This window comes from Hydra vulgaris, chromosome 11, assembly GCF_038396675.1.
Source record: "Hydra vulgaris chromosome 11, alternate assembly HydraT2T_AEP".
NCBI lineage: Eukaryota > Metazoa > Cnidaria > Hydrozoa > Anthoathecata > Hydridae > Hydra > Hydra vulgaris.
Genome location: NC_088930.1, coordinates 26493478 through 26565566, shown reverse-complemented (window position 1 = coordinate 26565566; position 72089 = coordinate 26493478). Strand labels below are relative to the sequence as shown.

The following is a 72089-nucleotide window of genomic DNA, read 5'->3' as shown; positions in this document are numbered from 1 at the left end:
AGGTAGCAGATACCAATAGATATATACTAATGTTGTTTTCTTGTCTTTTACATTTAGATACGTTTTTTACATTGAGATACTCTAATATCATTGCTGATCTTTTTGCCTCTAAAACTTGTTTAAAATTCAACATAAATTTTTTGTTTTATTTAGATCTTTGCATTGTTAACAGCATATGCAGTATAATTTTTGGTAACCGGCTTAGTGATACTTGTGAAGTTAATGAAATTTTAAAAGCGACCAGGTTACTTCTCAAAAACTTGTCAAACATTGAAATTCTGCATTATTTACCATGGATGAGATTTTTTTTATTAAAAAAGCAAAATGAAATCAGCGAATCTAGAAACATTTGCAAATTTTGGATTCAAACCCAGTTACATAAACGAAAAAAAAGTTTAAAAAACGAAAATATCTCAGATATTCTTTTGAACCTTTGGGACCAACAAAAACAAGACCTAAATGAGGAACAATACAGAATGATTTTAGTTGAGTTAGTTATGGCTGGTTCCGAAACAACAGCCGCAACGATAACTTGGCTAATCGTTTATCTTTTGCATTGGCCTCACTATCAAAACATTCTTTACAAAGAAATCAAAAATATTTCTGGCGATCAGTACCCTACGTTTAATGATATTAAATCAATGCCCATAATGCAAGCAACTATACTTGAAACTTTAAGGTTATCTTCTGTCGTTCCTTTAAGCTTATCTCACAAAGCCGTAAATAACGCTAAAATTAACGAATTCACAATACCTAAAGACACAATAATAATAACAAATTTATGGGGCATACATCATAAGGAAAAATACTGGGAAAAACCGTTTGAATTTAATCCTATGCGTTGGCTTGATAAAAATGGCGAACTTTCAACAGCAAAACGTTTAGGATATTTCCCTTTTTCAGCCGGTCCAAGAGGTTGCATTGGTGAGTCATTTGCAAGAATGCAAATGTTTATTATATGCTCTCGACTGATAAAAGATTTCTACTTTGAGTTGCCTCAAAGTGGAGAAACCCCAAAACTAGATGGTGATATTGGAATTACACTAACGCCCCTTCCGTATAATGCAGTAGCTAAACAACGAACCTAAAAATGAAAGTTGTAAAAAACTAAAAGTATAAGTAAAAAATTATAATGAAGATACTGATAAAGGCGTTCCGAACTTTAATTGACGCCATTAAAATAATAAAGATATTTTGTATGGAGTATTCTTATGCAATCAGATTTCTTACTCCATTAATAGATTTTTTAAGAGTTATTATAAAAGTGACTCTGTATGCAAAGTTTTAAATGCGCCATTATATTTTGCATTATTACTTTTTTAAATTGTTTAATTAAATTTCGCGTAACTTTTAAATATAGTTCTTCTTTTCACAGGATTATTACAATTTTTATTAGAAAAGTTTTTACCCAATCATATAAATACATTTTTAGATAATACTTAGTTTATAAAATAATATAAAAAATATGAATAAAATAATAAAATCAGTTATTTTTGTTTTTGTTTTTATTTTATATTGTCTCCTTACTCCCAAAAGTATTGCGCTACTCTTTTGTTTTATTTTCAACAATTTTTGGGATATTGGTCTTTTTCTTATGACGACAACAAGCCGTAGGACAATATCCAAAACAGTCTAGTCCACATGTTGGAGGGCAAGATGTTGACGGACCCAATCGAGAAAATACATCAGCACATGGGTTTGACGACATGCAGTCATTTCCAGTGCAAGTAGTAGGTATAGGATTGCATGCAACGCTAGGTCCCATCGGAGGTATTCCTCCTGAAACAATTTGGTTGTTTGTTTGCTGCATTTGAAGTTGTGCTGGATGTTGATACTGATAGTTCTGCACTGGTAAAGGTGACAGTTGAGCTGATTGTTGTTGAATTTGGTTTTCTGAATTTGAATCATAGTTGGTTGAAGTGGGAACATTGTGGCTTACTTCAGAGGGTGCTTAAAAGTAATAACAAACTTCAGAGGGTGCTTAAAAGAATTATATATACATATTTATATATATATATATATATATATATATATATATATATATATATATATATATATATATATATATATATATATATATATATATATATATATATGTATATATACACACACATATATATATATATATATATATATATGTATATATATATATATATATATATATATATATATATATATATATATATATATATATATACAAACACACATTATCTTCCAAAACATTAGCAACCAAATAAAAAAAAAAAGTTTTTTTTCATTAGTTTTAGCTTCAATTACTGAATACAGCAATTTTTCTAAAAAAGAGACTCTTTAAATGAAAAAAGATATAAGAAAAAAAATTTATACTTAATTAGACTACTTGAAAATGAATAAATGTATTTGTTTGCTTGTATTAGCATTTTAATGTAAAATGTGGTCTTCTACAACATTAACAAATTTTTTTATGACTACTCTAAAAAACAAATCACAACCCGCAAAATCATTTACAAAAGAAGTTCAAAAATAATGTCCAAGATAATTTTAATGCTGTAATAAATAATACTTAACCAATAAGAGTAAATAAAAAATCATTAATATTTCTCCAGAGAGGGAACTGTAGTATTGCAATAGTAACAATATTAGCTTGAGATCACGAATTTGCCCTGTTTTGGTTTATAATGGCAGGAAATAAGTATAGTTTAGCTTTTAGAACATGTATTATATTTTTTAGAACACGTATATTAAGAGAAATTGCTACTAAGTAATCCATTCATAAATCAATTGTATGTCGAATAATCAAACAATTTGATGAAGGCAATCCTTTAGAAATGGAACGTATAGACGGGAGACCACTCAAAACATGTCGTTTCATGGACAGAAAAATTACCTGTCAGACCAAAAAGAATTCTTTTGACAGCGCTAATGGTATTGTTCAAAAAATGAAACTTTCAGTGTCTCAAAATACAACTTGCAAATGGCTACAACTTTCAGGACTTTTGAACATCAGAGCAGAAAAAAACCTGTCAAGAATACCTTTCCAAAGAAGCGAAGGGCTAGAATTGAACTTGTAAATGGTCATAGAGACTGGTCACTTTATATTATGAAGTGACCAGCTCGATCACCTAATTTTAATCTAATTGAAAATTTATGATACCAAGTTGAACTTTTCCTAAAACACAAAGGACCCTTCAAAAACGCTGATGAGTAATATAAAGCTATTGAAGCCACTTGGAATAAGATTACACTAAAAAAAATTCCTAAATTCATTAAGTCTATTCCAAGAAGATGTTCCATAATCCTAAAAAGTAAAGATTATACCATTACATATTGATTTTGAGATGTTGAAAAAAAAGTTACTAATGTTTTGGACGACCACATTTTTACATTAAAATACCAATAGAAGCAAAAAAACACATTTGTTCATTTTTAAGTAGTCTTTTTACGTATAAAGCTTTCATTTTAAAATTCTTTTTTTTGAAAAAATACGCATAAAAAGTTTTATTAAACTTACTTCATCCACTATTTTAAAAAAATTTAAAGAATATAGTGTTCTTTTATACTGTTTCTGATTAAATTACCTTGCTTCACAGTAGAAAGGTTTTTTCTGTTGCGTGGCCCTGTGTTTTGATGGATTGCTGCTCCTGAAATATATATATTTCTCTTGTAATTTCATTGAGTGAAGTGAATAAACATTACCATGGTATATTTGAATATTTCTATATAAGTTCATTTATCTTCTTTAAACGTTATAGTTTTCTTGAGTGTTATGAGTATTCAGTCAATATGTGTAATGGATATTGGGGTATTGTTTTTAACAGAAAAACCTTTTCAAAATCAATATAAAGTTATTTTTTTATAAAACGTGTGAGGTCAAATTACAAATATATTTTCTTTCAACTAAAAAAAAATTGTTTTAACATTGGCTAAGCACCTAGCTTTGATTTGGATTCAACGTGAGCTTTGCATTTACGACATTTAACTGAATGTGACAAAAATTTTGATCTGCATTCCAAATGACAAGGCGAAGTGAGTGCATGCGTTTGTATACCTGTATCAAGTTTTGCGTTTGGTGTATCGTGAGATAGAGGTAAAACTAAGAGAGAAAAAATTATTGAAAAGATGATCATGTGATCATGGTCTATGCATGTGATTTTGATGCTTTATCTAAAATATACATACCTTTGTTTGTCTTCACTATTTGATCGCTTTTAAATTGCTTTTTAACTAAAAAAAAAAGTTATTCACTAGCTTAAACTGGTATTTATATAATGTATATGCTGTAAGCAACGAGGGGTTCCTCAATGTATCTCAATGTATTTTCTAATGAGTTTCCTCCGTAAGATATAAAAATTTTTGTTATTTTTATTTTTATGTTATTCGGCACGTGCATTTTCATTGATTCATTATATGCTATACATTTTTGGCAAGTTTCTAATTAAGAAATTCGCCAAAAATAATTCAAATAAGAAATTTAGTTAAGAATATTCTTAATTAAATTTTTAAAGTTTAGAATTTTAAAGTTGTATATTTTAGAGATTTAATGGAAAAATTTCACATTTGTTCAGTTTTTTTTATTTTTATCACTAAACTCTACCTAAAATGGTTTTGAACATGAGTTGTTAAAGAAAGATCAATATAATAAAATCAAAATAAAGTTAATAGCAAACAATAAAATATAGATAACAATAAAAATAATAAAGTAAAAAGATTATCACTTTTTCACTTTCCAAATAAACTATTGGTGACAATAGTTTATTTGGAAAGTGAAAAAATTAGGGAAAGTATAAAAGTAAGGACGGGAAGGGAACAATAGCGTGATAAAATTATTCTCATTATTAAATAACTTACTTGTTTTCTTATTTGTTTTCTTTTTTTTTTTCTGTATCATTTTTTTATGAGCACTCTTCAAACTGTCACCTGTAGAAAGAAATCAAAGACATGCCAAGACAAGCTTATAAAAAATAACTCATTTTTTGTATTACTGTATTGCAAAACAGTTTACCTAAATGCTTGACAAGAGCACCTTTAACCTCGTTTGCAGCTTCTTTAAACTTTGAAGCTACAAGAACAAAAATACGTTTTATTATATTATAATTCCTCTAACTTTAAGAAAAAGGATTCTATTATAAAGAGGTTAAATAAAGAAGAAGGTAATGAGGATTCATGTTTCTTTAGTATCCACAATTTTTCTGATAATAAAATAAAGCGAATGAAAAAAAAAAAGATAATTTTTCAAATCAGAGTTATTTAATATCCAAAGTTTTTATTATTTGAGAGTGTATAAAAAAGTCCTAACCCATTTTTTCCTGAAGCAGTTTATTTATAGCTTCTGCAGCTGTTCGTTCAGCCTTGCTTGGTTGGCTTTTTTCTAATAAAAATGAAAAACGAAATCGGGTATTTTAAGCAATCTTTTTTGAAAACTCTTCGTTATTACTGTTTCACATTATTTAAGGATTTTATTATTATAAAATTAATAGTTGTTACTACGTAAGGGTATTCTTACCGCTCAAATCAAGCAACGAATAACATTGTTGCAAAATCGCAAACACTGCAAGCAGCAAACAAGTGCGAGAATTCATTATCTTAAGTAAAATAAAAAAATAATCAATTGTCAAAAATAAACATTTGTCAAAGATAATTCTTTTTGAAATATTTAATGCTGTTAAATTACTTATACTAAAGTTGATTCCGAACAGACGTTTTAACAGTTGAGCGTTTTTTTTTCTAAATTTTTCACAAACTTTGGTCGGTGTCTGCGTCGAAATAAGCACCATGTAGCTAAAACAATCGTTTTAACATTTGTTTTCATAACTTTCTGCATAGTTTTGTTTCAAAACACACTTTTGTACTGTACTGCTGCGCAGTAGCCAAAAAACCCGGTTTTGAACAAAATTAAAAAAAATTTTACAAAACTTTAATCGTTACCCGATTCCATAACATTATTACTTTTATTTGGTAAACCTACTGATATTCTCTGTTTTACTAAGTAGAAACACCACTTATTGAAAATATCTGAAATACATAGCAACTGCGCATTTCATGTGCACAAAATAATTACCAAGTATAAAAACTAATACTAAAAAGTACATAACTGTAAAATAGACTAAAATCTTTATTGCCAAATCTATGACTAACAACTCACACTTTGTATATTGTGCGTTTTTATTATAGAGACTGTAAAACATTCAGGTATTTAATTTAAACATAAAACAAAATGCGGCAAGTTCTTCATTTTTTATAAGTGGCGTGTATGATTAAGGTTGTTAAAGAAATTTTACTTGGTTTGGCAAGTTATTGCATTTTCTCGGTGTGTAGAGAAAAGACCAGAAATTTTTAGTTATACCTTCTAGTGTTTACTTTTGTGGCGTGGTAAATGATTTTTTTTTAGTTTAAATAGTTTTGCATTGTATTACCTTGTATGCTTTATTAGGTGATACGTATAATCTGCGTCGTAGGGCTGGGGTAGTTGATCGAATTTTACTAAATTCAAAAGACATGTAGAAGGTCTGAAGTTTGGGGTTTGAAGGTCTGAAGTTTGGGGTTTGAAATTTTGACTATTTCCTAGAATTGTAACAATAAAATATTTGAAACAAAATTACAAAATTACAAAAGTGATTGGGGGAAAAGTGTTAGTTTTCTTTGTCTAAAGAAAAGACTTTTTGGGGTACTTTTCAAAAATTCGGTTTTTACTACACGCAGGGAGACCAAGTGATGCCTGCTAGTAAGAGAAAAAGAAATCTCATTGTGAACAGATAACAGTTATTAAAGACCTCTCCTTATTCGGATTTTGAAGCTATCCCGCTTCTCCCGCGTTCCACTTCTCCTCACAATCCTATACTCATAATTAGAACTGCAATCCTGCGTAGTTTTCAATGCCGTTGAAACCGCTCCGTATTTTTTTTTAATTCCCGCGCTGGATAAGAAGAATTTGATTTCTTGTCACATTATAAATGAAAAAATCGATATTGTAATAACTTATGAAAATGAAAATTTTCTAATACTAATTTTTTGTGCTTATATCACAAATTATATGTGCAGAATCAAAAATTTTCTAAAACAAATGGTAAAATTAAAGAATGAATGAATGAAGTGTGTTAGATAAAAAATAAATTGCAGCCGCGGCGCAGTTGTTAGACTTCTGGTACAGAACCAAGGTTAGGAGGTTCGACGCCGGCTCTAATCCTATAAGCGACTTTGGTAAGGAAGGAGATGAATGAACTTCCTAGTTAAACGCTCTTCCATGTTGCTTTGTGGTAAGACCGTAAGGACTTCTAGGAGCACCTTAATAACCACACACAAAAAAAAAAAAAAAAAAAAGAAAAAAAAAAAAAAAAAAGCTTATTCATTTGTAAATACTGTAAAAACACCTAATTACGGACTTTTGAAAAAAAATTAAATAACTCACTTATTATAACGTGTTTCGAAAATATAAAAACACTAAAATACGTGTAACGACAAGACAAATCAAACAAAATATATACAAAAAATTATTATTTTAATTTTAAGTTTTAAAAAATTTAAGTTTTTTTAAAACTTGCTATTTATCCGGAATTAGGGTACTGTGAACCTTATTCCGAATGGATACAAAATAGAAAAAATACACGCATAAACTCATTAAATTAATTAACGAAACTGTTTTAAATATTTTACATAAATGGAATTGTTTTAAATTATATTATGGCTTTTATATATTATATTTATATTCTATTGGCATTCCATGCATAAAAATTCCATAGTTGAGTGATAACCAATCACACAAGCCACGCAAGACCAACAAGCACATTCTTTGCATGTTAGCCATTGAGTGCTACTAACCCAATTAATACCACAAGAATAACATGAACGAACGAGCTCTTCTATCGGGTTAATATTTTCTGAGTCTTGAATTTTTTTTTTTATGCATTATCCTTTCAAACTACCAAAACTCGTGTCACTGACCCTAACGCACTTTACATTTTTAACTTTTTCACTTTTTAAAAATAGTTCCATATTGCTTAGTTTTGCGACATGCTTAGTAGGTTCTTTTATTTTAGTTATTTGCTTGGGATGAGTTTTGCGACATGGTTCTCTTATTTTAATTATTTGCTTGGGATGAGGTTAAAAGAAGCGAAAATAAATACGCTACTTCAAAAAATAATTAAATATGCTGAAGAAGAGTGCGGCATGTTTTTATTTATTACGCGCACACCTTTTTAACTTTTAGCGACTAACGAAGCAAAAAAAAAATGCATTTCTTTAAGGTTACTAATTAATGCGGAATCCCGCGTATCCCGCGTTAATTAGTGCGGGATCTTAAATATGCGGGATCCCGTGGGATTGCAATCTCAACTACTCAACGCCGTTAATGCAAGTTCTCAAACTTTTTTGTCTTGTTTGTTCTCGGTGATAACAAACATATTTTTTTTCCGGTCTGCAACATTTGTTTATAAACAATATGATATGTTAAGTTTTAAAAGATATGTTAGTTTAAACAATATCTATATATATTGTTTAAAACTTAGCATATCTTTTGTGATGGAGTATGAAAATATGTATATATTTTCTACAGAAAAATAAAAAATATATATATTCAAATAAAATATATATATTAATCTATGATAATTTAAAGACCGGAATTTTAGTTGAATAGTTTTATGGCATTATAAAATAGGGATGGCTCACATCACAGTAATGTTTGAATTTTGAGCTTAGACTTTTAAATAAACCTTAAGAGATTTAACTTTAAAATTCTAACTAGTCGTATGTCAATTTGTGTGTTCTTCACACTCATATTTATAAAAACTTTCATATAAAATGGAAAAAACAGATTTTAAACCTGAGATAACTAATTTTTTTCGACCTTTAATATGTTTGCAGACATATGACTGGTTAGAAATTAAATATATAACTTAAAACTTGTTTGAAAAAGTTGTTTTCTCAGTTTAATGTTTTATCTTCATTGAGAGCAGCACTATTTTATACCAAAATATGGTCCATCAACTCTAAAGCAAAATGTTATATCTAAACTTGAGTAATTTAAAAAATTTAACTTTGTTTGATTTTAGACAAACTAAAGCGCTAGGAGATAAAAAAAAAAAAATTTTCTAAAAATTATTCGGGTTAAAAAAATGCAGTGAAACATAACCTTTTTATAAAAACGCAAAATTCGTGTATTTTCCAGTACATGCATTAACCGCGTTGAGTAAGAAAATGTAATAGTAATAGTAATATATATGTCATATATATATAAATATGTTATATAAAGTCAACTATCAGGTTGAGAGGTTAGAATTGTTTTGTTCTATTTCCACAGATCAAAAAAAGTTAGATCATTTTTTGTTTCTTAATAGTTATATAATAATTTTTAATGCCTATAATCAAATCAGTAAAAAAAAATTTAATTACTTACTATATTATATTGCATTTTATTATACCTGCTTAATATTGTTTATAAATTAACATTATAATGTACTTTCTTTTTTTTTTTTTAAACATCTTCGCTTCCAAAAAGGCTGCAAGCAGCCACTAATTTAAGTTGGAAGTTACTGAAAGGAAACGATTGACAGACGACTTAAAGGATTGCCAATTATATGAATCAGGAAAGCAAGATATAGGAAGCGAATTCCAAAGAGCTGATGTTCGAGGAAAAAAACTAGACGAATAAGTGCTTTTGGAGCACTTAGGAACAGTTAAAGAAAAAGGATTAAGAAGGAAAAAGAAGTTAATCGAATGACAAGTAACACGAGAATGAACTTTAGTAGATAGCACAAGATACGCTAGCTATTTAGAGCAGTGCCCATTATAGTATTTTTATAAAAGAGAAATAGAAGCAACGTTACGACGATGTGATAATGGTTGGAGGTTGGCTGCTAGAGCAGGTCCAACTATGTTTACAATGCGTTTTTGCACCTTGTCTAAAAGAGAAAGGGCATTATTAGAAGAACCGCCCCAGATATGGCAACAGTATTCCATACAAGGCTGGATTTAAGATTTATAGAGATAGAGAATAGAATCCAAAGTAAGAAAGTGACGAGCTCGATAAAGAGATGCAACCTTAGTAGATGCTAATTTTGCAATGGATTTGATATATGTTTTCCAAGAAAGATAGGAAGTAAGAGTTAACCCTAGAAGATGAAGAGTGGATGACTCATCGAGTACATCGCCGTTCATAAATATAGGAAGATCTAAATTATTGCGATAACGATTAGCTGAAAAAAATTGAGTTTTATCTGAATTAAAGTTCACCAGCCACTGTGAGCCCCATGCTGTAGCAGAAGTGAGATCGTTTTCAAGCTCAAATGCCCCCTCCAAGCAATCAGAGGGTGTTGGTCTCTTATCACGACAAGAATAAATGGTAGTATCATCAGCAAACAATGCCACCTTAGATTTGAGAATATCTGGAAGATCGTTAACGTAAGTTAAAGTATAGGGCCAAGGATAGAACCTTGAGAAACCCCTGAAGTTACAGAATAAGAAAAAAAGTGCTGTCCATTGAGGACAACTTTTATACTACGATTAGAAAGGAAGGATTCAATAATCTTAAAGATGTTGCCGGATACACCATAAGAAGAAAGCTTATGGAGAAGACCAGCATGCCAAACTTTATCAAAAGCTTTTGAAATGTCAAGAGCGATGGCCATAACCTCTCCACCTTTATCTAATGCACGATAAAACCTAGCATTTATTACTGTTAGCAAATCAGCTGTAGAACGAGAAGATCGAAATCCATATTGATGGTCAGAAAGTAAGTGATTAGATTCAAGATGAGAAATTAAGTGTTTTTTAAATAAAGATTCAAAAACCTTGCTTATGATAGGAAGAAGACTTATGGGACGCTAGTTAGACAAATCAGATCGCTCTCCAGAATTTTTGAAGATAGGGATAACAGATGCCGCATTCCAGCAGGCTGGAAAATAAGACTCTGATAATCACTTGTTGAATAGTTTTGAGAGTATAGACGACAGCTCCGGAGAACACTTCTGCAAGACAATAACAGGTATGTTGTCCGGGCCACAAGGTGTAGAAGTATCTAGATAGGAAATCACTTTAGATACAGATGCTGGAGTGATATTAATGTCAAGCAATGGATCAACCTGTTTGTTGGCAATATCAGGTAGAACGCAACTAGTGGAATCAAGAGATGATATTGATGAAAAGTTTTTATCAAACAATTCAGCTTTGTCTTTAGGTGAGGTGACAAAGTCAACTTCTCCGTTTTATCTAATTAACAGTTATTTAATTAAAAATGACAATGAAAACAAAACGTTCACTGTTACTTTGAAAGTAAATTATGTTTTAAGTATAAGTCATCAATTTAAATAAGCTTTAACAAGTTGTTTTAAACAGCTTTAACAGGTTGTGCTGCCAATTGGCTGCACAAAAATAAGTTATAGAAGAAACAGAATAACCTAACTTAATTTATTTAGGCAAGTCTGTAAGTCTATAGGCAATAGCTAATTTGATAGCAACTGTAATTAGGAAATCAGAAAGTTATAAAAGAGATTGACAATACTTTGCAAATTCTGTCTGTATGCTGTATTTTTTTATTTTTGTTTTCTTTCTTTTTTTGTTTTGTTTTTGTTTGTTTACATTTGTTTATCGTTATGCAATTATATAGTAATAGTAAATAATAAAAATTAGCTTTCACAAATTTACAATGATAAACAATCCTCGCAGTCGGAAATACGTTATCATCATAGCCGCGAACAGGTACTATTTTAGATTGGAAAAAACAAAGTCTCGTACTGCCGTGTGCACGGTGGCATTAGCAAATGAGCTAATATATATATATATATATATATATATATATATATATATATATATATATATATATATATATATATATATATATATATATATATATATATATATATATATATATATATATATATATATATATACAAAATAAATTTAAACAAATTCTAAAAAAAAGTTTATTTTCATTTTTTATTATCATTAATTTCTTTTAGTTTTCTTATTTTTCTTTTTCTTCTTACTATTATTATAGAAACTTCATTGTTTATGTCATCATTATTTATTATTATTTTCATTACTGCTGTCTCTATATACTATTGCCGAACTTAATAGTTTAATAATAGTAGTAATAGAAGTAGTAGTAGTAGTAGTAGTAGTAGTAGTAGTAGTAGTAGTAGTAGTAGTAGTAGTAGTAGTAGTAGTAGTAGTTTTAGTTGTAGTAATAGTAGTGTTCCTTGGAGCGTGCATAAAAACCTCGGGTTTGAGGGGGGGGGGGTATTTGTTGCGTGTGTGTCATGATTGAGATACTTATGTTATTTTAGTTATACATTTCAATTTTTTTCCAACTAAGTTGAGTTTGTGCAAGAAAAATGAGTATACAACATGTTTATATATATAATATATAAAATCTATAGAACTGTCAAGTTGTTTTGTTTTGCGTAAAATAACTCATTTTAAAAATTGCTTTAAGAGCAAAAAAATTAACATGCGCACCCTTTCAGCATACCTTTTGCTTTGCTTTATTTTATAATTTGCTTGCTTTATTTTATAATTTTATTAACAAAAATTATAAAATAAAGCAAGCTGATGGTTTGTACTTGCCACGCGGCAACCATAACTTTTTAAAACAATAAGGGAGTTTAAAAAGTATGTTTTATATAAGAACAAAATTGAAAGTTTTGATTTTATACTTAAATTAAATCATTTTATTGAATTAATTACTTTTAAAAAAAATTATAATTTAAAATTATTTAATATTGATACAATAAGGATATTTAGAGTTTTACAGCTATTTTACTACGCCCCCGTTAAACATTCTAAACCAAGTGCGCAACAACGACAGAATTTAGGTAACCATCAAAATAGTATTATACTCCATTATTTTCTGGCTTTATATACTTAACGGCTGATTCCTAATCTAAACTTTTAAATAAGGGATCGTCCATAAACTACGCAACGCTAAATTTCACTAATAAACAAAATAAAAAAGATCAAAATTTTCCCCGGCAGAGTCGTATTAAATAAAAAATCAAAATAGCTCATTAAGTTTAATGAAAATCGCCACCTAAAATAACTAAAGATCTCTTTCTTCTTTTTTAAAAATAAATTTAGCATTGCGTAATTTATGGGCGATCCCTTAGCATTTTATAGTCTATAGTTTTTAATAGTCTAAGATCTTCTTAGTTCTGCTATCTGGATAGCGTTGCATACAAACGTCTGTAAGTGTAAACGTCTTTAGCATATGTTGAGTTTGCAGGCAGTATATGGAAAAATTGGGTATAATAAATTTATAAAAATGAGAAAACTTTTGAATTTTATTTTAACAATTAGAAATCTTTTTTGCTATATTAAAATTTTTTTGCTATAAAAATTGCTATAATTATTATAGATATATACTATTATAAAATTTTTCTATAAATATTGCTATAACTCCAGCAAGATTGAAAAGTTTCAAACTTGCTGTATTTGTCCTCAATCTCCAAAACGACACTGATGACAGCGCACTAAACCACTGAGCTATCAATGATATGCAGTTAAGAGAAAAACAAACCTAATTAAAAATCTCTTTTAAGCTCTAGGTATGCTGAAAGGGTGCGCATGTTAATTTTTTTGCTCTTAAAGCAATTTTTAAAATGAGTTATTTTACATAAAAATATTACAGTAAACAAACAATAGGTATAGAAATGGAGTGGAATAGATAAGTATAGAAATGGTAGATCTGGGAAAAACCGTATTTTATGGGTCTGGAAAGCTAGGATATATATATACAGAAAAGAGTATAGAAAAGGTCAGTGGGGAATAGACTTACAAAGACCGTATTTTTACGGGTCAGATCAGCTAGTTTTTATTATTATTATAATTATTATAAATACTATTATTTTTGCTGTTACTTTTGCTCTATTAACGAATAAAGTTATTATTGTTATTATTAGTATTTTTTTAGTTAATATTATTAATATAATTATTTGGTGTCACAATATAATTATTTGGTGTCACAATATAATTATTTGGTGTCACAATATAATTATTTGGTGTCACAATATAATTATTTGCTGTCACTCCTTTGATCAGGTTTCTGCATGAGTGAATCCTTCCTTGTAAATCATTTATATTTGTTCCTAATAATGATATTTTGGTTTTATTATTTATAATATTATAGATATTTTTATCTTTATTTTTTTTATTATTATTGTTATTATTATTGTTGTTGATATATTATTGTAATTATATTATTGTAAATTTTGAGGAAAATAAATATCTTGTTGTTGTTGTTGCTTCTTCCAAGCTTCTATTATAGCGAAGGCAACACATCTTTGTTCAGAATTTTTGCAGAAACAAGAAGTATTAAAAGCATGAGAACAGAAATCTTATTCATCTAAAATAAAAATAGACAAGTATTTATCATTATTGTTTTTTAGTTCTTGCATAAGTTTTTGCTCATTTGTCTCATTTTTAAAATTAAGGGGGTGGGGGAAGGGGTGAATATTAGATTAAAAATGCATTGTGTAAAATAGACCATTTTTAAATTTTATCATTGTTTCATAGTATATTTATATTTAAAAAATGGTTATTTGTTCTACCTGAAAGATTCTAGAACCTGGATGTATCTTAGAATATTTCCGATGGTTGCCAGCTCATTGATTGTGTAATTTAGTAGAAACAGCAGCTACCTTGGATTTCTTTTCTCATCCTTCTTTTTTTAGTTTTATGAGTACGATCTATTTCAGTTAATAATTTTATTATTTGTTAATACTATAGCAAATTTAAAAAAATTTAATTCTAGTGTCACTCTAAAAAATTTTACATTTTATTATACAAAATTTAAGTAAATAAATATTGAAGATGTACATAACTTTTAAGTAAATAAATATTGAAGATGTACATAACTTTTAAGTAAATAAATATTGAAGATGTACATAACTTTTAAGTAAATAAATATTGAAGATGTACATAACTTTTAAGTAAATAAATTTTGAAGATGTACATAACTTTTAAGTAAATAAATATTGAAGATGTACATAACTTTTAAGTAAATAAATATTGAAGATGTACATAACTTTTAAGTAAATAAATATTGAAGATGTACATAACTTTTAAGTAAATAAATATTGAAGATGTACATAACTTTTAAGTAAATAAATTTTGAAGATGTACATAACTTTTAAGTAAATAAATATTGAAGATGTACATAACTTTTAAGTAAATAAATATTGAAGATGTACATAACTTTTAAGTAAATAAATATTGAAGATGTACATAACTTTTAAGTAAATAAATATTGAAGATGTACATAACTTTTAAGTAAATAAATATTGAAGATGTACATAACTTTTAAGTAAATAAATATTGAAGATGTACATAACTTTTAAGTAAATAAATATTGAAGATGTACATAACTTTTAAGTAAATAAATATTGAAGATGTACATAACTTTTAAGTAAATAAATATTGAAGATGTACATAACTTTTAAGTAAATAAATATTGAAGATTTACATAACTTTTAAGTAAATAAATATTGAAGATGTACATAACTTTTAAGTAAATAAATATTGAAGATGTACATAACTTTTAAGTAAATAAATATTGAAGATGTACATAACTTTTAAGTAAATAAATATTGAAGATGTACATAACTTTTAAGTAAATAAATATTGAAGATGTACATAACTTTTAAGTAAATAAATATTGAAGATGTACATAACTTTTAAGTAAATAAATATTGAAGATGTACATAACTTTTAAGTAAATAAATATTGAAGATGTACATAACTTTTACATTATTATATACATGAAAAAGTTAGTTCATATAACATTAAAAGAACAGTTTCTAATTATTACTATAAGCAGGTAAAATCAAAATAATAGACAAAAATCAGTTAAAACAAAAAGTATACAGAAAACACAAAGGTTGTAAAAAATTAGAAAACTAAGTCATCATTATCGACTCTGTGAATCAGGCTTCTATGAACCTTCTGTACCAAATAGGCAAGATGGACTGATTCTTATATAATTTTAACAACATTGGATTTTCAAATTCACTAGGGTAAGGGACATTAAAAATGTAAAATTGTTGGGTTCGCATATGAAAAAATGTAAAAAAAATCTTAAATTTTATCAATAATGAAGAAACTGAGACTTTATTTATAGATGAAAAAATTTTTATTTACACAGATTAAATTAATAAATATAAGGGAAAAACATGGTGCAAAACTTTTACTATTATAAAAATTGTTTTGAGTATAATAGTATCTTTTAAACTACGATAATCAGTTTCGGTTCCACGTGTATTGAAAAAAAATTTTTTTTTAAAAAGTGTGAAACCTATACACTTATTAACTGACTTTAAAATAACGAGTCAAATTTTTAATGTTTAACATCTAATTTCCATTTTGGGTTTCTTTAGGATTTTAAATTAATGAGATGTAGCTTATGTTATTTGCTTGAAATTGACTTTTTTTTGCTCCAAAACAAAAATACATGTTATTTTGTTTGTTGTTTAATTCAATTAAAAATTTATTGTTTACTTAATAATTTTGTTGTTGCTGTTGTTGTTTTGTTTGTTTTAGTAAGAATATAAAAACTGGTAATGTTTACGGGTTTATATGACAAAATAAACTAATTCCTAATGATATACCATTTTTCTAGTTCCGTAGACATTAAATTAAAAGGTTTTGAGTGCTAAATCTTTATAAAAGTATATAATAAAAAAGTGGATAACTGCAATGAACTGCAAACAATGAACTCATTTTGAGTAAAGTAATGAAAGTAGATTCAAGATTTTCAATCTACTGTACATTAAATGCTGCAGTACCTTAAATGCTCCAGTACCTTAAATGCTAAAGTACATTAAATGCTACATCATCAATTAATGAAGTTGGAAGACCATGTTGCTATTTTAAAAAAGCTTGTAACAGAACAAAAAAAAGAAAGCTTAACGGTGTTATTTTTAGCTCACCTAGTCCTGAATTAATTCATGTAACAGTATTGAAACTAAGAAGTGAGTTTAAGTCCGAGACTGTCAAAAAAATTGCTGAAATTTGATGTAAAAACCCTATAGAACCTAAGAAATATTCATTGGATGAAGCTTTCGCATTATTTGTTGATGGTGCTATATCAAAATCAACATCTTCTACGAACAGCCTCTAAGAAATGGGGCTTTAGAAAAAGACTGCCATATATATCCTAAGAACATTCACGTAGATGACTATTCAGCGCACATACAGCTAAAATTCTTCTAAAACACATTCTTAAAAGGTTGTGTGATATAGAAGCTCCAGTGCTAGTCACAATGTTTTTGGAACTAATTAAACTGACGTTTAGATGAAAGATTGCATTTGATGGTGCTACAGAACATAGTGTTTACAAACAGGTCAAAATTGAAAATAGTGAACGAAGTTTAAAGAATAAGAGCTTGTTTATTATTTGCATAATACGATTAGAGCTCAGTGGACTTGATAATAAACAACTTGTCAGGGGTGGATCCAGCACTTTTGATGTTTGAGATAGCTAACCTCCAGACATGGAACAAGCTCATAATATTTATATGTTTATGCATATAAGGTTACTTTGAACAAAATGTGATGATTGGAGCCTGGGAATAAAAAAGCCCTAAAATTTTGGCCACAACTGCCCCAAACGTGAGAGCAACAAGCTGATAAAATATTTTGTGTACTATTTTTTAATAAATTTATATTCATAGACAAGTTTTAAATTTCATTCAATAATCCCTTAGCAAGTATTTCATAAAAGTGAAGGTTTAAATCACAGAAAACATAAAGCAGAATAACTACTAAAAATTTCATCATTAAACACCAAACGGTTCCAAATTTATCACAGCCGGGGCATTTAAAAACCTTGTTTTGAGAAAAACGCAAAAACAAAACAAAAAAAATTAAAAATTTCACAAAAGATATAAAATATAGTTAACTTATGTTTAAAATAAAGTTTCAAAATAACCAAGGGGAATATTGACTTCCTTAAGAGTTTTTATTTTTGTCCTTTGATGATTTCAACAACCCTAGTAGAATCTTTCGCCGCCTCTTAGATGACTCTAGATTTTTATATCCAGCTAAGTAAATAGGTTTTCGATTTTGATTATTGCGCAAACTTCATGTATATTTATCAGGTTTTATGCTAAACTGTTTATAAATTGAAATATAACTCCAATATTAAAATTGTATTGCATCGTATGTACCAAATTTTAACTGTGCTAGACCAAAATACTTTGTTTTTGGGAATCGGTCACAAATCATTGTATTAAGACTTTCGTATTAGGCTTAAATCAGCATATATTAGTTTTAAAGACTTTATAAATGACAGGATAAGTAAATTTCACGACTGGATAACTGTTACTGTCACTATCTCCATAAAATCTAATATACTGCAATCCGTATTCTTTGACTATTTTATATTTCATGCTATATACAATAGGAAGATTAATATGATGAGTGCGATTACAAAATTAAGATGAATAGAAATCTTTTCCATATCCACAAATGCTGGAGCAACATATTAAACTTGAAGCATATCCTTTATTTTCAAAAGTTTTTCTTTCAATACCAAGCTATTATCGCTAATACACTGCAAAAATCATAAAGATTCAAATATAGTATTTAGAATTTCAACATCAATTATTTTATAATTACTAATTTTCTTTATCGTTTTTATTTGGAATATCATTTTTAATATATTCAATTTTGCTGGCTAATCTTGAAGAATTAGTATCAATGTCTGAATATTTTTTTGAACTAGTTGTTGATGGTGTGATGGTTACCACAAAGCACTCTTTTCTTTCCAGCAGCTCTAGTTCTTTGCTTGACTCTATCTTCTATTTTTAAGACTAATTTTTATTAAAATATGTTCTTATTACGCTTCAAAACTCATATATAAACAAAGTAAATATTTGCATTGTTGAACTGTGAAAATTTTTTTATTTATATACTAATAATCAGGGGTGGATCCGGACCATCTAGTAAAGAGGGTGGAGGGAGGGAGATTTTAGGTACTTTTGATTCAATTATCTAGGAGGAAAAGGGTAACAGAAGGGGGCGGCAATTTTGACGTATTTTTTTTGACGAGTAAGGCCTAGAAAAAAGTTTATGCCGGCTAAGATCTTTAAAAAAAAAAGCTGCTCGTTTGGTAACATTTGCTAACTGCCAACTACAAATCCATGTTTTGCGACTTCTGTCTCCAAATTTGCCAACTAATGTTATTAATTTACTTGGGCGGCTAGACACCCCTACACCCCCCCCCCTCCTTCTCTCGCTACATCTCTGTGTTAAATATATAAACTTACAAAAAAATTTTTGCAGGAAGAAGGGGGAATCTGCCCCGTTTTCCCTCCTCCATCCTTTCCCAACCATTGTGGATCTGTCCTTGCTACTAATAGTAAGATTTCAAAATTTTTAACTTTCTATTATTGAGCAGCCATGGCTCAGTCGTAGCGCATTTGCTTCAGAAACAAATGATTCGTGGTTCAAAACCCACCTCTGGGCAGGTTTTGCGGTTAGGAAGGAGGCGTGAACTTCCATTTAAATGCTCAGCCGTGGTGCTCTATGATAAGATTGAAAGGACTTCTTGGGGCACCAAAAAAAAATTATTACTTAGAATTATAAACACGTGTCTATACAGGTTTTAGTTCCAAAAAAGAAACTAGATGCGGTAGTGGTGTAGTGGTAGAGCGCTCACTTTATAAGCGAGAGGCTCAAAGTTCAATCTCCACCAAGTCCCTAGTAGTACCGCGCTCAACTTGTTTCTCTGTGTAGCGGCTTTGTTCGTCAAGGTTTGTGTTTCGCAGTTATAGAGTTGAGAGAGGATTATAACCACAATTAAGTAGTCTCCTCGTGTGTCGTGGCCTTCTCAGCCTTGGGGAGGTGAATGAAAAAAACAAAAAAAAATATGCCAGCTGGATATATAAAAATTACGTTTAAAGTTTTGACTGTCTCAAGAAAAAAAGAAAAAAATTTATTACACAAATTTACTAGATAACGATAAATCAAATTCTAAACGCACATGGTTTATAAGAGCAATTACTGGCAGCAAAAAATTTACATATTTGTTTGCCACATACGGTAAAACTAATTAATAATTTTTTACACGATATAATACGAAAGAAAGATTGCAAAAGAATTTAACAAATATTTTATGTCAGTCGGACCTAATTTTACCAAAGGAATCCCAAAGTAAATACCCTAATTAATAACTTATGTTTCCCTCTTAAATCTTACCTAAACTCTTTTGAATTATCTTTTAAAGAGTTTTAAAATATCTTTAAAATGTAAAAATTCAACAAAGGAATAGTTGATGACAATGATGTTAATGTCAACATTATAATAAATTCATTTGATGTTTTTAAAGACATAATCTTAAGATTTTTTCGATGTCAATCAAACAGGGAACTTTTCCACAAGCTCTAAAATTAGCAAAAGTCATACCAATATTAAAAGGTGGTATTGAAATACCAATATTAAAAGGTGATATTGAAAACGTTTGTAACTATCGTCCAATTATGCTTCTTTTTTGTATTCTCTAAACTTTTAGGAAGAGTTTTGTACAACAAAATTTATACTCATCCTACAGAATACAACTTATTATACAGCAATCAATATGGTTTTCAAAAAAAGTAATTCTACTGAGCATGCAATTCTTCAATTTGCTAGAAATTCATCTGGTTCATTTGAAAGTTCTCAGTTTACTTTTAAGGCATTTTTATTGATTTAGCTAATGCTTCTGTTACTATTGATCATTTTTAAAAAGCTAGAGTGGTATGGAAATACTGGAAATGTTTTAATTCGGCTAAAAGTTACCTAAACAATCGAATGCAATTTGCTTATGCGGATAATAACGTATCTTCTAATTTGCTAAATATTTAATGAGGAGTTCCTCAAGGATTTATATTAAGCCCTCTTTTTTTTTTAATTTATATTAATGATCTATCTTAAGCTTCTAACTTGATAAAAGTTATGTTTGGTGATGGTTTCAACTTATTTCTTTCAAATAACAACATGATGACACATTTTAGCAACATGGAATTAGTTAAAATTTTCGAATGGTAAAGATTAAACAAACTAACATTAATATTATACATATTTGAGTCTGATAGAGGCGCTAAAAGAGACTAACTCTCAGATCAATGCATGGTAAAAAAATATAAATTTTAAGGAATTTTCGGCATTATTCAAATAAAAAAAACACATTAGTTTAAGAATTTTTTAATTATCCATTTATCATTTGCTTAGGATAATATAATTGGTTTTGTTAAAATTTCACAATCAACTTTTGTGATTTTCTTTTTTACTCCAACCTTTAGTAAGAATAAAGTTTTTGTTTGTCAATAAATTACTTAAACTCGTCATAAATTGTCAAATTGTCATTGTGTGCTGCTACATCGACTGACAAATAGCCTGATTCGCAATGGAGTGCTGCTACATCGACTGAGGGTTTAAAATAATCTTTTGAAAATTTAAAAATAACTGAAGTTATTTTTAAATTTTCAAAAGATTATTTTACGATAAAAAAAACTCTGAAACAAATATTAATAACTAGAAGCCTTTAAAGAGAAAAGCAAAAATTATGATAACAATTTAAAAAAAGAAAATTATACATAATATACTATATATCATAAGCCTTTTCTTCTTATTGATGATATAATTATAAATAATATACTTATGCAGCAAAATTTCAAAGAGTATAGGTACTTTATACAATACAAGAAATATTCTTGATAAGCATATCTTAGTTCAATTATATTACTCGTAAACTCATTGCCACATTAACTATGTAAACATTGCTTTGGGTAGCACTAATAAAAAGAAACTTAAACCTCTTTATCGGCAACAGAAGCATTTAGCACACCTTATTAATTTCAAGGACCGTTTTGCTCAGGCCAAACCTCATTTTTTTTTTTTTTATTTTTTTTTTTTTTGTATTCAACCATATCAATAAAAATTTACAAATGCTCATCGTAAATTAATAGAATTTAGTTAGGTGTCACTCATATAGTTACAAACTAGTCGATGGAGTGACACCTAAAAAACATACAAAATATAAATAAGAGAGAAAAAAAAAAATTGTTAAACAAATATATATGTAATAACATTTGTAATAATAGAAAATAATAATAATAATCAAGTATCAATAATATGAAGAATAATTATAATACAATATAAGTTGTATGTACATACCATCAATAATAACTAAATATAATAGTAACACAAAATGTAACAATAATAACACAATAATAAATAAATATAATATAGATAAATAATAAATGAAGCAAAAATCAAACCACTCGTTCGTTAAAGAAATTATATATCAAAGGCAACTTAAGTACAGAGAGAAATTATAAAGAAATACATTCCAACAATATATTTTTAAATTAAATTCTGTTTAGTAGTAAATAATCTGTAACAAGGGATTTTTTTTTTAAACTTTTTTATTAATGCAGGAATACACTAGTTCCATTGGGAAATACATTGTTGTTTTATGGAAAACTTACCATATTTAATTGTGTTGAAAAAAGAAGAGTATAGCTTACTATTTTCTGTATTTCTGGCGTGGTGATTGTGAATTTCATTTGTTTTAATAAAAAAAATTTAAAAAAGAGTTTGGAAGTTTATTTTGAAGAAAGTCAAGCACAAAAAGACAATTGTAAAACTTTACAAGATCATGGAGTTTTAGGATTTTTAGTTCAGAAATTTTTTTTTGGATATCAGATCTCATTGGTGAAAACGTCATTATTCTATTAGAAGCGCGTTGTAAACTAGCAATAACGTTAAGTAAAAAGTTACTTTTTTGACCCCTAACAATACAACCATAGCAAAGGTGAAAAGAGAATAAAGAAGAATAAATTATTCGAAGAGTTTGGATAGGAACATAGTAATGAATTAGAGAAAACATACTGTTAGTTTGTGTAAGATTTTTTTTAAGATGATACAGTTGATTATATCAAGATAGGTTTTCATCAAGATATACTCCAAGAAATTTTTTTCTGTTAATTTTAATATTATCAATAGTTTCTTTAATATGAAATATTAAAGTGTATTAAATTTAAAAATAAATAAATATATATTATAATGATAATGAACTTTTATGATAAACATATATAATGAACTTTTTTTTATGTATAAATGTAAGAGCCACTCATCTCCTGTTTCTTTTTATAACATGTATTTGCAAAGAGATCGAAATTAAAATATTTCAAAAAAAAAATTTAACTAGACAACCATTTTCTCAAACAAGTTCTTTTACTTAAATAAAAATCTTTTCGCGGACCTATCGAATAATATAGTTCTAAATACAACTATAGGTTTTTCTCAAGAATCTAATTTTGTTTCTTTTAAATTTATTATCAAAAAACTCATTTTTTCAAAATATACTAATCTACTTTTAATTACTTAAAAAATTTGTAATTATAAAACAATATTGAATTTTTAATAATTAAATAATTATTCAATTATTTACTGCTTATTTATTAAGTTGTTAATTCAATTTAAATTTTGTAATTTTTATATTTATTTATTATATATTATTTACCATGTTTTTATTTTATTTTATAATGTAGTCAACCCTCGATATCTCAAACACTAAATGGACCGGGGAAAAAGTTCGAGATATCAGATATTAAGAAAGGGGTTAAATATAAGTAAAATCGCCCTACTTTCATTAAAAAACAAGTTTATTTTTCTGAAAAAAATTATTAAGAACAAATACTACAGTTTTCAGAAAAAATCTGTTCAAATTTAACAACAGGTGAGCGTGGAGGGGCTTCAAAGTCCATATATTCGTCAACGTCTACCAACACCTTTAGCTTCATCATTGTTGTTTTTAAAGTTAGGGTCTAAAATCTGGGCAATAATTTCAGCATCAGTAGCATGTGAACCAGTGGTTACTACATCGCAATCTAAATTAAGGTAAGATTCAGCTGAGAGATCTTCTTTGACGGCACTTGGATTTAACTCGCAATGAGTCAAACTTTTCTGTCAAAGATTTAAACGGATGATCATCATCAGCTTCTGCAATACTCTTGTTTGTTTTGCTGATGCCGGATTTTTGAAAGCAATTGCTGACAGTCTCTTTTGAAACAGCATTCCATTAAGAAATAAGATCTTTCATTGCTTGAAGTATATAAATTTTCTACAGGGGTTCATTATTATTGACAGTCTTGATACGCAAACGCACAATATTGTGACGATAGTGATTTAGCTTTAAGACATCGTATTACGCCTTGATCCATTTAGCTTTAAGACATTGTATAACGCCTTGATTTATGGGGTGAAGGACAGATGTGTTGTTAGGGGAAAGAAATATCAAGTTGATGCTGCTTAGCCCTTCAATGTGTGGATTGACAAAACAGTTAACCTGAGCACAAAAAGATGAGTCAAGCTTCTCTACCCATTCTGTAAAAAAGTCTCCGGTCATCCAACTTTTAAGCTGCTTTATATGCTATGTTTTTTATTTTCCAAAAACAAAAATAGGTAGTTTTTCTCCCGTGGCACTCCCTGAAGCCTGAAGTCTGTTAGTCTGACTTTACTATTTTTTCCCCCCGAAACATTTTTTTTATGATAAATGGTACGTTTTGGTTGGTAGGAACTGATAAAATAGTCCAAACTCATTGGGATTAAAAATGTTTTCAAGTTTTTAATTCAAAAGCAACGTTGGAGGTGTAGTTTCATTCCATGAAACAGTCATATCGTTTGTCACAGCAGCACTTTCGCTTGAGATTATTTTAAAGCTGATGCCGTTCCTAAAAATAGGAACAGAATAATTAAATTTTAATCATACGCTTGAAAAATTTAATTATGACTCCTTTTTGCAACAGACCACGTGAGTTGTAGCCTTACATTTTTTTGTAATCACCGCTACGAGTTTCTTCCGTTTAGATATTGTGCCATTTTTTTCTAGCGAGGTTAGTAATTTGTTTTTATTTTTAACCCAGGTTGATATTCTGTTATTTGGGACACCATACTTTTGGGCAACTTCTTTATTAGACATTAGTATTGCAAAGGTATAATATCCCGGGAAATTTTCCGGCAAATTTATCGGAAAGTTTTGAAAATTTACCACCTGGTTAAAACAGATTCTTTATAACATCTATGGACGATATGTTGGGAAATATCGATTCCCTGTTCATTGACAATCTTGGTCAATAAGTTGACAGGGTGCTTTCTTTGTTGTAGAAAAATATCCTTAATTTTTCTGTCCAAGGTACACACCCAGCTTGACAGAAAAATTAGGGATATTTGTATAATAACCTGCCACAAGCGCCGCTAGCAGGTTGTAAAGATGTCAAAATCAAGTTTTTGCTTCACTCTCTTCACCATGTTTTGAGAAATATCGAGTATCTCAGCTATTGTGACATGCTTGTATTTTTAATAATTCACGAATTTCATTTAGTTTTCATGGAGAAAATATCACATACCCTACCGAAAAAAGAATAAATAAAAAAAAAACCATTCAAAAAGAATTGTATACTAAAAAAAAGAATTCAAAAAGAATTGTATACTAAAAAAAAGAATTCAAAAAGAAATGTATACTAAAAAAAAGAACACAGTAAGATTGCACACTTATCCATAAAAAAAATTTTTTTATACACTTTTATTCAAAAAATGTGAGTATTAAAATGTACGCACCTTTGTGATAAATAATATGTACAATGTTGGTCACAAAATAATCTTCATAACGAGGTTTTTCAATAATTTTGTTTGTAGAAAGAGACACTTCACACAGCCGTTGCTACGCAACGTCCTATTCAAACTGACAATATTCAAAACTGACAATATGGTAAGAATAATAATAAAAGAAATGAGCAATGTAGCCATTTATGAAATAGCAGCTTAGGCAACGTTGTAAAATATAATAAAAGAGAAAAAGATTATGCGAGGAGCAAAGGTTTTTAGTGGTGTTTTGTCTGTTTTTTGTCTAATAATATGGCATGTTACTATATATATCAAATATCTTTGAACAAAATATATCAACAAATAATTAACAGATTATATACAATGCAAAAACGATTTAATAACAATAATTTTATATGTTCATATACTACAAATAACCATAATAAATGATTGAATGATATTATTTCTTAACCTTAAAACACAAACAAACCTTCGGAATCAAATTATGAAAAAAATTTAAGGTATTCTTAAGATTAAAAAAATCATCGAAAAAAATAATCATTAGCTATATAACCTTTTAAAAATGCTTTAATAAAAAATTCGTAAAAATTGCAACCAGCGCAAATTATATTTTCTACTTTTTATAACAGTTTAGTCATTTCGACATCTTTAACATTATTTTTTGTCAAAAATCCTCTGAAATATTCAGCCGCAAATGAGTAAACATCATCGGGTTTACGTAATAATACAAATTGACAGAAGTCACTCAACAAAGCTCGTATTTCGGGTTTGCCGTTAATATAGGCTTGATGGATGCTGACGAGTTCCTCCTACAATCGAGTAAAATCTGTAAAAAGTGAATTATAATAAAAATAAATAAAATCAAATAAGTAACTTTAAAAAAAACAAATACACTAATATAATCACGGGTGCACAGGTGGATACAATACCAATAACCATGAACAACACGCGTTAAGAATATCGATAAGCGTTAACAGCTGGACTCAAAGAGACATACAATCCTCTCGAAGTAAAATCAATTTTATAACTTGTTTTTTTAGTTTAATTTAATTCTACATAAAAAATAATTTTGTATTTTGTTTTGCTACTTAATGACAAGAGTCCTATTTTTAAAAATCTTTAAAACCGCTTTAATTTTTCTATTAGATAATGAGTCTATAATTAACAAATCTTAATATTTTATACAATTAACAGATTTTAATATTTTAAGGAGAGATTAGATTTTTTTAAATTTAATATTCACTCTACAGTTCCGATTTGTAGAGTAACAACCTAAATGCTATACTGTGCATTATATGGAAACGTCAACGACATTTTTCTTGATTTCTGGTGACCTATAAAGAGCCACAAAGTTACATCCTTAGGCCCCACATTGTTTCTAATGTATATTGGTGATCTTTTTGACAATCTTTCCTCTAAAGTGACTTTATTTGCTGATGAAGCAATAACATACTCCAGTTTTGATAAAAAGCCACTACTTATTGCGTAATACAAGCATCAAAGTGTGAATGTAAATGGTGACCACTTACGACTCACAGTAGCTGATGAATATTTGTTAAACCATTATTACAGAGTTATTTTCAACCATTTGATATACATATATCTACAAATAACAACAATCATTTGTTATACTTATATCTTCAAATAACAATAATTATTTGTTATACTTATCAGGGATAAGTCACAAAAAGATTACTTTGTCCTAGTTTTTGGTATCCAGGAGTCCTAAAAATATAAATAAGTTTATGGACTACTAATAGGAAAAAATTATGACTTTTAGGTTGGAAGAACAGTCAATTTTTGAGCCCGAAGACCTTCAGTATAATAGCAGCAAGAACTCCGGGGTGGGGGGATTCCACTTGAGCGCTTGGGGCACCGGTTGGATTTTTTATATGTAATACTTTTGGACAATGCTCCAAACTTGTTATATTCATGCTTAAGTCAAAATATAATGTTTTGCAAAAAAATTGCGGTGACTGAAAGCCCAGGATCAAAAATACCCCAAAAAGTTAGCCTCTCTCAAATAAGAGGGCAATGAGTCCAAAAAAAGATACTTGCTGCTATCTTATACTTAATATAAATTCATTGACAGGTTTTAACTTTCATCAAATAATCTTTTATTCTCTGAAAGTTATGATCATGTGAAGTTTACAACCCCCTCCTTTCATTTTCATTTGGGGAGAGTGAAAACTTGATTACAGTTACTACAGTTATATCTTTTGAACAGATTATTAAATGAGAATTAAAGTCTGTCGAATTCTCAACTAATAATAAATAATAATAAAACTAATAATAAAAAAAACAACTAATAAATAAACTTTTGGGATATTCTTGTTTCCAAACTCCAATGATTTGAACTAAACCACTGCAATTTTTTTTAAATATTAAAAAAAATATTTTTTATATATTTAATCAACTTACATAGTAGGCAAACAAATATTAAGTTATACATATTATATACAGATTATACAGTTTAGAATTTTATTCTTCAACATTTATATCATTTTCGTCAACGTTGTCAACACTTGCATATAATTCATTTAAGTCATTAATTTCATCTGATTCTATATCAGATGTATTTTCTTTATCATTGCTATAAACTGCTAACAAACTTTTAACTTTTTCGGGTAGGCACAATATTTTCTAACTTTTCAATCTTTAAGTTAATTAAGGGATCAGAAATATGTATACCTGGAATGAAAATGTCAAATAAATTTGTTTCTCTACATTTTTTCCTTGCATGATGTTTACATCAAATTTATAAATTCTGTGTCAAGATTAAACTGCTTCCTCTCCTACTAAACCAAGTGGAACTGATGAATTAATAATTTCCTTAGCATTTGCTAATACTTTGCGAATGGAAGCTGAAACCTTGAACCAATCATATGTTTCTAACAATTTCGTATGTGTATCATTGCAGTATTTATTATTTTTTTCATTGAGCGCCCATTATTAAATAATGGGCGCTCAATGGTCACTGACCACCCGAAACAACTGAAATTGCTAATTTAACCTCTAAAAACGGATTATACCCGGTCAAGGTTGACCAGTTGAAAAAAAAAGAGTTATATAACGTTTGACAAATTATCAGGATGTCTTTGAAAATGCATATCCAAAAATTTCATAAAATGTAAATCTTTGAAAAAAGCTTCTAAAATAACTTTATCGATTGTACGCTACTTTAAATCGCTTTGTTAGTGAGTATTATAAATGACGTAAACTATTAATTTTTTTTGCTTCACTTATCAAGAGTAATTTCATTTTATTGGTGGTGAAATCCATAACTGCTTTTTTCATAAATGATTGAAGTTCTTATTTTATTATTGTTTTAATAATAATATAATATTAACAAAGAACATTTTTTTATTCCCACATTTTATTTATTTTTTCTTTATATCATTTTATTTATTTTTCTAATAACCTTTTGCTGCCAATTGCAATGAAAAAATGCCTTTATTTTTTATTTTTAGTTTAATTTATCCTTAGTCAACAAAACTTACAAATTATCGACTAAGAGTCGCACACCATGCCCCTCTGTGATGAAAATAAATTTTTTAGATTTCAATTAGTCAAGACTCCAGAAAAAAGAATATTGTTTTTTATAACTTAGGCAATTATTATAGTAGTATTACATAAAACGATACTTGATTAAGTATTCAGTTGAAATTATTTTGATATAATATAAAAATGTTTTTTTTTAAAAAAAAAAAAATAGATTACAAATAAAAAAGGAATACGAGTTTGTTCATTTTAAAGTATCAAGTTATTTTTTTATTTACAAAGTTTAAAATTTTGACCCCCCAAAAAAAACAATTGACCGTCAATTTTACGTATTAGCCGGTCAGTTTGACCGCTCACCTTTGATTTCTTATTATCCACGCTGAACAGGATATAAATTAAGAACTTCTTTTTTGATTTCCTCTTTTATTTTTAATACCACTTCTTTATTTTCCTTTATATACTCCAGCATAATTGGTCTACAGAATCTAATACTCTGAGACATTATTTTGATCCATAAAATATTGTTTGAATCTGATTGTAATTATAGTCAAAGAGGTGAGAGGTCAAAGGTCAAAGTTGGTTGGTGAAAGGTCAAAGGTCAAAGACATTTGGTCAAGGAGGTGAAAGGTCAAAGTTGCTGTAACTAATAGATCTTGAAGGTTATTTTGATTGGAATTATTAAAACGTTGATTGTATTTTGAGTGACTTGATGTTCTAATTAGTATTAATTTTATGTTGTGATGTTCTAATTAGTATTAATTTTATGTTATGTTATATAATTTTATGTTATGATGTTCTAATTAGTATTAATTAGTACTAATTAGTATTAATTTATCAGTCTTTTTTTAATCATCCAAATGTTTTAAAATTTTCTTTTCTTTTAGTTTCACAAGCCTCTTGAATGTGTAATCCATAAGATCATGTAATTTAACTTTGGCCTTTCAGTACTTTCAGTATTTTCAGTATTAGTTTCAGTAACTTCAATGGATGTTTTTAAGGTGAGCACTAGTTTTTTATTTCGGAAATTACTCGATAAGATGGAAATCTGCATGGTGCTTATTTATGAGTATTTTCATAAACACTTTTAGAGAGTTTGTTATCCAAGAGTATGCGAAAGCTTCTTCAGACATTATTTTCTCTTGCAATGTGGTTAGTTGAGTGTAAAGCAATAATGATTCATGGTGTCTCTTTGTAACGACACTAAGTAATTTGACTAAATTCACGTTTATTAAATACTGTTATTTGTACCACTAACAATATTTTTTTAACGGATTCCATTTTTGAATCAAATGATATATTTGCTATCAATTGTCTTTTGGTGTGAGAACGATTCATGAAACTCTATTGTTCGTCTACCTCCTTTTGCTTATTCCTTTATTAAACCTTCTTGATTACCTGGTGATTCAACTAAATCAATTGTTTCAAAAACTGAATTAAGCCAAACCTGATTTCTACTATCAAATATTTCTTTTTTTCGATACGATGCATGACATAGTGTAACATATTTTGCAAGAGTTAGTTTTAATCTCTTTCTTAATAAAATTATTTTGTCTTCTCTGACCTTGAATCCTAGTAATAATGTATCTAAACCCACAATTTACATTATCAAAAGCATTTTTAAAACCTGAAAATATTGCACAATTTGTTTTAAATTGATGTCCTCCATTATCTAGTTCACAACAATAAACTTACAATGTAAAAAGAAACTTTTTAACATCATTTAGAAATTCATGTGGTTTTTGGTCGATTAGTGGGACATTAAAAATACACTTAAGAATTATTTTTTCTTAAATTAATTATGTATATTAAAACCAGAAACACATAAAATTGAAATAACTTTTTTCCTTTCAATAACAACACGAAAACAAATTTACTTTAGTCTTTCATGCCTTAAAATAGTTTTTTTTTTACTTTTAGTAATAAATTTAAAAAAATTGTTTTTATTTAAAAGTTTTTTTAATTGTTTAAAAAAACATCAATTTTTTAAAATTTTAAAATTTAGCACTCAAGATCGTGGATGATTGCAGCCACACCTCTCAGGGTAGTTAGTAGACACTATAGACTAAAAAATATCAAAATATGGAAAAGATACAAATAGAAACAATTTTTTAATTCTTAATCAAAGTTAAAATTTATAACTTTTGTGATGAATTTTTTACTACCAATGCTAAAAATTGTAGTACCAACTTTTTCAAGAAATTTTTAAAAAAACTAACTCACTCCGAACATGGGCTGTCAAAAATCATGAAAATGCCTGACTGGGTACCCATTAAATGATCTGGTGGGTAATCGGGTACCCTATAAGAAAAATCTTTTTTTAAAAAAAATTGTAAATGTAAACAGTCAATAAAACCTTTTCATTCAATCATATCATTTATTTAGAGTTGTTCTTTTTCTTTTAATCTAAATTTTAAATATGTTTTTATTGTAATTATTTTAAAAGGCATTAGGTAGAAATAAAAAAATATTTTTACAAAATGTTTATTAGTTACAAATTGATGAACGCCATTTTATTATAACATTCTAGTTCTTTAGAATAAAACTTTTTATTAAAAAATTTCTTTTAAAATAAGTTTTTTTTGAACAAGATCTATACTTTTTTAAGAAAAAACTAAAAACATTTCAAAATATAATTGGCTTAACTGAAACTTAGATTACTTTGAATCAACTTTAAAACAACTATATTTTCCTACTTCTATGTACACATTATTTATTACAAAATGACCCCCCCCCCTCCTACTATATTACTATGTTACATAATATAATATTGATTTTTTTAACTCATGTAATTCAATGCTAGTGTTAATAAAAAAAAGAAATCAAGTTTAAGGAGAGAGATAGAGAATGAGAAGTATAACAATTTACATACTTGATATCTTTAAACTACCCCAGTATGCATGGAATGCGTACAGGGATAGTTTATTATGGAAGAGGATTATTATGGAAGACCCCTAATAAGAACTTTGATAAGAACTTTGAACTTATTGTATCTGCCAGTTGGCAGCAACCAACTGGCAGATACCTGTGTGCCTGGGTATCAATAAACAGCCTAACTCCCAACAAGTCAACAAGCAACCACTAATTAAGTTGGTGAATGACAAATTAAGCAAGTATGAGTTTTTGTTAAAGGAACTAGAGATAATAGTTTTTTTGAGCAACCGGTACTTGTAGAAAAGAGAAAGAGATGCAACTTTATTACAATGAGAGGTTCAAGCATAGCAGATAGAGCAGGTCAAACTAAATTAATAATATGTTTTTGGACCTAGTCTGCAAGAGGAAGAACATTATTAGAAGACCAGCCTAACTATGAAAACAGTATTCCATACAAGAACGAATAAGAGATATGTAGAGGTAGAGAATGGAATGAGTAAGTAAATGGCAAGCAGGATAAAAAGAAGCAACCTTAGGAGATGCTAACTTTGCAATGGATTGTATATGGTCCATGAGAGGTCAGGAGTGAACGATAATCCAAGAAAATGTATAGTAGAAAATTCAGTAAGAGGGTTGCTTTTTATCAATATAAGAATGTCAACAGTATTGCGATGGTTGTTTGCAGTAAATGCCTGAGTTTTGTTAGAGTTAAAACTCACAATTACAACCCTATGACCTTACAAAAGAGAAACCAGATACAAGATTGGTTGCCTGTTCTAAGCAATGGAAAAGTGAAGACTTTTTTTTCAACAAAGGAGTATAAAGTCAAGCCATCTGCAAATAGAACTACTTTAGATCTAAGATTGTCAGGAAGATCATTGACATAGGTAAGATAAATACAGGACTAAAGAAAAAATTTTCGAGGATGACTTTAACACTTTAATATGGTATTTTCTCTGGGCTTTAGGAAGGCAATTTTCTTTTTCGTTTTGCCAAAAAATGTCTTTTATATATAAAAATTTTTCTATAAATATATATATATATATATATATATATATATATATATATATATAATATATATATATATATATATATATATATATATATATATATGAATATATATATATATATATATACATTTGCCAAAAAATGTCTTTTATATATAAAAATTTTTCTATAAATATATATATATATATATATATATATATATATATATATATATATATATATATATATATATATATATGAATATATATATATATATACATTTGCCAAAAAATGTCTTTTATATATAAAAATTTTTCTATAAATATATATATATATATATATATATATATATATATATATATATATATATATATATATATATATATGAATATATATATATATATACATTTGCCAAAAAATGTCTTTTATATATAAAAATTTTTCTATAAATATATATATATATATATATATATATATATATATATATATATATATATATATATATATATATGAATATATATATATATATACATTTGCCAAAAAATGTCTTTTATATATAAAAATTTTTCTATAAATATATATATATATATATATATATATATATATATATATATATATATATATATATATATATATATATATATATATATGAATATATATAAATATAATGGAATTGTGATGGATTCAGCATATTCCTCATATATTACTCACATACAGTGGGTGCAAAAAGTATCAGGCACAAAGGAAAAACTTTATTTAATTAAAGACCATTCAACAAAATAACATAAACAAACACTATTCTTATGTAATTTTACATGGGAAATACAAATATCATATCAAAACAACAATATCATTAAATGTTGACTTGATAATTGCAACTTTGTAAAAGTTAAGGTTCAAAAAGTATTCAACACATCGTAAAAAAAGAATTTGATTCGCCAATAATTTGTCATCCGTTACGTTCGAGGAAATATTCTAGATTCATTACCTGACACCTTCATTAAAAGGTGGCCTAAATTTTACGCTCTTCAGCAATGCCTAAAACTGCAGAACTGTCTGAATCAACTAGAAAATCAATTATTCAGCTGCACAGAGATGGTTTATATATATATAGAAAAATTTCATCTGTGTTAAATATCCCAATTTTGGTAAATCCTTCCATCTTTCGACTAGTCTGCCTCGTTCAGGGCGTCCTACAAAAATATCTGACCGTACAGCGAGGAATTTAGTTCGAAAAGTACAGAATAATCCTTGACTGACTCACTCTGAAATGCAAAAGGACTTGCAATCATCTGGGACAAATGTTTGCAAGAATACAATTAGGACAATTCTTCGAAAGAGAGGATTCCACTCTTGGTCACCAAGAAAATCCCCTCTCTTGAAGGAAATTCACGTAAAGAAACGGCGGAACTTTGCTGAAGAGCACTTGAGTAAACCTTCAAGCTTTTGGGATAAAATATTATGGTCAGATGAGACTAAAATAGAGTTGTTTGGTCGGAACTGTGTCAGTCCTGTTTGGAGACAGAAGAACTCTGCATTTTACCCGAAGAATACTGTCCCAACAGTGAAGTTTGGAGGTGGCAGCATAATGTTTTAGGGTTGTTTCTCTTTTGCAGGCCCTGGGGAATTGGAAATCATAGAAGGAAGGATGAGCTTCGAAATATATCAGGGCATTCTTGAGAGGTCTCGTGAAGTCAGCCGAAAAATTGAACCTTTTTCGAGGTTGGATATTCCAACAAGACAATGACCTTAAGCACATGGCTAGGGCAACTCGTGCATGGTTTCAGGAGAGGGAAATTGACTTATTGGAATGGCCAAGCTAATCACCTGACCTCAATCCAATTGAAAATCTGTGGCGGGAATTAAAATCGAGGGTACAGGAGAGAGATCCAAGAAATCCTATCCAATTGAAAGAAATATGCAAGGAAGAGTGGGCTAAAATTCCTATTAGCATATGTGCTAATCTTGTGAACAAGTATTCCAATCGTTTAGAGGCAGTTTTGGCAGCTAAAGGTCACATGACGAAGTATTGAGTAAATTTTTTACAATGTGTTGGATACTTTTTGAACCTTAACTTTTACAAAATTGCAATTATCAAGTCAACAATTAATGATATTGTTGTTTTGATATGATAAAAAATAGAAATGAAACATTAATAATAATAAATAATAGACATAATATAATAAATAAAGAAAATAAAACTAACCTTTCTTTCTATAAAATGGGATTGCAACTGCATATCTTCTTCCCACATAAGATCTTTTCTAGAAGGAGTTTGTCTTTCTACATAAAAAACAATACAAAAATTTAGAATAACACACACACCATTTTTAGAAGAAAGGAAATAACATTATTTAAAAACAATGTAATCATCATCATTATTATCATCATCATCTTCATCATCTTACTTTAAAGACCACTTTTTAATTGCCATCTTTCTACCCAACAATGAATAACTTTTTTATATTTAGCCTGAACATTTTTGATTTTATTCCATCTTTTTAAAACTTACTACCATATTGTGCTTCTTCCTGCGACTATCATAAAAACTTACTACCATATTGTGCTACTTCCTGCAACTATCACATTAAGTTACTATCATTTTGTGCCTCTTTCTGCAAAAAAAATTTATTACCTTGACAAAAAAAACTAAACAACTTATTTTAAAACAGCATTCAACAACTTATTCTTTGAACGTATATTTAAACAACCTTACAAATAGACTTGTTTATACCAACATTTTCCTTTGGAAACTTAAGAAGTTGCATACGAACAGATGAGCCAAGTGCTTCTCTACTAACCATTTCTCTAAAAAGAAAAATCATTTGAATTTTTTTTGAGGAACGCACTGTCTGTGATTTGTAGAATCAGCTAAATAAATGCGATTGAAATTATTTCAATCATAAGGCATCAGTTGTAAATATTATTAACAACTGTTGCTACTTTTAAACAGAAGATACTAACTGAAATTCATTCAAAGATACATTTTAAAGTCACATTAAAGACTGACAGTATAAACATTGACACTATTTGCTATTTTATACGTAAAAAATTACAAGTTAATGATTGACACTATTATGTAAAAATAAAAAATAAGAAGAACATATTTTAAAAAATTTAAAGAGTAAAAGCTTACCCATCTGATAAAAAATATGTTGTCCAAGTCATTAGAGGTAACTTTTGAGATGTAACTTCACGCTTAATCCCAAAAATATCAAAGACTCCATCCTCAATCGATATTGAAGAATTAGGAAGTTTTAGCTTGTTAAATTAAAAAATATGTATTTATTAAAACATTTAAGTTTGTTAAATCTAAAAATCGCTAAAGATGCCATCATAAATGGATAATAAAACAAAAATTTAAAGCTTGTTACTTAATAAAATAAATAATTTAGTTAATAAATACTGTATATTTAGTAAATAGTGTAATTAAAAAAAAAAAAAAATCATATTTTAAAATTAAGTTTAATACATTTGTAGAAGATAAATGTATTGTAGAAGATAGTAAAGAGAAATAAGGCAAACATGAATAATAAAAACAATAGATTGTTGCAAAACCATGAAAGTCATTAAAAAATTAAAAACTGTTTGGTTTTTTATCTTTCATTTCGCTTTCAAGAGTATTGATTTTTGTTTTTTTGGAACCACTAAATTTGAGAATTACTATATCTAAGAACTATTATATATAAGGTCAGCTTAGAAGGCTAACACTCTTTTTTATTACCATTAATTCTGGGGTACCTTGAAGTTTTGTCTTACATCTAAAATGGCTCTTTTTGGTGAAGACTCGACTTTATACTTCTGTCTTGACTTATCTGTCTTATCTTTTCGATCGCTTAGAACAGGCTTAGAACTGATCTTGAATCTGATCTCTCTCCTGTAACAACTTGAAGCTTGTAGTGGTTTTTGAATTTCAACTTTAACAAAACTCAGTTATTTACTGCAAACAACTATTGCAATATTGTCAACTAATAAATGGCAACCATATCGCTAAGTCTTCTCCCCTTCTTTACATCTACATGAAAACCATATATACAATCCATTCAAAAGTTAGCATCAGCTAAGGTTACTTCTCTTTATTGTGCTTGCCATTATCATACTACTGATGTAATTCTCTACTTCTACAAACCTCTTATTTGCCCTTGTATAGAACACAGTTGTCATATTTGGGTGGGCTCTTCTAATGATTCTCTTTCTCTTCTAGACAAGGTTACTAGAAACATTACTAATTTTATTTAAACCTGCTCCAAAACACATTACTAATTTTATTTAGACCTGCTGCTTTAACCAAAACACATTCTTGCTTAATTCGTCATTCAGTAAAGTTGTATCCTTTTACTGAATCTGTTCTTTCATGCTCTAAAAACTTTTATTTATCTAGTTTTTTTTCCCGCACTTTAATGCTTTGAAACTCTTTCCGGTGTCATCTTTTCCTGAATTATACAACTTTTAACTTTTCAAATCTTCTGTTAAACATTTCCTTGCTTTTTAATGCAATTCTTTGTTTTCCAAACTTAATAATGGCTGCTTGCAGCCTTGTTGAGAGTAAATTAGTATAACAAATTAGTGCTAAAAAATTGCTGGAACCTTTAGACATTACTACAATGACACAAGAAGCCCAATCGAGAACTTGCAAAACAGTTATATAATTTTTACTTGTGATTCCATATTACTTTAAATGAAAAACAGCTGGGAAATAACTAATTTTTTAGTTTAAAATTGTAACCTAGAATTTCCTTTTATTTTTCTAAAGATTTTATTGCATGAAATTTAACTAATACTAAATAATATGAAACCATAAGCAAAAATTGATTAACAAGATAAAAAAGCTACATACATATTTCATTACAGCTAGGTTTATGTTTGAGTCTAATGTTGTAAACATTGCATTTTCTGGAATTTGTTGTTGCTGAATCATTATTCTTTGAAGAATAATATTAGCACCTAGAAACACAAAAGACAAGAGAGTTATAACACGAATAACAAATCAGTCAACACTATTTATAAACAAATTTAGCTCAATATTTTTATTTTAATGTTTTAGTAATGCTTCGTTGAATATAAATTAATTAAATTAAAAAATTTAAAAAAAATCATTTTTTTTTAAATCATATAATTGTATATAAAACTCTATCGTTTCATATAAATATTTAGTGCATATAATCAACATTTATAACAATAAAAAAGATTTAAAATTAGAAATTTGAAATTAACATTCATAAAACTGCCAATTCTATGAATGCTGATTTCAAGATTTTGCAGTTATCAATGTGTGTATGTATAAATATACTGTTACATACATACGTTATTCTCAGCGTGATATTGCAAAGAAACTGAAGATTTCTAGAGGTGCCGTTGAGAATGTTTTAAGATCTGGAGGTGTTTCACGACGTTCCAACTGCAAGGGAGTACAAAAAATAAATTATCGTGATGATCGTTATTTGAAGAGCATTGTTGTGTCTAGTCCGCATACTTCTTCTGCACGCGTTGCAAGTCTAGCTAGTGACAGGGGTATTCAAGTGAGTGCTAGGACTGTTAGGAGACGTCTGTCAAATGACTTTGGTCTTGTAGCTCACAGACCAGCGAAGAAACCTCTAATCAAGAAACAACAACTCCTCCAGCGATTGAAGTTTTGCTGTGCGATGAAAGACAAGTCAAGGGAGTGGTGGGAGAGAGTCATGTTCACAGATGAAAGTACCTTTCAGCAGCTACGAGGCCCTGGTTACAATTATGTCAGACGTCCTGCCTCTCAGTGATTCAATCCCAAATACACCATCAAAACTGTCAAACATCCACCAAGCGTCATGATCTGGGGTGGCATCACAGCAAGTGGTCGGTGTGGACTGCACATCTTCGATAAAGGGGAAAAGGTCAATGCCAAAAAGTACTTGGAGGTTCTTGAAAATAAGCTTCAAATCCATATGAACATCTCAGGAGTAACAATTATGCAACAAGACTCAGCCCCTTGTCACACTGCAAAGATTGTCCAAAACAACAACATTGAACTTCTTTCCAATTGGCGATCAAATTCACCTGATCTAAATGTGATTAAAAATTGTTGGCAAATTATGAAAAGGAAAGTTGCTGCACATCGTCCTACATCAGAAAAAGACCTGAAAAAGGTTTTGAAGCGTGTGTGGACGACAGAAATAACACCAGAATACTGTAGAACACTTGTTCATAGCATGCCTGATCGCATTAATGCTGTGCTTAAAAATAAAGGATATCCTGTGAATTACTGACTTTTATTCATCGTTTGAGCTAGAACTTTATTCAGTGTATTGTAAGGTTAAAATTGCATTTGATAATATGCCTGCTAGACCTTGTTGCTAGAGTAAACTGTGTATTTTCCAAAAATTTGCTGCTGGCTTTATTTCAATGGCCACTAGTGTATATATATATATATATATATATATATATATATATATATATATATATATATATATATATATATATATATATATATATATATATATATATATATATATATATATATATATATATATATATATATAATTTGCAAGTAATTATATGACAGCTATTTAAATTATAAGCGGAGTTCTATTCATTTTTTTATATAAGAAATGTTTTTTGTAACTTTATTTACAAATAATCGACACTAATTTATACTACATTTAGTATTAAGGTTTTCTTTTTTTAAATTTTTTAGTTGTTCATTTGGTTACTTTTAATGTTATATAACTGTAAAAAACAAAGATAAAATACACACATCAATATATTAAAAAAATATATATATTTTGCATCAGCCAAAACCAGCCAAAAAATATACATATATAGTCAACTAGATTGCATCACAATATTCAAAATTAACATGTTAATCTTAAATTAATACTAACAAATCACATATATTGTTGTCATTATAGTTAGCATAAATTTAAATAGCAAACATAAAAAAATACTTTCAGAAATAAAACCCCTCACACATAAAAAAATACCTTCAAAAATAAAACCCCTCACACATAAAAAAATACCTTCAGAAATAAAACCTCTCACACATAAAAAAAAATTGTACCTTCAGAAATAAAACCCCTCACACATAAAAAAATACCTTCAGAAATAAAACCTCTCACACATAAAAAAAAAATAGTGCCTTCATAGATAAAACCCCTCACACGTAAAATAATAGTACCTTCAGAAATAAAACCCCTCATTAAAGACGTAGGATAAGTTTGACTGCTTTCATGCATAATCTAATAAAAGAGTAAGAAAATCTCAGTTAAAAATAATTTTTCTTTTTTAAATGATCTACTTAGTATTTTGTCATAAGAAAGATATATAATAAAAAAAAAGATATATAATAAATATGTATAAGAAGATATATAAGAAGATATATAAGATATATAAGAAAATACAAAATTTAGATGTTGAGTCAATTAAATATGAATTTTTAATACTCATTTAAATATGATTTTATTTATCAAACGAATTTTACATTTGTCAATGGAACATTTTATTACTCTATTACTCTTCTTTGTATAAAAATTAAAAAATGACTGACGAACTGAAAGCCTAAACACAAAGAAGAAGAGTGAGTGTAGAGGGTAGGAAACTATGAATAATTATTCATTAATAAAATTTCTGATGAAAAAGATTTTAAAGTATTTTAATTTTGTTTTTTCATTTTATAATTTTAATCTATTTCAAAAAGAAATATGTAAACTAAAATTAAAATACAAATTTAAATCTTTCAAAATTTCTGGTTATTTTGAATCTTTCTAAAAAAATAAAAATCATGAAGAATAATTAAAATAATATACCACAAATAATGATATAATAATAGAGATGTATGATAAAGAAAAATGGTAAAAATATTTAGATTCAAATTTTAACTAAAGCCAGTATATTATAGAAAAACAAACAAAATTTAAATATTTTGACACTGTCAGAAATTCAAATTAAAAGGAATTTTGTTTTTATCTCTGTATCATATATTTTGCATGTATTATATAACATATAACTCTGCATCATATATCTTGTCATGGTGTAAATTTAAGAGTCCATATTGATATTGTAAAACATTCTTTCAACAGTATTTTACATTCTTTATTGTCATCTGATACCTGTTTCAATGCAAAGAATTTTTTGAGAAAATATTTCTTATTATTTAAGCCTTTTCTTTTCTTTTTGCTTTCTCATATCTTCATATATATAACAAGAAAATGAATAAAAGAATAAAACGAACAAATAGATTTAATAAAATAAAACAAAAATAATCAATTAAATGCGACGTGACAAGTTGAAAGAAAATAAGTTCAAAAAATGCTCAAAAAAATAATAAAAAGAACTAATTAAAAAATAATTCACTACAAATTTTTTATGCTTTTCTGCTTCCGCCAAGAATAACAAATAATTTATTTTATTTTGTAGATTTTGTGCTTGTGTTTTTGTTATGTAGTTTTTGTTTTCGTTTTGTAGTTTTTGTGCTTGCCTTTTCGTTTGCATAAAGTTTGTTATTATTTGTGCTGTTGTTGCTTATTATTTTACTTTTTTGCCTTTTTATTTAATTTATTATAACTTAATCTTTAATTTACGCTTGCTTTTATTTATTAATATTGCTATTGAATTTTTTGTTTGCTTGTTTATTTTATTTAGGTGTCACTCCAATGTCTAGTTTTTAACTATGAGTGACACCTAACCTAATTTTGTAAAATTATAAAAAAAATCGTAATTTTTAATTTTGGGTTAAATAAATGGATAACAAAAATATATATATATATTCTTCTTGTTCTTCCTTTCTCATATCTTAAAATGATGTAAAACTGGTTTTAATTAGAAACATAACTTATAATTTTACAAATACATTTTTTTTTTAAGACAGACCAAATTTATTTCTGAAATAAGATCCATTTAAAAATAATGTTTTTAGTTTTAACTTTTTTAAATTTTTTATAAAAAAGTTGTATCCTTTCAAACCATTTGTCCAACTTTTTTTTTTACACTTTTCTTTGGATTTATGTTGAAGTAGTTTGGTTATATGGTTTTTTTATTGTGGTTATTTTGGTTATAAGGTTTTTTTAATTTAAGTCTAGCCATCCTTTCTTTTTGAATAGCTAAAAATCAGATAGAGCTAAGATTGGCAAATTTGGTGGGTGGGAAACTTGGTGGGTGGCAAATTATTTTGGCTTGGTTAAGATACTTTGTGACAGTTTAAGTAATATGGGGTCAAGAGTTATCATGAAAAAATTTAATATTTTGAGTGTCTTATTACAGGTTTTTCTTTATTTATTTCATGTATAACATGTTTCAAACAACTTTTTACATAATATTGACTAGCAATAGTGTCCCCCTTTTCAACTTAACCCAAATGAACAACACCTATTGTTTTGAAAATGAGGAAAATGTTTTTTCAACTCAAACCTGTTGTGTCTTTTTCTATAGTTTTTGGACTTTCCCCTTCACCTACCATTAGCTGACTTGTGTACAACTTATGTCAAATAAAACCACAACTCATCACCTGTAATAACATCGCATGATTATGTGATGTTAACATGGCCTGTTATTACATTTTCAGAAACAGCCCATGAATAACATAACATGATTATGTGATGTTATTCATGGGCTGTTTCTGAAGAGGGCTAAATTTTCCTTACATGCCTCAACTCTTTTTCTTTTGATTTTAATCAGTTAACTCACTGGGGAATCCAACATAATGCTAGTTTTCTTTTTTTAGGAGCATTAAAAAAGAAAACCAATCAGGCTGAAGGAGCCACTACAGTTAAAAAGACTACTCTTTTTTTTTTTGTTAAATTGTTGTTACATTCCTCTTTTAATCTTCCAAAACTCCAAAACATGAGCCTTGTTTACTCCAAAACATGAGCCTCATTTACTTCAAAACATGAGTCTTGACAAATAAGGCCACTTTGTGGATAAACAAGTACAGGGCAATACTACCAGGGATATGGTGAGAGTCAAACTCAGAATTTCTTGCTTACATAAAGGCAAGCACATTTACTACTACATAAAGACAATCACTACACTACTACTGTATCAGTACACTTACTGCTAGTTATAAATTAATACTAGTTACTTTACATATTTAATATAAATGATATAAAGGTACTTATAAATAACTATTATCTTTTAAACAATTAGCATGAATGTATTTATAAATGATTTTTTATTTTTAGGATTGGTATAAATGTATTCATAAATAACTATTTACATAGACACCATTATAAATGATTACAGTTCAAAATAATTTACTTTTCTTTCATCTTTTTTCTTTAATATTATAGGAATCCCTTTGATTCTTGTTTTTTTAATTTAAAATACAATAAATATTCAGGTTTAGGTAGGGAGAATTAAAAATAAAGTGAGATCAGACATGTAAGGTAAATTTAATGAAGTAAATCCAATATTATATTTCTTGGGTGACATTTGCTATAATATGCGCTGTTATATTTATGTTTTACTGCATGTTAAGCAGAACACGAGTGTTGTTATGGTTACATGACTCTGTGTAAATAGAACTATGCATATGTTGTTATTTTTGTAACATGCTAAGTGTCTAAAGATGCACTGTAATGGTATTATTTCTTTATTTGTTTTGAAATATGTGTGTGCACTTGGTGTTTTTTTTGTATTATTTAGCTCTTATGTTTTTATTATTATTCTTCCTTTTTTGGAGTTATGTATTTAATACTATGAATATGCTGATATCTTTGTGGTGCGCCATGAGTTTAGCTTTATGGAATTTTTATATTTTTATTGTATCATGAGGTAAGTACAATAAGTGCTTCATGTTTGTCTTGTGCAAGTGTTTAGTAAAATAAATACACTGATAATTTTGTGGTGTGCCATGTGTTTGGCATATGCAGTGATAAGAGATTAAATATTAGTATCAAACTAATATTTTTAGTCATTTATTAGTTAATTAATTTAAATTAAAAAATTTATAATACATAAAATAACAGATATTAAAATTAAATATGATGGATAAAAAAATGATAGATATGTCAAGTTTAAAAAAAAATTTAAACATTTTTTATAAAAAATATTTATACTGTATTTTTAAAAAGCTTTAAGAAATTATAAAATGTAAATAATTTTGGAAAAAAACACACACAAAAAAAATAAGTTTTAGAAAATATTCTCTAAAGAAAAACACTTTAGAGAATTTATTTTTTTATGTTTATTAACATGTTAACAGTTTTTTAATAACTATATTTATAAATTTTTTTGCACTCACTTAAACTTTAAAGTTCCCTTTCAAACGGGTTGGACCTTAAATGGGTTGGACAGATAAAAAACAATAAATTATACAAATATAGTATAGCAAAACTAAATGGAAGTGGATTAAATTGTATATTATTAAATTTCTTTGAAACAGGTGAAAAATAAGTTTCAGTCAAATTTATTATTAAACCAAGAAATAGGGGTTGATGTAGGGGTAAATTTATTATTAAACCAAGAAATAAGGGTTGATTCAGTATAAGCCACAAAAGATAGTGGATGATGCAGTAACCAAGAAATAGGGGTTGATGTAGTATAAACCAAGAAATAGGGGTTGATGCAGTATAAACCAAGAGATAATGGATTATCCAGTATAAACCAAGAGATAGTGGATGATGCAGTACAAACCGAGAAATAGTGGTTGATGCAGTACAAACCAAAAGATAGTGGATGATGAAGTACAAACAAAAAAATAGTGGATGATGTAGTACAAACAGTGAAGGAGGATATAAAACTTTTTAAAAAAACATTTGCTTAATGGCTTTATCTGAATATAAATTTTAGAAATTATTTATGTTGTTCTCCAATATTCAAAGTATATATTTATACATAAAAAATGTTACAAGAAAAATAATTTTTTTATAAAATAAATATTTCTGTTTGAACTAATTGGATTTGACTTGCAATTTTAATAGGAATTTAAAATAGCACATTAAAATTTTAACAAATCATAAAAATTATGGTTATCATATTTCTATTATGGTTCAAAATAAATTTGTTTTAAATAAATCAATATAGCAACTTTAGCATGTTCACATATTATTAACATGAAAAAATTTGTTGCATTAAAACGTATATTTTTTTATTAGGCAAACTAATTTTTATATTGAAACAAGAGCAAGAGAAACAACAAGAGCACTTAGAAGCACTTAGTTATAGGATGAACTTATTATTTGAGTAATTATTTATTATTAGTTATTATTCAAGTATAAAGTAAACCTAAGCTAAGTAACCTCTGCTTAGGTCTTTGAGAGATTAAGCAGATTTAGATGCAAACTTTTAAATATATTTTGCACACTTTACTTTTTATATATATATATATATATATATATATATATATATATATATATATATATATATATATATATATATATATATATATATATATATAATATAATATAATATAATATAATATAAGAAAACATAAAGGTGTGAAAATACAGGTGTAACCAGTCAAAAAGCAAAATTAAGCAACTATATATGGAGTGAAAATGTGTAACTAAACTTGTTTATTAAGCTTTTGACAACTAATATGACAACCATTGAGCCATTGTTAGCATGACCTAAGCACAATCGCTAGAGTTTATAAAAATAAGAACAATAAATCTCTTCCAGTAAGCAGGAAAACATAATTCAAATAAACACTTGTTACATAGTTTTAAGAGATAAGACCAAGAGTTAAGGATAGGGTTTGCAAAAATAATGAAAAACCTTTTATCTCAAAAATTCAAAAATCTCAGTATTCAGGATTGCAAATTCTGGAATTTCACAGGAAATCCATGGATTATTTCATGCTTAAAAATTAAATGGAAATTATGATTCTATGCTCATTGGTTCAACCATTATCAAAAATCTTTTTGAAGACTATCAAACAGTGTACAACCACTTTTAAATAATGACATTTCATTTAAAAATTTAGAAATTAGAGGTTTGCTTAATCTTGATGAGGAATTTTTGGAGGTTGCTGAAAAAATTTTTTAAAGACTTTATTTCTAATACCATCTTTTATATTCATTATTATCATTTTATTGTATACCTTTACCTTTAACTCATGTATATTATTTTCTACTCTCTGTTACTTTTTGTGTCCTAGAACAACGATTTATTTATATTCAACCCATCAAATGAACAAATAACTTGTCCACTAATTTTGATGAAAAGTTTATTCTTACCATCAAGTCATGTAAAAAGCAATAAAGAATGTAAAAATTAAACAGGTCAACAAAAAAAATTTTTTTTCTGGTGCCGAGCAAACAATTTGTTTTTTGTATAGCATTTCTCATTTTGATTTCAAATATGCAACTCTTTTTTCACCATCAGCTCAAGTTGTAAAGTTATTTAGGTTCAAATCTTAAGTATTTAGGGTAAAGTCCCTAATATTGTCGAAAAAAAAGTTATTCAAAAGTATGTCAACCTGGGTCTCAAAAGAAGCGTATTTTCATAGAGATTTTAAAAATGTTATTCATTTGTAATAAAAATAAGTATTTTTTGTATTATTGCTGAATATCATTCTCTTGAAATTTTTTTAAGAGTCTTTATCATTTTTTCACATATTTTTTTTGTCAATAAATTTTAAGAAAAAATATTTATGTTTTCTATAATCTCTATGAAAATACGCTTCTTTTGAGACCAAGGTTGACATACTTTTGAATAACTTTTTTTTCGACAATATTAGGGACTTTACCCTAAATACTTAAGATTTGAACCTAAATAACTTTACAACTTGAGCTGATGGTAAAAAAAGAGTTGCATATTTGAAATCAAAATGAGAAATGCTATACAAAAAACAAATTGTTTGCTCGGCACCAGAAAATTTTTTTTTTTTGTTGACCTGTGTTATCATTTGATCAAAGTAGAAAAAGAATAACTTACAAAACTATTTAATGAAAACTAATAACCTAGGTATACAAACAAGTTATAAAGGTTTAAAGAACTAAAATACATACGATTTTATTGTTGGATCAAACAAGTTACGATGGTTTAAAGAACTAAAATACATACAATTTTATTGTTTGATCAAACAAGTTACGAAGGTTTTAAGAACTAAAACACATACGATTTTATTGTTGGATCAAACAAGTTATGAAGGTTCAAAGAACTAAAATACATACAATTTTATTGTTGGATCAAACAAGTTACGAAGGCGTAAAGATCAAAAATTAAGGTTTGCAAAGTTAATGCGTTAAAAACGTGTTAAAGCGCTAATAATTTAACGCAAGTTAAAAAAATTAATGCAGATTAAATTTTCTAACTCATAACTTTTTTTTGCAATTAGATTAGATCATAAATTTTTTTGGTGTTCTAATTTTGATTAGCATCAAAAAATGATTTTTTAACAATAATGAAATTTCTATACCACTTTCTTATTTCTAATCAATGCTTGCGCACGTGATGACACCATTTTGTTTTAATTGTCTCAAACTTGTCTCTCTAACCTTATCTTTCTGTTTTTGAAATTGTTTTTATTGCGTTGTTATTTTGTCAATTAATTTATTGAATTTCCAAAATTTTAATATCTTATCCTAACGAAATTTATTTATTAATAATTTAAATTATGGGTTCAAACGGCAATTAATCTATCTATTCTATTTTGGTGAAAATACAAAATATTTTTAATGGACAGGACAACTTTTATCAGTGTAAACATTAAAAATATTACTTTTCAATGCATGTATTTGTAATAAAATAAATTTTTCGGATTTATATTTACAGAACTTATAGATTAAAACAGTAATGAAAGATTTTGTAGGTATTCTTTGTGTACAAAACATCTTTTTTACATGTTCAGTATTTCTCATCAACTGACCATTAACCGAAGACCAATCTTTTGTTATAACTTTTTTTATTGCAAAAAGTTGCAAAATATTTATGATGCATGGCTACCTACATACATTTAGCATGAGATTTACACAGTCAAATGTTTGGAGGATTTTGGAGGATAGTTTATGTTTGAAGGATTTTGGAGGATAGTTTATCTGATACCTAATAGTAAAGGTTTGTAGCAAAAAAAAATATCGAAAACTGTCTGTTTTCGATGCATAAAAACTAATGATTACATTAACGTTAAATCATTTTTAAAAGCCTGAGTGAAAAAAAACATTCTTAATTAAAATAATACAGTTTAAAATGAAAGTCAATAAAGTTAATTTAAAACAATAGTAGCGTAAGAAAGTTGATAAATAAAAAATACAAAATAGCGTTTTGGAACATATGTCAAATTAATGTGTAAATAACCATATAAAATTACTCTTAAATTAATATTTAATGTTTTTTTAACTAGATATTTCCTCTAATGAACATATCTTCACCATTATAACAAATTTTCACCGTGCAATGCTGATATTGATTTTTTGGTATTTTGGCACACTCTGTCCCACTGTGCAGTGGTGGAAGCTACATCAAGGTTCATATCCTCAATTAGCAACAACTGCAAAGAAATATTTGGCAGTTCCAGCAACTACAGTTCCATGCTAAAGACTGTTTTCAACCGCTGGATTCATTGCAGACAAGCACAGATCATCATTGCTGCCAGATTCACTGAACATGTTATTATGTTTAAAATACTGGCTTTAAGAAATTTTTTATTTCAAAATTTTCAAATATTTTATTTTTATTGGTTGTATTAGAAACAGTAGAAACTATAATAGAACTTTTTATGTGTTTTATCATTTTATTATTAATTTAAATTATAGTGTTCAATTAATCCCGCAATTAATTATGATCAAAAAATTTAATTATGTGATTAACTGCGATTAAAAATTTTAATCACATGCAAGCCCTATCTAAAATACATACGATTTGTCAGATCAAACAAGTTATGAAAGTTTAAAGAACTAAAATACATATGGTTTTATTGTTGGATCAAACAAGTTTAAAAAACTCTAATACAATTTGTCCAAACAAATTGCAAAAATTAAGCTTTTAATCAAGATATTACATACATAAGAAAAACGAAACGCTTCATCATAGTTATTAAAAGATCATACATTTTATAAAATAAAATATGAACAAGTGATACTTGAAATATGGTCAATTATTTTTCAAATAAGGAAACAATACCAATAAGAAATTTAATGGACAAAAGTAACTCCTAAAAAAATTAACTCTCTATTATATTTATCTAATTACAAAATAAGTATATATATATATATATAAACTTATTTAATTACATTTTTATTTTCCTTAAGAGTACTCTGAACTCTAACATAACAGTTGTTGTTTGTCAGAGTCTTTTTACATATAGAATATACCCCAAAAAATATTTCTAAATCCCATTCCATCCTAATAGATACTTTATAGATGTAGCAGAAAAAGTCATCTTGTATTGTCAAAACAAAGAATGTTTTATCTTCAATAAAAAAGCAGTCTGCTAATTTATTGAAATCCTTTATTTTGCTGGTTGCATTCTACAACAGTAAAAAAGCATAAAGATACAACTAACAACTTTTAGTAGCTGATAATAATAATATAGGAAATGAAAAAGGAAAAATATTAATGTGTGAAAAACAATTACAAGGCTAAAAAATTAATTAATACCATCAATAATAAAATTAAGTCCTTCCACTACACCAAGCGTGTAAATTAAACGCGAGCTGATCAGCATCCTCACCTAAAACCATAACTGCTTTTTAAAATCCATTATGTACTTGTGCAAAGTTCAACTTACAAAAGATAACAAACCATTCAATCCAAAAGACAATCCTATGGTAAATCAAATCTTTCTTTATGACATAAATCTGCAAGCATTATTTTGACATCTTCTGCTGATGCTCTGCAAAAGAACAGCAATGTTAAATATTTTGTATCCAACTTGGTTGTCCTTTTTTTGACCAAAAACACTATAATATTATTTATAAAATTTTTTGTCTTTGCTATTATAGTATTACTGCTTCAAATATCAAAGTTAAAACTTGATGTTAAATTAACACATAGACTTTTCTCCAACAATGGTCCAAATCTTGAAAAATATATGAAGCTTTTTGGGGACTCATACTAAAATCCTGACTTATTATACTATCTGTAATCTATTATTTTATTATCTGAAAATATTCTTAGAAATAATAATGATATATTATCACAATGTCTTAAAACAATATCATTCTCAGCCACTTTAAACAATTCATAGCTTCTACAGTTAAAATTTTTATAATTTATAGAGTTTATAGTTTTCTTTTGAACCTACATATTAACGATAATCTGTTTATGAAAATCTAATATCAGTAACTGATTAATGTTTGAACTGTATTCCCAACTGAACTGTTTTAAAATACTTAAACATAATTTAAGACTGCATAATGATAGTTGTCCATGTTGACATCCATCAGCCTCTCTGAAGTATATCAGAGGTCAAAAGAAAATAAAAAAATAGAATATAAACATGCAAAAAAAAAAAATTATTTACTATAACTTCTATTATGAACAAGTTTTACTCCCTATAAGGAAGGTATTTTCACTGTCAACCATTGATAGGAGGTACATGAAAGTATTATTTTTGAATTCTATTTTAAAAGGTAGGCTACACACTAGGGGTGTTCAAAAAAAATTTCCAAAATGCGAATACGAAAGAAGCCAAATTTGGGGCAAATATAAAAAAAATATGATAACAAAAAAATATTGACATTTACCTTGTGCGAGCGGCAAAATACCCTGAAAAATGCCCCAAATTGTTTACAAATTATTTGGCTTTGAGCGTAAGGTAAATCTCAATATTTCGTAACTTTTTTTTTTAATTAATTTATTTTCTTTTTAATGGTTCAAAATTTTTTTTAGTTAGTTTGTGTATCCTAGAGGTTTTTCATAATTGTTGTTTAAATTAAAAAAAGATTTTGCAAAAAAAAAATGTGCAAAAAAATAAATTTAACACACATTTAACAAAATAATTCTGCATTTATATGACTTAAATATAATCACATTGTTTGACGTCTCAAAAAGACATTTAATTTAATTTTAATTTATCTTTTCAGAACAAAATTTTTGTTGATTAAATGATACTAATTTTTTGCTTATCTATTTACACAATGTTAAAACATACTAAAACATATCAAGTTTTACAGTTTTACTTTCACTTGAAAATTGCATTACAGCAAAATCTTATTAATTTTGATCTATAGCATTTATTTCTTTATTATAAAGTTTTAAAATTTTCATTAGCCAACATGCCAGCTTTGCCGAGTGGTTAGCTTGCAGAGCTTCTGAACTAAGAAGCCATGGTTCAAATCCTACTGCTGGTGACTTTTTTTTTTTAAATCTTTTTCGATTTTTTTTAAATACAAAACACTTTTGAAGTTTTAAAGATATTATATACATAACATATGTAAAGATATTATACACTATAATAAACAAAAAGTTTTAAAAAAGCTAAAAATTCTAGAAACATCAAAAGACCGGTAGAAATAAGTAGCCTATATGTCACGATTGAGATACTTATATAATTATTATGCTTGGGTAATTAGTCCTACTAAGCTGCGGATAGTCTGAAATTTTAATAAGACAGTCCTGCTACTCCAGAAGGTGCTGCTGTGGAGGCAAAAAAAAAAAAGAAAAGCCTGTAGCTAGAAAAACGATAAAATTTTATTTTAACAATTAAAAGTCTTTTTAGCTATATTTATTTTTTTGCTATAAATATATATGGTCAGATTGAAAAACTTATATTGCGTTAAGGGGCAGATTTAAACCCTCACAAAATGGCACCGATGACAGCGCATTAAACCACTGATTTATCGATTTCATGCATGTAATTGAAAAACAAACCATTTTATTAACACTTTTCAAGAGGGTTTAAAGTGCAGCTTTATTGCATAGGAATAAAATTGCGCTTATATATAAACCCACGTTATATGCAAATGTAAAAAATCCACCTAAATAACATTTTATAAAGAATCATGTGTAATATAAGAAAACATTTCTAATAATTACAAGCCTCTTTTGCTCAAGCTGTTTTGTTTTGAATTTTTGAACTCATGTTATTGGCAAAAAACAAGATAAAATAAACTAGAAATAAGATTTTAATTTAATTTTTTAGTAAAATTCCTTTTATCAAAACTATATAGAATATATTTCTATGGTATATATTCTAATAAAGACTAAATATAGTAATTACTATTTCTTTAAAACTATTTATTTATTACTATTGTAATAAATACAAACTCTTATCTGTGAAATGATTTATCTGTACCAGTTTTATATCTTTTTGTGCAATTCTATGCACCATAATCAAAATTAATCAAAAAAATGCAAGATAAATGCAAAAGCAAACTTGATGTATTAAAGTTTTTTTTGCCACAAACTGACACTACTGCGCAAATTCTTTTTGCTTAACTTTTAGATTAGCATTTTATAGCTAAGACTTAATGGTTAGCTTAACTGGTTAGGTTAACTTAATAGCTTAGCTAATAACTTAGCTTAACTGCTTAGGTTAACTTAATAGCTGAGACTTAAAGCTAAATCTTGATGGTCTAAGATCTTTTTTGTGCCATTTGTATTGCCTTACGTACAAATGTCTGTAAGCGTAAACATTTAGGAGAAGAACAAACCTAATTATAAATCTCTTACAAGCTCTACATATGCGGAAAAGGTGCACATGTTAATTTTTTTGCTCTTACAGTAACTTTTCAGAATGAACTATTTTACGAAAAAATATTGCAGTAAATATTGAATAGGTTTAGATATTATGGGTGCGGAATAGATAAGTATAGAAATAATAGGTTTGTTAAAGACCCTTATTTTACAGGTCCAGAAAGCTAAAATATATATATAAAAAAAAATAGAAAAAGTATAGAAAAAGTTGGTGTGTAATAGACTTACAGAGACCCGTATTTTTATGGGCCTGGTCAGCTAGTTATTATTATTATTATTTAATGTTAATCTTTTTAAATTTCTTTGTCAAAAGTTTGTCAAATTAAAAAAGATAATAAATGATAATAATGTAAAAAAAAAAAAAAATGTAAAAAAATAATAAAGCAAAAATAAAAATCAATAGTGGAAAAAGTGACAAAAGGAATTTATTTAAATCAGGAAAAAAATTTTATGAAATAAACTACCTACTAGTTGTGTTTATTTTATCTTCTGGCGCTAGAAATAATTTTATGTCATGTTCTTGATCGTATATAAATTGTAGGCCTTCTTACTTATCTAGGTCAGATCTATTTTTGTTCTTTTTTTATCCAGTTTTGTAAGTTAGGTATTCCTGCACAAAAGATTTTCCCCAGATCTTTTCTAAAGTCTTGTTGCTTTTTCAAATCTAAAGACGATACCCTGTGCACGTTTATTTTTAAATTAACATATTATTTGTTCAACTTATTCAGCTTTTGAATCAAGCTATTATCTAATTGAAGTGTAAACCCAGCTTTAATCCAGCAGATACTCTTTCTCTACAAAATTTTGGCTCTTTTGAGACCAGGGTTGATAAATCTTTAGAGAATTTTTTTTTAAATTAATTTCTAGGACCCAGCTTCAATCAATCAAAGGTAATGCTGGGTGAAAGTAAACAAAACCAACAATTTTTAGTTACCTTCAAACCAATGTTAATCTACTTTTTATAGGGCCAACCTATGAAACTAAAGATGCTTAATACTCATATTATTATAATAAAAAACATTTTTGCATAAAAGCATCAAATTATTAGCATCAAGTTGTTTGAAAAATGTTCTCATCTTATGATTATTTAAAAAAAAAAACATTTTTTGAAACAAACAAATTTAAAAAAACTTATTTATACAATATTTAATAATGTATTTCAATATGTATAATGTTAACATAATATAAAGAAATAAGCTAATATAAGAAATATTGCTAAAACTACAATATTTTTAAACAAAAAAATTTTCAAAAAAATTATTTCAAGTTTTTAAAAACAATCAGTGTTTTCATTTTTCCAAGAAATATGCCACTACAACTTCTTTATTCTAAAAAAAATATTACTGCAACAGCTTTGTCCAAGAAATATACCACTAAAACTTCTTTATTCTAAGAAACATATCACTGCAACTCTTTTGTTTTAAGAAATACCACTACAACTTCTTTGTTCTAAGAAATATACTACAACTCCTTTGCTTTAAGAAATATACCACCACAAAAAAATCTTCACTATGTTTCAACAATTTCTAATTTTAATTTTCTAGAACAAACCATTTTAAAACTTGTGTTTGTTAAATCAAAGGTTAGCAAATCCTAAAACACCACATCACTATATGTTGTAATATAATAATTGATTCAAGGTCAATATAAGAGCAAAATAAAAATTCTTACCGAACCTTCATTAATAGTCTGTCGTACGATATAATTATTATCTTCTTTTATAATAACAGTTTTTTTATCCAAAGGTTTGTCTGGTATCTAAAAAATAGCAAAATATTTTTACACATAAAATATCTAAAAATTATAATATTTTTCATGTTTAATCTTTCAAATTTGAAAACGAAGATAGCACCTTAATCAATTATAAAATATAATTGATTAAGGTGCTATCTTCGTTTTCAAACCAATATAATTAAAAAATATTTATAAAATATAATTCTGATAGTAAGGTCCTAGCTGTTAGGCTGAAAGCTGACATCGCGTTGCTCCACATAAAAAATATCTAAACTTGGTGCCTTATACAATAGGTTTACGTCTCTTTAATTTCTGTTGGCTTCGTAAAACATGTAATAAAAGATTGCTTAACTGACTATCTATCTGTAAATACAACATAAGCATCATGTAGTATTATCTCAAAACATACAACTGAGTATCTCAAAAACAACATGAATTTTTTCCAAATAAATCATGTGTTAATAATTTATTAAAAACTATCAATCAGATATCATTATTCAATGGCAAGAGGCCACAGTGCGGATTCTCTATATCAAGAGGCTACCATGTGGATTCTCTATATCAAGAGGCTACCATGTGGATTCTCTATATCAAGAGGCTACAGTGTTTGCTATTTAAAAAAAATAAAAAACTATTTTTATTTTATTTTTTAAATCATTTTTTATAGTTTCATAATTTTGATATTAAAATTTCATATTGAACCTTATTTTATTTAATTCTACTGTTCTCAACAAACAAGTATGACCATATTATAATCTAAATATTAATCCTCCAACTAACATTTACCGTCATTTCACTTTCATTTTTAAAGTAGTTTTGATTAGCTACTAGGCTCTACTGAACTTGAAAGAGCAAGTTCTCAAAATGCACGCAGTCATTTGAGAAAGATCTTACTTTTTAACTTTTTTAAGATTTTACTTTATAGAATGTAATTATTATTTATTAGTATATTAGTAAATTATAATAGATCATATTTAATTATTTTAATATACTATCATATATGAAGATCATATTTTATAGAAGTATAGAAAATAGTTTAGCAACTTATATATAACATTTTTATTAGATATAAAGTAGAAAGGATCACCTCTTTTAATATTTTAAATCATTTACATTTTGTTTGTTTTTGTTTACTAGTTTTATTTGAGCTTATATTTTATTTTTTAGAATAAAGAATAGGGGTAATGATGAGGCCTAGCTATTTTTTAGAATAAAATAGGGGTAATGATGAGGCCTAGCTATTTTTTAGAATAAAATAGGGGTAATGATGAGGCCTAGCTATTTTTTATGCACTTTTTTGCACTAAGAGTTATACTAATACTTTTTCATAAAATTGTTTGTTACTACTTTTAAATCTATTTATTGTTTAAAAAAAAAGTTTTTATAAGTCCTAAACTAATATAATTCAATACACATTGAATGATTTCATACCTTGTTTATTTTATTATGATGAATATTATTTTATTGACATTTTTGTAATGCTATTAACTATTTTTGTTCTTTTTTAAAACATTTAGAAAAAAAATTATAATTTTGAGCCAACACCGTCATTTTATTGTTTGTAAATTTTATTGTTTGTAAATTTTGTTATGAGGATTGCAGTTCGATTTTTTTTTTTTTTTTTTGTTTTTTATTCAATAAATATTTGATTTAAATTAAATTTAACTATAATTTGATATTTTATAATGAGATATGTCTATAAAAAAATGTGTAAAATGGCTAAGGTGTATATAACTGTTGTATAAGTTGTTTCTATACATTATATAAGGTTAAATAAATATATTGTGTTTATAGTTGGTATAAATGTATATATTATTTTGTTTCCATGTTTTCAAAATGGTGTGACAAACGTGTAGAGCAAGATTTGTCAACCTTGCCAGCCAAGCAGTACATTTATAGCAGAGACGTGACTTGGCAGCATTTAGTATCAAGCGGTGTTACTGCTTTAGGTTTAAGTACTGTCTAGTCTTTATTATTATTTATTCTAGAAATACATAATATCTTCTAATAATATTTTGTGTAATGTTGTTACTTATGTTCTGTTATATATGAATGTTATATTACTTAAATTATGTTATATACATGTTAAATTATCTTATGGTATGTGCTATTGTTGTGTGTTGACGTTGTGACGCTGTTGTTGTTTTGTAATGTTTTGTGTTGATAATTATTTGGCTTACCTTAATATTGGTGTCTATTGTTAAAAATGATTAATAGGTAGTTTCATTATTGGAACACGTGGCTTTTAATCATTCACTGATAGCTAAGACAAATTATTTTGTCATATATAAAATTTGTTTTTATCTCATTTTAATATTTTGTTTTAGCACTGTTCATTACATGGTTTTGCAATAATATTTTGGAACCATGATGTACCAATATGAATTATTTTCTAAAAACTAACATGAAAAAACAATGTTTAACAACTACTACTCCGGTATTACAACAGATTGTCACATACATTGATTTCCAATTTTCACATGTGATATTTTTCTCTGTTTTTACTTATTTGTTACATTTTTTATTTCAGATTTATCATATGATGTATTAATGTGATATAGAAGAACAAAATATGGTAAATTTTTGTGAACTCTTTAAAAACATCTATCATTTTTAAGTAGTTTCTAGGCTTTTCTAAATATGCTTCTCATTATTCACGCTGTTTTACAAGCAAAATATGCAAGCAAATTTGAGCTGATAAAATTTTCTTAGCTTTTAAGGAGAATTGATGTTGCTTTTTGTTTAAATATAGTAGTTTTAATAAACGTTTGTTTGTTTTATGTTTTTTATCTGTTTTCAGAACTAAGCAACTAGCTAAGCAACTAGCTAAACAAGTTTTATTTTATCTTTTAGAGCAATTGGAAAAAGCTGAAAGCTATTTTTTAGAGCAATAAGAAAGAGCTGAAGTGCTTTGTAGTCACTTTATTTGGCTATATTTTTTTTATTAGGTGTAAAAAAAAATACAATTTTTAGACAGTTTTTAGACTGGTACTGATTTGCTATCAGTACCCATCCATGTTAAATCAGTACCAGTCTAAAAACTGTCTAAAAATTGTATTTTTTTTTTTACACCTTCTAATAAAAAAAATATAGCAAAATAAAGTGACTACAAAGCACTTCAGCTCTTTCTTATTGCTCTAAAAAAAAGCTTACTATTTTGTTTTATTCTATATTGGATTTATTTTATATTAGATACATATTTTATGTATTTAACATGGAAAACTGGCTGTTATTTGTTAACATGTAAATTTATATACATAAATGTGCCTATTTTTTAGTATACTTTATATTTTTCTGTATCTATATGAATATTTTCTCTTTAAAAAAATAACAAAAATAGAAAAAATAAATAAATTCTGCTAGAAGTATTTGAAAAAAAATGATCATGCTTTACATTTTCATTGTTGAAAGTGTTATATATTTTTTAAAGGTATATATATATATATATATATATATATATATATATATATATATATATATATATATATATATATATATATATATATATATATATAAATTAGTAAAAAACACCTATCTAACTTTTTTCTTAAACTTTAAGTTTCACCATTGCTGGATCATAAGGAAGAGTTACTAAATCTAAAAAAAAATTCAATTTATAGAAAAAAATATTTTACAGGAAGTTATAAATTATTATAACTAAAAATAAAAAATAAAAATTTTTTAATTACTATATTTTTTTGGTTAACGGGAACTTACAGAAAGTAATTATTAAATAAATTTCTTTGGAATGGGGATAGTTTAATTTGGTCATTTGTTTTTATAATTTTTTAAGAGGTATTTATTTTCATGCCTACATTTAGAAATTAATTCAGATTTTTTATTTAATAAATTTTCCTGATTTAAATGAGTAATTATTTCAAATTTTTCTTGCAAACATAGCATACATTTTTTGGAAATGTTATTGTAGGCAGGGGCAGATTATAGAATAGACCATTGTAAATTAAAATTTTTATTTTTTTCTTTTAAATCCCAAATATATTTTGACAACATAGTCTCTTTTGAATATTTTTTGTGTTTAAACAATTGTTTGTGGTTGGCATAACGTTTTTTCCATTCCTTCTCGGTTAAGCCAATATATTGTTTATCAGGGTTATTTTGTGAGGAAACAATGCACTTGTAAATTACATTTTTCGAAAGACATTTTCCATTTAGAGGGCAATCTATTTTTTGTTTACAATTACAATAATCAGTGTTTTTTTCTTTTATATGTTCATTTTTATTAATTAACGCGTAGTTGTGGCCTTTTATAATTCTTTCTAAATTTTTTGTACAACTATAACTTACTTTAATGGTATTTCTGTTAAAAATCTTATGTAATTTATTAGAGGGAGGAAAATGTTTGTGTACTAATTTTAGAAAAATTTTACCTATATTTGTTGAAACATTTTTGCTGTACAGGGGGTTGAACCATTCCAAAGAAATTTATTTAATAATTCCTTTCTTTAACTTCCCGTTAACCAAAAAAATATAGTAATTAAAAAAAAAAATTATTTTTATTTTTAGTTATAATAGTTTATAACTTCCTATAAAATATTTTATTCTATAAATTGAATTTTTTTTTTAGATTTAGTAACTCTTTCTGATGATCCAGCAATGGTGAAACTTAAAGATGAAGAAAAAAGTTAAATAAGTGTTTTTTACTAATTTATTATTGCTCTGTTCTTTAAGAACATTGAGCACTCTACTTGTAAAATAAACTAACATTATTTACATATATATATATATATGTAAATATATATATATATATATATATATATATATATATATATATATATATATATATATATATATATATATATATATATATATGTATATATATATATATATACATATATATATATATATACATATATATATATATATATATATATATGTGTTTAAATATATTCACAGAGGAGATAGAAAACTCACAAAACCCTACTTTAGTGTGGTGATGAGCTCGTTAACCTTGGGGAGCTCGTTAACCTTGGTAGGTAATCTTTCTGATGGTATCACAATAAAAGTATTCAGTTTCCTGAACTATATAAAACAGGTTAATGCTTGTCGAGTCATTCACTTGTAAACATCTGCTCCAAAACTGCATAATAAAAAATTTCAAAAAGAAAATTGTGCATTGCCTATTGCACTGGTTTAAAAAAATGTGTCTGAAAGTATGCTGTTGGTCTCAGGTAAGTCATAAATAATTGGTCAGTGACAAGAATGTTACAACAACTGAACAACTGGGATATGTACTATGCCAGTCAACCAACCTGTAGTAGTGGAAAAGATAAAGAAATTACTAAAACTGAAAATAAAAGAAAAAACATATTCTGCTTGCAAGAGACTCACTGGAAAGGTGCCTTTGATGATTGTTTTTACAATTCTTCTGAGTTAGTGCAGCCAAACATAGCTTTGGCATTTGAACAATGATTGGCATAAGGAATATTAAAGGAGAAATACTAGAATTTTTGGGTGCTATGGGATTGACCAACTGCAATATATGGTTTACAGAGTAATACAATATATAATAATGTATTACATAAGTGCGGAATTTCAAAAATAGAAGAGAATAAGTATTTTGGCAAATATTTTGAGAAAAAAAAATTTAAGAAAACATGTCAGAAAATAATGTGGAAAGTATTTGAAAAACATAAAGAAAAGGTAGAAGCTATTGAATTCAAATTGAATTTCAGAGTTTGTTGACGCTGTTCACAATGAAGATTACTGACAACATGTTGGCCATTCAGCCAAAGATAAGGCTGAGAAAAATAAAATTGTTGAAATAAGACGCATGTTCAGTGTCTAAAATCATTAAAAGTAAACGATAATCGAATAAAAAAAAAATAAAAAATAAAGTAGGACTAAAAGTGAAGAAGGAAGTAGGATATAAGAGTTAAAGACTAATGTGAATTTTTTTGAAATTTGTATTATGATATAAAATTTTGGATTGCGAGATAATGAAGAAATATTCCCAGAGTTAGTAAAAATAGTAAGAAATTATGAAATTTAAATACTCAAAAATTATACAAAGTATATTAAGCTTGGTCTTGGTAAGCATTGACTCTTTTTTGATTAAATAGATGTACACTTTTTTAGATGCAAACTTCACATTCAAATTATTTTTTTAATTAATATTCTTCTACTTGTGCAATATATATTAGAACATTAGGCACATAAATTTGAAAGGATTATGATACATTCATTCTTATGTGTGCAATATATATATATATATATATATATATATATATATATATATATATATATATATATATATATATATATATATCATGAAAAATAAGAAATCGAAGGCAAAAGGTCAATTTGAAAGACTAACACATGGAATAGACAGTCAATTGTATTTTTTGGACTGCCAAAAAAAAAATTTTTTTTTTGGTTAAACTTTCATCTGAGGAATAGCTTTTCATAATTGAGACTAAAAACACAAAAAATAAAAGATTGATAATTTTTAATGCTTAAAAATTAACAAATTCGTATTCTTTTTAAAAAAAAAAAATTTTAGATCAATGTATTTTTTAAGTTTTAACTCGCAAATAACTAACGTTCAAATTACCAGCTAATATTAATTTGTTTAAAATTATGCTTGCGCGCACAAATTTTCATTCAATTAAAAAAGAAGTTTGATAATATCCAATTAATCTAATATTGAATTTCTTTTTTTAAATATCAAATAAATTTAATACAATATTAAAAATATTTAAACTGAATACTTAAAACTAAAAGAAATTATTTTATGAATGCTATTGAAAAACAAAAGCGTTGTTTGTCTGTTTTTATTAGCCTTCATTAAGACAGGTTAATGTTTGATGTTTCTATTAAAATTGAACCTTTTCGTTTTCTCAGAATGGAAAAAAAAACAAAAAAAAAAAAATTAATGCCAATGTGTAAACATAATTTGTGTAGTGATTAAGTAATTAACCATTTCGAAAAGGACATAAGTCTAAAACTTTTAACAGTTAGTTTATAAGTTTGAATTAAAAATTTCTGTATGATTTATGTTTTTTTTATAAAAAATAAAAAATACATAATTTATATACGTTCTTTATTTATCTACTTTTATGTTTAATTTCTTTAGCAACCTAGACATTTTAATAAAAATCATATTTTTGTTGATTTTGAAAAGTTTTAGTAAATGGACTTGTGCCCTTTTCGAAATGACAGGTCGAAATTCAAGAATAGAAAGGAAAAAAATTAGTAAACAAGCAATTGATAATTTAAAATATATTTATTTATTGCAATGGCTTCTCAAAAAGCTATAAAACAAATAAATGAAAAAAATAAATGAAAAAAAAGTAAAAAAAAGTTTATCTTTTTACAATAAACCTTTCAGCTGCATGTTAAGTTAAATTTATTAGTCATACTTTCAAATCATAATTTAGTTCAGTACAAGTCTTGCAAAACATGCAAATGCACACATTGTTCATATGTGATTAAAACACTATTGTAATAACAACATAGTTTTAATTTAGAAATTTATATTTAAATAATATAATAATTCTGGAACTAAAAAGAGATTATTTGCTTACAATCACACATAAAAAAATAAGATTTAACACATGTTAACAAACATTCGAAACTCACAAAGTCTATTTTTCCAAACTTATAGAGTTTTATTGCTTATAAATAAAACAAAATATCACAAAATACTTTTGCAAAAAGTACTTTGCTACTAATGTTTAAATGGTGGATTTAAGATTATAAAGTTCATAGAGCTATAAAATCTTTTACTTCATTATTTGCTTTTTTTATTTTTGCTAACTTCTATTTTTTTTTTAAGCCTTAAAACAATACTAATGCTTTGCATGGTATATATACTAGTGTTTGTAAAGTATTTATGACTAAAACAGTCACAGAAACAGCAAAAATAGAGACAGAAAAAATGAAGATACAATGACCTGAACAGTCTCTGTTGATGGTTTATAGCAAAAGAGAGGACTGAATATCTGAAGGACATATTTGTATTAAGAGAAATTATTGAAATTTGTTCTGCATTATTAGGATTAATGATGGTAAACTTGGTTTAAGATCAATAATATAAAAATTTGGATTGTTAGTTTCACAGTTTATGCTTAATGTGTTTGTAAAAAGTTATACAGAGTGCATAAAGAACATTTATTAAAAACAAACAAAGATCATCATCATCAAAAAAAAGGGGTAAATGTTTGAAGAAAATTAAAAGCCACTAGAAATGGATTTCATTATAAAATAAAAGAGTATGGAGAGACTCATGTTTATTTTGCAGGCTTATATTAATGAATTCTCAGGCTCATATTAATGATAGTATTTTTGTCAGTTTAATTCTAATTTTGTGTTTTTCTCAGTTTTCAATATTTAGCGATTTTGTTAACTTAAAAATACGATATCTCTAAATCAATATAAGTTTTTAGATTGGTAGGTTTCACAGTATTTTCTTTGTTTATAATGACAGGAGTTTAATCAAAACTGATGTTTTACACTAAAAAATTGTCATTTTATGGCATTTTTTAAGGGCATTTTCGATGGAAAATACCAACAATGAGTAAAAAATATCAATATTTTCTGAACATTGTTGCATTATGTCTTGATTTTGGTTCAACTCCTGCATTACTATACAATGAAGAACTAGTGAAAATTTGAAGTCTTAAACTGTTTTAGTTTTTTAGATAATTTGTTTACAAAATGCCATCAAAATACCACTTTTTCAGTAATAATCAAGGCAAAAAGACTTGATTAACTATTTTTTAAATTAAATTTTTTCAAAATACTATATTTTGAATAAAAACTAATTAGAAAATTGTTGTATATTATCTTATTCTGAATTTTTGTTTATGGGTATGTACCACCTTTAATACAGCAATTATTATATATTTTTATTTTATAATAAAAATAATATATTAAATATTTTTATTAAAACAATAACAAAATAAGAACTTCTATCATTCATGAAAAAGAGGTTTTTAACCATCAGTAAAATGAAAGTAGTTTAAATAAGTAAAGCAAAAAAAAAAAAAATTTTTGTTGTTGCTATCAATAAAACTATTTTAAACGCTTATTTAAAATTTAAATTATTTTATGAAATTTTAGTATATGCATTTTTCAAATTACACCATGATTATTCACATATTTGTAAAATTTTGTTTTTCAAAACTCTGATTTTTTTTTTCAACTTGTCAAACATGACTGGCAAGAATTCATTTTGGGAGTTGAAAAAAGCAGCTTTAGTCATTTTAGGCGGTTGTTGACGGTTGACCAGCTGTTATTTTCTATGCTGTATGTATGTGTGTATATATATATATATATATATATATATATATATATATATATATATATATATATATATATATATATATATATATATATATATATATATATATATATACATATATATATATATATATATATATATATACAACCCTCGGAATTAGGAAAAATGAGGTCGGCAATAATTTGCCGACCTCAATCTTTTAGAGGTCGGCATCAGGTCGGCAAAAATTATTTGATACAAAGGTCTAACCATAAAACATAGAAACGAGGTCGGCTATTTTTTATCGACCTCAAATACTTTCAGGTCGGCAGTTAGGTCGGCATTGCCGACCCTAATTCCGAGGGTTGTATATATATATATATATATATATATATATATATATATATATATATATATATATATATATATATATATATATATATATATATATATATATATATATATATATATCTTTATATATACACACACACACATATATATATACACACACATATATATACACATACATACACACATATATATATATTTATATGCATATATAATGCATATATATATATACACACACATTATATACACGCACACACATTTTATATTCTTAATATTTTAATATTTTATAAACACATTTTATATTTCTAATATCATACCTACCTTTATATATTCATGCTGACTTTGCTCTAAAGTTACCACACCTCTTGCAATATATGCTAAAATAAAGTTGATAATACATTTAAAAATAATAAAGTTAAATATATATTTTCATTACCATTAAAAAAAAAATGAATTATTGACAATCTTGAAAACTCTATAAAATGAACCTTGACAAGAAAAATTGATTAAGTTATTAAAGTTACAAAATTATATTTGTACTAAATAGCGTTGCTAGAGTAACGCTGTTTAGTGTGAAATGAAGCAAGTTTAACAGTAGTGCAAGTTAACACTACTGAACCTGCTGGCAGGAAAACTCATAACTTCTCAAGTTCTTACTTAGTTAACTTTGTGACTCATTTTCCAGATAATCTTCACTCCTTGATTTGCATCTTGTCGCTGACCCTAACTTGTGTTCAGTTTCTCTTTGTTCTCTTTTAGGTGGTTTAAACTAATCATCTCTATAAACCTTTTATCTCATACTTCTTCTTAAGGCTCACTTTTTGATCACATTATTTACTACAACCCAAAAACTAACTGGGATTCTTTTTGCGATTTTCTGTGACAGTCTTTGGGCTGATGTCTGTCTGCTGATAAATGTGCCTCTTATGTTAGCTCCTGGATCCAGACAGATATGAAAGCTTTATTCCTTCATGTCAGTTTCAAATCAAGCATCATTCTACCCCACGGTTTTCATCATCTTGTGCGTAACTCAAAGATTCTTTCATCCTTTAGATGGAGGTGAGAGTTATTGCTCTTGACATATTAAAAGTTTGGCATGCTGGTCTTCTCCATAAGCTTGCTTCATATGTTTATCATAATTCTATCTTCAGTTGATTTTTTACCATTTTAAATATTTTGAAAAAAATTATATGAGTTTCTGATAGTTATTAGATATGCAAAGTTTCATTGGAATAGAGGTTTATCAATAACATTTTTCTTAAATCAGGGGATAATTGTAAATCCCTTACCTGTATTTAAAAAATTTCAGAAAACCTTCCTGTTTTTTGTATACTTTTGTAAAACCTTGACATTGAATTTTTTAATGTTATATTTAATCCATAATAGAAGCACCTTAATGCAAAAAAAAAAATCACATAAAATAAGTATTAAATTTATAAAATTATATAGTAAAATGACAAACAAGTTATTGTTTAGCTATTCTATAAAATAACTTGGTGGCGGTACTCCCCCCCCCCCCATGCTGATGTGTGCCATAAGAATACATTGATGGAAACATTGCAGAATAAAATTTTTCTGTAAAAAAATATTATTCAACTTATGAATTTGGGCGGCACCCAAAATCAAAGTTTTAGTGATTTATGAAGAATGTAAAGATATATATAAAGATATATACAGATAATATAAAGAAAGTGATTCATGTAAATGTAAAAATAATTTTAATAAGACTTGTACTTAAAAAAAAAACTTTAATTAAGCATCAATGGTTTTGGTTGCTTATTTCTGAAACTAGTAGAAAGAGTTAGTTAAGCAAAAAAAAAAAAAAATTAACAATCTTCAACCAAAAAGAAAATAATTATTTTAGGAGTTTTCCTGATTTAATGATGAACTCAAAATAAAAAAGCTGTGTCACAAAAGTAAACAAGAAAAAATTAGATATTAGATGTTTTTTATTTCTTCAAAATCAAAAAACTTAAATTACAGACCAAAAACATTAACTACTGATTAAAAACTTGAATTACTGACTAAAAACTTAAATTACTGACTAAAAACTTAGATTATTGACTAAAAACTTAGATTATTGACTAAAAACTTAAATTACTCATTAAAAACTTAAATTACTGAGAGTTGGAATATTGATGACACATAAACTTAGATATGTCCAAGAGATGAATACAATAAGATGTGCCCAGGGGAGAAACACTATGTTACAAGTCAAGTTGAAGACAAAAGAAAACATTTTCAAAGAAGACTCAATAGTTAATGTAAAAGAATGCTAATTAGAGTTCATTAAAATTTTCTTTGATCTCAAGATCTACCTGTTTCTTTGCACAGTGGTCTTGTTTCTACTCTTTGGCTACTCTCTGTAGTTGAGACTTCTAAAACTCTTTCTTGCATGACTCGTCATGCGAGAAAGAGTTTTAGTTGATGGAACTAGAGATGATAACTCCTTTGAGTAGTGATTATGATAGTATTAGTAGAAAAAAGAAAGCAATGCAACTTTATAACAATGGAAAAGAGGCTCAAGCTTAGCAGATAGAGCAGCTTCAAGTTTACAATGTGTTTTTGGACCTTATCTAGAGGAGAAAAAGCATCATTAGAAGGACCACCCCAAATATGACAACAGTATTCCATACAGGAATGAATAAGAGATTTGTAAAGGTAGAGAATGGAATCAGGAGAGAGAATATAGCGAGCACGGTAAAGAGAACCAACCTTAGCAGATGCTAATTTAGCAATCGATTGTATATATGGTTTAAATGAAAGTTCAGTAGTAAACAACAGTCCAAGAAGACGTAAAGAATAGGACTCAGTGAGAGGGAGATTTTTATTGTAATAACAGTCTACCAAAATTGCATCTTTATCTTATTCATTTTATAGAAAATAATGAGATAAATATAAAAGTGTCATCTCAGATCATTTGTAACACAATACAAATTAAGTTTGTTGTTTTATTTTTTAAGTATTGAAACATTTAAGTGAGTTATTACCTAACTTCAACTATTTATTATAGTGATGGTGCAGGTTCACAATATAAAAATTATAAAAACATATCACATTTATCCTAAACAAGATCATGAGGTATCTGCAGAATAACATTTTTTCACTATATCACACAGAAAATAGTGTTTATGATGGCGTTAAAGGCAAGCAACTTGTAGCAAAGACAAGTTTACAAGATAAAGTATTTTAGACATGTAGACATTAAAAAAACAGATAACCAGACATAGAGATATAGCCAATTTAGTGTGTCAAGCTGATGCACACAATTATAGATATTGGAAAAGTGGCATTGGAAAAAGAAGCTTTTAACAACAAAGTTCTAAACACAACAATAAGGACTTTCATAAATTTCTTAAGTTTAGTTGCTTTTTATAAAAGCTGTATATATTATTCTTAAATTTTTTATGCATGTTATCCTTATTTATACTGAATTTAAATAATTAGAGGGATTTAAAGTCTTTAATATTATTTATAAAAATTATTCATACAATAAATGTTTTCCTAGGTTAGTTGTTTTCAAGTTCAAACAAAATTTTTTTGTAAACAACTAAATTTGTTAAAATCAACTAGTTAACTTGAATTATTTTCAACAGATAATTAAGCTAACTTTTATATAGAATATCTTAAAAACATGTGAAAAATGTACCAATAATAGAACATTGTTAAAAATGTACCAATAATAGAAGTTCCCATAGCAACCCCCTCAATTTCTCCATGACTTTGAGCATGAACATGATAACAAAGCTCTCCATTGCGAATTGTTTCTTCTACAGATATGTTTAGTTCTCCAATATTCTATTAAAAACAACAAGATCCAAACATAAAAATAATAAAAAATAAATGATAAAAAAAGCTGGCAAAACTTACCTTTACATTTATTATTTAAATATTTGATCTATGATATAGTTATTGCAACAATACTAATCTACTATATAACTTGACATGATATTTGTATGTATTGCTTACAGTGGATCTATTGTTGTTATTTGTTTGTACCAATTGCTTACAATGGATCTATTGTTAATATTTATATGTATAAATTGCTTACATACGGTGAATCTATTATTGATATTTATATGTCTAATTTGATTACAGTGGATCTATTGTTAATATTTTGTATTTTATATTTTCGATCTACTTTATAATAATTGTTGCACAAATAAAGGATGCGAAGCCCTAAAAATAACTCTGGTTTTGATTTAATTTTGGTCCTTATCTCTGGTGTCAGGGAGCTACAAAAATGTTGTGAGAATTATGGACTACATTGAGTAAAAAATACAAGGAATTAAAAGTCTTAAAAAACTTGAGAATTTTATATAAGGATTCTCGATTTAAAAATAATAGTTTCTGATCCTAGATGTCTTGACTTTTTTTTAAAAACTTTATACAATATTACATTACAAGATTTACATTTTTTTTAAATAATAAATTTTTTTTTTAATTAATAATTAATAAAAATTTTTTAAATAATACATTTTTTTAAAATAATTTTCAATCTTTTTTCCTCATGTGACTAAAAAAAGGAAAAACTCTATTGAACAATTTTCATTAAAAGAAAAAAACTTTTAAAAGGTTAACTTAATAAATTAGATTTTTAATTAACTCAAACAAAAGTGAACAAAACCAATATTAAAATAAAACCTCCTCTGCATAAGCTAAACTTTTTGCATGAGAGCAACTATTATTTAGGATTACCAAACTATTAACAAATTTGTTGACATTATTATTATTGTGATACAAGATATGAATTGCATAAAGTTTGTATTAAACAACTATTAAATACTTTATAGATTAACTAAAAATAGAACCAAAAATAAAAACAAAAAAAATTGACATATTTTAGTAAAAATCAATTGACTACTAACTAATAGTTAATATAAAAATTTCATTCAAAAATTATGAAATACATTTTTATAAAATAAATATTTTAAATTAAAAATTCTTTAGGTAACAAACAAACCTTTCCATTATCAGAAATTGTTGCAAGGTGATCTGTAAAAACAGTTTTGCTAAGACTTTTAAAATCTAAAGTTTAGTTGATAAAATTTTGAGGATCATTAAACATAATAGTTGATAAATCCTAATATTGTTATATAAATTATTGTTAATATAAGTATAACCTATTTGTTGATCAAATTTCCTTAGTACCATAAAATTTACCCAATTAGTTAATACGATTTTTTTAATACCATGGGAATTATTAAATCAATTAGGTGAAAAATTAAAACAGCTTTTAGACTTTTTAAAATAAAGAACAAAGTAAATAAAGTAGAAAAAAAAAATATCTTACCAATTGTGTAAAGATATTCGATACCATGTACATTGGTTTCAAAGTTTCTATTGCTTCTAAATATTAAACAATTAGCTTCAATAATAATAAACATATTTAATAATTAAAACATATTTAAATACATACATAAAGCCTCACCTACCCCAATACTAGATCACTTTAACGTCGTGACCAAGACAATAAGATTTTGTTGACATATAATATTGAAGAAGCAGCAGAAATAAATAGCACCAGTTTAAAACAATAATATGTTTCAACAACATAAACAAAGACCACAATCTACACAGTTTATTCAAAAAAAAATCCAGCTACTGACTTTTTATCATTATAAAGTGCAAATGGTAAAACTTTCTCAAGTAATAATTTACTTCAAAGTGCCCAAGTATGTTGCTCCAACATTTAAAAAAAACTTCAAAAGTTAAACATTAGCAAGGCTATCATTATTAAGAAAAAACGTAGAAACTTTATTTAAAAGTCAATCTAGTGAATAATTTGTTTAAAAAAGTTTATTCCTTCTAATCTTACAAAAGAGACTTTACAACTATTCATACTTTACAACTATTGTATCAGACACTTACAGTGTATGATGTATACATCACTAAAGTATAAAATTTCTCCTTAAATTAACCATTCATATATTGCAAAAGCAGATATATACTTAAAAAAAATTCTTTTTGTAAAGAAAAATCATATTACCTTTTAGAAGATGTTGATCACAACACAGGGTTATACAACACAGGGTTACTATACAAAATTCAAGAAGATCAATCCAAATTTTACTATTATAAGTCATCTTGAATCAAAAAATATTAACCTGATGTATAAAGTCTGAAATACTTTTCTGATTTCTATATTGCATAATTTAAAAACTTAAAAAATTTTATTAATCTTAGCAATCAGAGTAAAGATTTAAATGTTGAACAGCTACTAGCCATGGTCCAGGGGATCAGAGATTTCCCTATAAGCTCATGACTATATCTTTTTGTTATAAAACTAATGCTTTGAAAATTATAAAATTGTGTTATTTTTAAGTGCACATTTTGATCAAATATTAAAGAATGAAAAAAGTTGTTTTCAGTACACCTAAGAAAATTATTTTTCAGTAGAATTAAGATAATATAACGTAATGATATAAAATCTAATTTATTTTTTTAAATATTTTTTAATAACATCAACTGATAACATTGCAAGAACTGATGTGTATAATTCAGTTAAACCTTTCACAACTATTTACTTATTATGGACTATAAACTAAACAAAAATGAACCAATTCTGATTTGAATAAATGACAAATATATCTTTTAGAGATTTCATATTTTGAATAGCCTCAAACTATAAAATAATAGTCTTTCTAGCACATATTAGCATTACTATTTTTATAACTTATGTTTTTTTAAAACTATATAAAACTGGGACCTGGAGTCTTAGTGGGGCTATGAATTATTTGGTAAAGTCATAGCACTATTACATATGTATAAGGGTTTATCAAATAAGATAAAATTCTTTTTATTTGCAGATTTTTAATGTATGAAGTTTTAGATATAAATTTTTTTTAAGAAACTCATTTTATTATATTTCATTTAAATACCATTTTAACTTTGATTAGATTATCTCATTTTCACTTGTATTTTTCAGTTTCAACTTAATAACTTAATTGATCTATTTCCTTTTTATTATCTTAATATAAACTGTAAACAAAAGATTTAATCTAAAAACCTTAAAGCTAAGCAGATTAAAATAAAACACACAAGTAAAATGAAAATGAAAAGCAAAACAAAATTGCACATACTCTGGTTTACTTCCGACAGAATCCATATCTGATTAAAATGTCCAATATGTACAAATAAACGCAGACAATCTATTTAATAACTTCATCAAATGTTTAAACTTTTATTTAAATTTTATTTATTTTGTTAATTCATTTTTCTATTTATTTAACAAGAAATAAATATTGATACACAAAATGACTTTTAAATTTTTGATAAACAAACTAGAACTATGATGTCACTAAGATTATTAACAAATAATACAATGTTTATTTTATAATATATTTAATCTTTTTTATATAATTTGAAGCTATATATCTAGATGTTATACACAACAAATGGTTAAAATAATTTTAAATGCAAAAAAAAACCTTAACTCAATATGCTTCAATGTATTAAAGTGCAACATAATGCAACTTAAACATGGAAAATAATTTCATAAGTCATACTACATGTTTAAGTTCAAACATTATTTTAAAGATGCAAGCATAAATAATTCTAACTATTCTAATAACAATATTTCTGTATAACATAATAAACCTTAAATATATTGTGTAATAAAACATTTTTTTATAAAATGATCAGTTTATAATGATTTTTATACAAAAAATAATCATAATATATAAAGCATTATACAATGTTAATTTTAAATTGTTAACATTTAAAAAATGAAACAATATACTATGTATATTATCAAAGCTATACAAAAATATTAATTTTAATACTTTACCAAATAAATAAATAATAATATTTTAACAAGAAAAATGTATTAGATCTTATTAAAATTTTCAATTACTTATTCTACTTTAAATAAAAGCTATAATTAAAAGCTAGATGATTGCAAATAAGGCTAATAGCTTGATGATTGTCTACAACTACTATTAACTATAATCAAAATCTAATGTTAACAAGGCCAATGCTTTGATAATTATCGCATTACTGATTAGTTAACAAGCTTTATAAATAGAATTTAATAGATTTATCATGAAAAATTGAAAACTCAACTTATTAACTAATTAAAAACAATTAAGTAATTGTTAAATTTTACACTCAACAGAGTAGTGTAGTGATACGACACTATCAGTAACTTTTTTTCTTAATATAATGCTATCAGTAACTTTATGTAATGATATCATGCTATCAGTAACTTAACTTAAAATATTATTAACTTAATGTATTTTTTACGTTTTTTGTATTCTATGTTATGCAATGTATTAATTCTATGCGGATC

The 72089-nt window shown here is 26.6% G+C and overlaps 3 protein-coding genes across 8 annotated transcripts in view; 1 reads left to right on the top strand and 2 right to left on the bottom strand.

The window, feature by feature from the left end:
• LOC105846391 (steroid 17-alpha-hydroxylase/17,20 lyase) overlaps positions 1 to 1483 on the top strand; it is an 8728-nt gene extending 7245 nt beyond the window's left edge. Inside the window, exon 2 of the mRNA XM_065810609.1 lies at positions 154 to 1483. Within this exon, the coding sequence (XP_065666681.1) occupies positions 154 to 1088 (935 nt within the window). The 3' untranslated portion in view covers positions 1089 to 1483. The remainder of the gene's footprint in view (positions 1 to 153) is intronic.
• Positions 1349 to 5788, bottom strand: LOC105846392 (uncharacterized). 5 transcript variants are annotated; one of them, XM_065810610.1, is made up of 9 exons: positions 5651 to 5788; positions 5483 to 5561; positions 5276 to 5347; positions 4982 to 5038; positions 4828 to 4896; positions 4159 to 4203; positions 3911 to 4072; positions 3558 to 3620; positions 1349 to 1950 (listed from the first exon to the last, which is right to left on the bottom strand). In XM_065810610.1, the coding sequence occupies exons 2-9, from the start codon at positions 5556 to 5558 to the stop codon at positions 1544 to 1546; spliced, it is 951 nt and encodes a 316-aa protein (XP_065666682.1). In that variant the 5' UTR covers positions 5559 to 5561; positions 5651 to 5788; the 3' UTR covers positions 1349 to 1543. The 5 variants fall into 5 exon arrangements, with proteins under 5 accessions (XP_065666682.1, XP_065666685.1, XP_065666683.1 ...); XM_065810613.1 differs by having other exon boundaries at positions 4028 to 4072; XM_065810611.1 differs by having other exon boundaries at positions 5678 to 5760.
• Positions 5789 to 25872: 20084 nt separating this feature from the next.
• LOC101238178 (ciliogenesis-associated TTC17-interacting protein) lies at positions 25873 to 71048 on the bottom strand. 2 transcript variants are annotated; one of them, XM_065810607.1, is made up of 12 exons: positions 70882 to 71048; positions 69093 to 69148; positions 68763 to 68827; positions 67477 to 67597; positions 64121 to 64176; positions 54148 to 54234; positions 40079 to 40139; positions 37766 to 37872; positions 36065 to 36189; positions 35663 to 35736; positions 35135 to 35211; positions 25873 to 26378 (listed from the first exon to the last, which is right to left on the bottom strand). In XM_065810607.1, exons 1-12 carry the CDS (start codon positions 70905 to 70907, stop codon positions 26190 to 26192), a joined length of 1044 nt encoding a protein of 347 aa, XP_065666679.1. In that variant the 5' UTR covers positions 70908 to 71048; the 3' UTR covers positions 25873 to 26189. The 2 variants fall into 2 exon arrangements, with proteins under 2 accessions (XP_065666679.1, XP_065666680.1); XM_065810608.1 differs by having other exon boundaries at positions 25873 to 26395; positions 70882 to 71047.
• Positions 71049 to 72089: the final 1041 nt, after the last annotated feature.

What these genes read in the sequence shown, in the direction of transcription:
- LOC105846392 (XM_065810610.1), bottom strand. Translation starts at nt 5,558, where the DNA reads ATGAATTCTCGCACTTGTTTGCTGCTTGCAGTGTTTGCGATTTTGCAA. An exon ending in TTCGTTGCTTGATTTGAGCG is followed by an intron (nt 5,348 to 5,482) that starts GTAAGAATACCC and finishes CATTTTTATTAG; the next exon opens with AAAAAAGCCAACCAAGCAAG. An exon ending in ACTGCTTCAGGAAAAAATGG is followed by an intron (nt 5,039 to 5,275) that starts GTTAGGACTTTT and finishes TTGTTCTTGTAG; the next exon opens with CTTCAAAGTTTAAAGAAGCT.
- LOC101238178 (XM_065810607.1), bottom strand. Translation starts at nt 70,907, where the DNA reads ATGGATTCTGTCGGAAGTAAACCAGA. An exon ending in CGAATATCTTTACACAATTG is followed by an intron (nt 68,828 to 69,092) that starts GTAAGATATTTT and finishes ACTAAACTTTAG; the next exon opens with ATTTTAAAAGTCTTAGCAAA. An exon ending in GAGGGGTTTTATTTCTGAAG is followed by an intron (nt 37,873 to 40,078) that starts GTACTATTATTT and finishes TTGTGTTTCTAG; the next exon opens with GTGCTAATATTATTCTTCAA.